The following is a 72089-nucleotide window of genomic DNA, read 5'->3' as shown; positions in this document are numbered from 1 at the left end:
TACTGTATCCCTTGGATCTTCTTATTGACGATGAAACACGGAAATTGCATCGGAATTAAATACAAAAGGCACAATGCTGACTTCAGTACATGCAGACATAATCTTCCTACTGACTATGTTTTGAACCATTCCTGTGACACTAGTTATAGATTCCGATGTTTCACTTGAAGATTACTGTATTCCTTGGACCTTCTTATTGACGATGAAACACAGAGATTGCATCGGAATTAAATACAAAAGGCACAATGACGACTTCAGTACATGAAGACCGACTCTTCCTACTGACTATGTTTTGAACCATTCCATTGACACTAGTTATAGATTCCAATGCTTCACTCCAGGTTTACTGTTTCCCTTGGACCTTGTTATTGACGATAAAACACAGAAATTGCATTGGAATTAAATAGAAAATTCACAACGCCGACTTAAGTACAAGAAGACTGACTCCTCTTACTGATTATGCTTTGAACCATTCCTGTGACACTAGTTATAGATTCTGATGCTTCACCCCAGGTTTACTGTATGCCTCGGATCTTCTTATTGACGATGAAACACAGAAATTGCATCGGAAATAAATACAAAATGCAAAATGCTGACTTAAGTACACGAAGACTGACTCTTCTTACTGTCTATGTTTTGAAGCACTCCTGTGACACTAGTTATAGATTCCGATGCTACACTCCAGGTTTACTGTATCACTTGGACCTTCTCTTTGACGATGAAACACAGAAATTGGATCGGAATTAAATACAAAAGGCACAATGCCGACTTAAGGACAAGAAGACTGACTCTTCTTACTGACTTTGTTTTGAACCATTCCTGTGACACTAGTTATAGATTCCGATGCTTCACTTCAGGTTTATTGTATCCCTCTGACCTTCTTATTGACGATGAAACACAGAAATTTCATCGGAATTAAATACAAAAGGCACAATGTCGACTTAAGTACAAGAAGACTGACTCTTCTTACTGCCTATGCTTTGAACCATTCCTGCGACACTAGTTATAGATTCCGATGCTTCACTCCAGGTTTACTGTATCCCTTGGACCTTCTTATTGACGATGAAACACAGAAATTGCATCGGAATTAAATAGAAAAGGCACAATGCCGACTTAAGTACAAGAAGACTGACTCTTCCTACTGTCTATGTTTTGAACCATTCCTGTGACCCTAGTTTTGGATTCCGATGCGTCACGTCAGGTTTACTGTATCCCTCTGACCTTCTTATTGACGATAAAACACAGAAATTGCATCGGAATTAAACACAAAACTCACAAGGCCGACTTCAGTACAAATAGGCTGACTCTCCTTACTGACTATGTTTTGAACTATTCCTGTGACACTAGTTATAGATTCGGATGCTTCACCTTAGGTTTACTGTATCCCTTGGACCTTCTTATTGACGATGAAACACAGAAATTGCGTCGGAATTAAATAGAAAAGGCACAATGCCGTCTTAAGTACAAGACGACTGACTTTTCTTACTGTCTATGTTTAGAACCATTCCTGTGACTCTAGTTTTGGATTCCGATGCTTCACCCCAGGTTTACTGTATCCCTCGGACCTTCTTATTGACGATGAAACACAGAAATTGCATCGGAATTTAATTAAAAGGCAAAATGCAGTCTTAAGTTCACGAAGACTGACTCTTCTTACTGTCTATGCTTTGAACCATTCCTGTGACACTAGTTATAGTTCCGATGCTACACTCCAGGATTACTGTATCCCTTGGACCTTCTTATTGACGATGAAACACAGAAATTGCATCGGAATTAAATACAAAACGCGCAATGTCGACTTGAGTACAAGAAGACTGACTCTTCTTACTGTCAATGTTTTGAACCATTCCTGTGACACTAGTTATAGATTTCGATGCCTCACTTCAGGTTTACTGTATCCCTTGGACCTTCTTATTGACGATGAAACACAGAAATTGCATCGGAATTAAACACAAAAGGCACAATGCCGGCTTAAGTACAAAAAGACTGACTCTTCTTACTGACTATGTTTTGAACCATTCCTGTGACACTAGTTATAGATTCCGATGATTCACTTCAGGTTTACTTTATCCCTAGGACCTTCTTATTGACGATGAAACATAGAAATTGCATCGGAAATAAATACAAAAGGCAAAATGCCGACCTAAGTATACGAAGACTGACTCTTCTTACTGTCTATGTTTTGAACCATTCCTGTGACACTAGTTAGAGATTCCGATGCTTCACTTCAGGTTTACTGTATCCATTGGACCTTCTTATTGACGAAGAAACACAGAAATTGCATCGAAACTAAATGCAAAAGGGACAATGCCGTCTTAAGTACAAGAAGACTGACTCTTCCTACCGTCTTTGTTTGGAACCATTCCTGTGACACTAGTTATAGATTCCGATGCTTCCCTTCAGTTTTACTGTATCCCTTGGATCTTCTTATTGACGATGAAACACAGAAATTGCATCGGAATTAAATACAAAAGGCACAATGCCGACTTCAGTACATGCAGACCGACTCTTCCTACTGACTATGTTTTGAACCATTCCTGTGACACTAGTTATAGATTCCGATGTTTCACTTGAAGATTACTGTATCCCTTGGACCTTCTTATTGACGATGAAACACAGAGATTGCATCGGAATTAAATACAAAAGGCACAATGCCGACTTCAGTACATGAAGACCGACTCTTCCTACTGACTATGTTTTGAACCATTCCTGTGACACTAGTTATAGATTCCGATGCTACACTCCAGGTTTACTGTATCACTTGGACCTTCTCATTGACGATGAAGCACAGAAATTGGATCGGAATTAAATACAAAAGGCACAATGCCGACTTAAGGACAAGAAGACTGACTCTTCTTACTGACTTTGTTTTGAACCATTCCTGTGACACTAGTTATAGATTCCGATGCTTCACTTCAGGTTTATTGTATCCCTCTGACCTTCTTATTGACGATGAAACACAGAAATTTCATCGGAATTAAATACAAAAGGCACAATGTCGACTTAAGTACAAGAAGACTGACTCTTCTTACTGTCTATGCTTTGAACCATTCCTGCGACACTAGTTATAGATTCCGATGCTTCACTCCAGGTTTACTGTATCCCTTGGACCTTCTTATTGACGATGAAACACAGAAATTGCATCGGAATTAAATAGAAAAGGCACAATGCCGACTTAAGTACAAGAAGACTGACTCTTCCCACTGTCTATGTTTTGAACCATTCCTGTGACCCTAGTTTTGGATTCCGATGCGTCACGTCAGGTTTACTGTATCCCTCTGACCTTCTTATTGACGATAAAACACAGAAATTGCATCGGAATTAAACACAAGACTCACAAGGCCGACTTAAGTACAAATAGGCTGACTCTCCTTACTGACTATGTTTTGAACTATTCCTGTGACACTAGTTATAGATTCGGATGCTTCACCTTAGGTTTAGGTCTGACCTTCTTATTGACGATAAAACACAGAAATTGCATCGGAATTAAATAGAAAAGGCACAATGCCGACTTCAGTACAAGACGACTGACTTTTCTTACTGTCTATGTTTTGAACCATCCCTGTGACACTAGTTATAGATTCCGATGCTTCACTCCAGGTTTACTGTATCCCGTGGTCCTTCTTAATGACGATGAAACACAGAAATTGCATCGGAATTCAACACAAAAGGCACAATGCGGACTTAAGTACAAGAAGACTGACTCTTCCTACTGTCTATGTTTGAACCATTCCTGTGACACTAGTTATAGAATCCGATGCTACACTCCAGGTTTACTGTATCACTTGGACCTTCTCATTGACGATGAAGCACAGAAATTGGATCGGAATTAAATAGAAAAGGCACAATGCCGACATAAGTACAAGATGACTGACTCTTCTTACTGACTATGTTTTGAACCATTCCTTTCACACTAGTTATAGATTCCGATGATTCACTTCAGGTTTACTTTATCCCTAGGACCTTCTTATTGACGATGAAACATAGAAATTGCATCGGAAATAAATACAAAAGGCACAATGCCGACTTAAGTACAAAAAGACTGACCCAACTTACTGTCTATGTTTTGAACCATTGCTGTGACACTAGTTAGAGACTCCGATGCTTCACTTCAGGTTTACTGTATCCCTTGGACCTTCTTATTGACGAAGAAACACAGAAATTGCATCGGAACTAAATGCAAAAGGGACAATGCCGTCTTAAGTACAAGAAGACTGACTCTTCCTACCGTCTTTGTTTGGAACCATTCCTGTGACACTAGTTATAGATTCCGATGCTTCACTTCAGTTTTACTGTATCCCTTGGATCTTCTTATTGACGATGAAACACGGAAATTGCATCGGAATTAAATACAAAAGGCACAATGCTGACTTCAGTACATGCAGACCTAATCTTCCTACTGACTATGTTTTGAACCATTCCTGTGACACTAGTTATAGATTCCGATGTTTCACTTGAAGATTACTGTATTCCTTGGACCTTCTTATTGACGATGAAACACAGAGATTGCATCGGAATTAAATACAAAAGGCACAATGCCGACTTCAGTACATGAAGACCGACTCTTCCTACTGACTATGTTTTGAACCATTCCATTGACACTAGTTATAGATTCCGATGCTTCACTCCAGGTTTACTGTTTCCCTTGGACCTTGTTATTGACGATAAAACACAGAAATTGCATTGGAACTAAATAGAAAATTCACAATGCCGACTTAAGTACAAGAAGACTGACTCCTCTTACTGATTATGCTTTGAACCATTCCTGTGACACTAGTTATAGATTCTGATGCTTCACCCCGGATTTACTGTATGCCTCGGATCTTCTTATTGACGATGAAACACAGAAATTGCATCGGAAATAAATACAAAATGCAAAATGCTGACTTAAGTACACGAAGACTGACTCTTCTTACTGTCTATGTTTTGAACCATTCCTGTGACACTAGTTATAGATTCCGATGCTACACTCCAGGTTTACTGTATCACTTGGACCTTCTCATTGACGATGAAACACAGAAATTGGATCGGAATTAAATACAAAAGGCACAATGCCGACTTAAGGACAAGAAGACTGACTCTTCTTACTGACTTTGTTTGAACCATTCCTGTGACACTAGTTATAGATTCCGATGCTTCACTTCAGGTTTATTGTATCCCTCTGACCTTCTTATTGACGATGAAACACAGAAATTTCATCGGAATTAAATACAAAAGGCACAATGTCGACTTAAGTACAAGAAGACTGACTCTTCTTACTGTCTATGCTTTGAACCATTCCTGCGACACTAGTTATAGATTCCGATGCTTCACTCCAGGTTTACTGTATCCCTTGGACCTTCTTATTGACGATGAAACACAGAAATTGCATCGGAATTAAATAGAAAAGGCACAATGCCGCCTTAAGTACAAGAAGACTGACTCTTCCTACTGTCTATGTTTTGAACCATTCCTGTGACCCTAGTTTTGGATTCCGATGCGTCACGTCAGGTTTACTGTATCCCTCTGACCTTCTTATTGACGATAAAACACAGAAATTGCATCGGAATTAAACACAAGACTCACAAGGCCGACTTAAGTACAAATAGGCTGACTCTCCTTACTGACTATGTTTTGAACTATTCCTGTGACACTAGTTATAGATTCGGATGCTTCACCTTAGGTTTACTGTATCCCTTGGACCTTCTTATTGACGATGAAACACAGAAATTGCATCGGAATTTAATTAAAAGGCAAAATGCAGTCTTAAGTTCACGAAGACTGACTCTTCTTACTGTCTATGCCTTGAACCATTCCTGTGACACTAGTTATAGTTCCGATGCTACACTCCAGGATTACTGTATCCCTTGGACCTTCTTATTGACGATGAAACACAGAAATTGCATCGGAATTAAATACAAAACGCGCAATGTCGACTTGAGTACAAGAAGACTGACTCTTCTTACTGTCAATGTTTTGCACCATTCCTGTGACACTAGTTATAGATTTCGATGCCTCACTTCAGGTTTACTGTATCCCTTGGACCTTCTTATTGACGATGAAACACAGAAATTGCATCGGAATTAAACACAAAAGGCACAATGCCGGCTTAAGTACAAAAAGACTGACTCTTCTTACTGACTATGTTTTGAACCATTCCTGTGACACTAGTTATAGATTCCGATGATTCACTTCAGGTTTACTTTATCCCTAGGACCTTCTTATTGACGATGAAACATAGAAATTGCATCGGAAATAAATACAAAAGGCAAAATGCCGACTTAAGTATACGAAGACTGACTCTTCTTGCTGTCTATGTTTTGAACCATTCCTGTGACACTAGTTAGAGATTCCGATGCTTCACTTCAGGTTTACTGTATCCATTGGACCTTCTTATTGACGAAGAAACACAGAAATTGCATCGAAACTAAATGCAAAAGGGACAATGCCGTCTTAAGTACAAGAAGACTGACTCTTCCTACCGTCTTTGTTTGGAACCATTCCTGTGACACTAGTTATAGATTCCGATGCTTCCCTTCAGTTTTACTGTATCCCTTGGATCTTCTTATTGACGATGAAACACAGAAATTGCATCGGAATTAAATACAAAAGGCACAATGCCGACTTCAGTACATGCAGACCGACTCTTCCTACTGACTATGTTTTGAACCATTCCTGTGACACTAGTTATAGATTCCGATGTTTCACTTGAAGATTACTGTATCCCTTGGACCTTCTTATTGACGATGAAACACAGAGATTGCATCGGAATTAAATACAAAAGGCACAATGCCGACTTCAGTACATGAAGACCGACTCTTCCTACTGACTATGTTTTGAACCATTCCATTGACACTAGTTATAGATTCCGATGCTTCACTCCAGGTTTACTGTATCCCTTGGACCTTGTTATTGACGATGAAACACAGAAATTGCATTGGAATTAAATTGAAAATTCACAATGCCGACTTAAGTACAAGAAGACTGACTCCTCTTACTGATTATGCTTTGAACCATTCCTGTGACACTAGTTATAGATTCGGATGCTTCACCCCAGGTTTACTGTATGCCTCGGATCTTCTTATTGACGATGAAACACAGAAATTGCATCGGAAATAAATACAAAATGCAAAATGCTGACTTAAGTACACGAAGACTGACTCTTCTTACTGTCTATGTTTTGAACCATTCCTGTGACACTAGTTATAGATTCCGATGCTACACTCCAGGTTTACTGTATCACTTGGACCTTCTCATTGACGATGAAGCACAGAAATTGGATCGGAATTAAATACAAAACGCACAATGCCGACTTAAGGACAAGAAGACTGACTCTTCTTACTGACTTTGTTTTGAACCATTCCTGTGACACTAGTTATAGATTCCGATGCTTCACTTCAGGTTTACTGTATCCCTTGGACCTTCTTATTGACGATGAAACACAGAAATTGCATCGGAATTAAACACAAAAGGCACAATGCCGGCTTAAGTACAAAAAGACTGACTCTTCTTACTGACTATGTTTTGAACCATCCCTGTGACACTAGTTATAGATTCCGATGCTCACTTTAGGTTTACTGTATCCCTCTGACCATCTTATTGACGATGAAACACAGAAATTGCATCGGAATTAAATATAAAAGGCACAATGCCGACTTAAGTACAAGAAGACTGAATCTTTTTACTTACTATGTTTTGAACTATTCCTGTGAAAATAGTTATAGATTCGGATGCTTCACTTCAGGTTAAGTGTATCCCTCTGACCTTCTTATTGACGATGAAACACAGAAATTGCATCGGAATTAAATAGAAAAGGCACAATGCCGACTTAAGCACAAGACGACCGACTTTTCTTACTGTCTATGCTTTAAACCATTCCTGTGACACTAGTTATAGATTCCGATGCTTCACTTCAGGTTTACTGTATCCCTTGTACCTTCTTATTGACGACGAAACCCAGAAATTGCATCGGAATTAAATACAAAAAGCACAATGCCGACTTAAGTACAAGAAGACTGACTCTTCCTACTGTCTGTGCTTTGAACCATTCCTGTGACACTTGTTATAGATTCCGATGCTTCGCTTGAGGTTTACTGTATCCCTTGGACATTCTTATTGACGATGAAACACAGAAATTGCATCGGAATTAAATACAAAAAGCACAATGCCGATTTAAGTACAAGAAAAGTGACTCTTCCTATTGTCTATGTTTTGAACCATTCCTGTGACTTTAGATATAGACTCCGTTGCTTCACTTGAGGTTTACTGTATCACTTTGACCTTATTATTGACGATGAAACACAGAAATTGCATCGGAATTAAATACAGAAGGCACAATGCCAACTTAAGTACATGAAGACCGACTCTTCCTACTGACTATACTTTGAACCATTCCTGTGACTCTAGTTATAGATTCCGATGCTTCACTTGAGGTTTACTGTATACCATGGACCTTCTTATTGACGATGAAACACAGAAATAGCATCGGAATTAAATACAAAAGGCACAATGCCGGCCTAAGTACAAGAAGACTGACTCTTCTTACTGTCTACGATTTGAACCATTCCATTGACACTAGTTATAGATTCCGATGCTTCACTCCAGGTTTACTGTATCCCTTGGACCCTGCTATTGACGATGAAACACAGAAATTGCATCGGAATTAAATTGAAAAGGCACAATGCCGAATTAAGGACATGAAGACTGACTCATCTTACTGACTATGGTTTATACCATTCCTGTGACACTAGCTATAGATTCCGATGCTTCACTCCAGGTTTACTGTATCCCTCTGACCTTCTTATTGACGATGAAACACAGAAATGGCATAGGAATTAAATACAAAAGGCACAATGCCGACTTAAGTACAAGAAGACTGACTCTTCTTACAGTCTATGTTTTTAACCATTCCATTGACACTAGTTATAGATTCCGATGCTTCACTCCAGGTTTACTGTATTCCTTGGACCTTGTTATTGACGACGAAACACAGAAATTGCATTGGAATTAAATAGAAAATTCACAATGTCGACTTAAGTACAAGAAGACTGACTCTTCTTACTGACTATGCTTTGAACCATTCCTGTGACACTAGTTATAGATTCCGATGCTTCACCCCAGGTTTACTGTATCCCTATGACCTTCTTATTGACGATGAAACACAGAAATTGCATCGGAATTAAATTCAAAAGGCAAAATGCCGACTTAAGTACACGAAGACTGACTCTTCTTACTGTCTATGTTTTGAACCATTCCTGTGACACTAGTTATAGATTCCGATGCTACACTCTAGGTATACTGTATCACTTGGACCTTCTCATTGACGATGAAACGCAGATATTGGATCGGAATTAAATAGAAAAGGCACAATGCCGACTTAAGGACAAGAAGACTGACTCTTCTTACGGACTTTGTTTTGAACCATTCCTGTGACACTAGTTACAGATTCCGATGCTTCACTTCAGGTTTATTGTATCCCTCTGACCTTCTTGTTGACGATGAAACACAGAAATTGCATCGGAATTAAATACAAAAGACACAATGTCGACTTAAGTACAAGAAGACCGACTCTTCTTACTGTCTATGTTTTGAACCATTCCTGTGACACTAGTTATAGATTCCGATGCTTCACTTCAGGTTTACTGTATACCCTGGACCTTCTTATTGACGATGAAACACAGAAATAGCATCGGAATTAAATACAAATGGCACAATGCGACTTAAGTACAAGAAGGCTGTTTCTTCCTACTGTCTATGTTTTGAACCATTCCTGTGACTCTAGTTTTGGATTCCGATGCTTCACGTCAGGTTTACTGTATCCCTCTGACCTTCTTATTGACGATAAAACACAGAAATTGCATTGGAAATAAAGACAAGAGGCACAATGCCGACTTAAGTACAAATAGGCTGACTCTCCTTACTGACTATGTTTTGAACGTTTCCTGTGACACTAGTTATAGATTCCGATTATTCAGTTCAGGTTACTGTATCCCTAGGACCTTCTTATTGACGATGAAACATAGAAATTGCATCGGAAATAAATACAAAAGGCAAAATGCCGACTAAGTACACGAAGACTGACTCTTCTTACTGTCTATGTTTTGAACCATTCCTGTGACACTAGTTTTAGAATCCGATGCTTCACTTCAGGTTTACTGTATCCCTTGGACCTTCTTACTGTCGATGAAACACAGAAATTGCATCAGAATTAAATACAAAAGGGACAATGCCGTCTTAAGTACAAGAAGACTGACACTTCCTACCGTCTATGTTTGGAACCATTCCTGTGACACTAGTTATAGATTCCGATGCTTCACTTCAGGTTTACTGTATCCCTTTTATCTTCTTATTGACGATGAAACACAGAAATTGCATCGGAAATAAATACAAAAGGCACAATGCTGACTTCAGTACATGAAGACCGACTCTTCCTACTGACTATGTTTTGAACCATTCCTGTGACACTAGTTATAGATTCCGATTATTCAGTTCAGGTTACTGTATCCCTTGGACCTTCCTATTGACGATGAAACACAGAAATTGCATCGGAATTAAAAACAAAAGGCACAATGCCGACTTAAGTACAAGAGGACTGACTCTTCTTACTGTCTATGTTTTGAACCATTCCATTAACACTAGTTATAGATTCCGATGCTTCACTCCAGGTTTACTGTATACCTTGGACCTTGTTATTGACGATGAAACACAGAAATTGCATTGGAATTAAATAGTAAATTCACAATGCCGACTTAAGTACTAGAAGACTGACTCCTCTTACTGTCTATGTTTTGAACCATTCCTGTGACACTAGTTATAGATTCCGAAGCTACACTCCAGGTTTACTGTATCACTTGGACCTTCTCATTGACGATGAAACACAGAAATTGGATCGGAATTAAATACAAAAGGCACAATGCCGACTTAAGGACAAGAAGACTGACTCTTCTTACTGACTTTGTTTTGAACCATTCCTGTGACACTAGTTACAGATTCCGAAGCTTCACTTCAGGTTTATCGTATCCCTCTGACCTTCTTATTGACGATGAAACACAGAAATTGCATCGGAATTAAATACAAAAGGCACAATGTCGACTTAAGTACAAGAAGACTGACTCTTCCTACTGTCTATGTTTTGAACCATTCCATTGACACTAGTTATAGATTCCGATGCTTCACTCCAGGTTTACTGTATCCCTTGGACCCTGTTATTGACGATGAAACACAGAAATTGCATTGGAATTAAATAGAAAATTCACAATGCCGACTTAAGTACAAGAAGACTGACTCTTCTTACTGACTATGCTTTGAACCATTCCTGTGACACAAGTTATAGATTCCGATGCTTCACCCCAGGTTTACTGTATCCCTCGGACCTTCTTATTGACGATGAAACACAGAAATTGTATCGGAATTAAATACAAAAGTTTTGGTAAACATTTTTGGAATGCAGTGATCAATAAATTGATATATTTAGATTAAAGTTCAGTGTTGATCACGTTATGTCTGTTTTAATGAGTAACCGGTTTCGGTTTTTTCTATAAAACCATCATCAGACCCATTGGTCCCCTTGGGTTGGTAGGTGGAGCTCGCCTTGCTGCTGTGCAGTCAACTGATCAGTTGACTGCACAGCAGCAAGGAGAGCTCCACCTACCAACCCAAGGGACCAATGGGTCTGATGATGTTTTTATAGAAAAAACCGAAACCGGTTACTCATTAAAACAGACATAACGTGATCAAGACTGAACTTTAATCTAAATATAAATACAAAAGGCAAAATGCCGACTTAAGTACACGAAGACTGATTCTTCTTACTGTCTATGTTTTGAACCATTCCTGTGACACTAGTTATAGATTCCGATGCTACACTCCAGGTTTACTGTATCACTTGGACCTTCTCATTGACGATGAAACACAGAAATTGGATCGGAATTAAATCCAAAATTCACAATGCCGACTTAAGGACAAGAAGACTGACTCTTCTTACTGACTTTGTCTTGAACCATTCCTGTGACACTAGTTACAGATTGCGATGCTTCACTTCAGGTTTATTGTATCCCTCTGACCTTCTTATTGACGATGAAACACAGAAATTGCATCGGAATTAAATACAAAAGGCACAATTCGACTTAAGTACAAGAAGACTGACTCTTCCTACTGTCTATGTTTTGAACCATTCCTGTGACTCTAGTTTCGGTATCCGATGCTTCACGTCAGGTTTACTGTATCCCTCTGACCTTCTTGTTGACGATAAAACACAGAAATTACATCGCAATTAAACACAAGAGGCACAATGCCGACTTAGGTACAAATAGGCTGACTCTCCTTACTGACTATGTTTTGAACCATTCCTGTGACACTAGTTATAGATTCCGATTATTCAGTTCAGGTTACTGTATCCCTAGGACCTTCTTATTGACGATGAAACATAGAAATTGCATCGGAAATAAACACAAAAGGCAAAATGCCGACTTAAGTACACGAAGACTGACTCTTCTTACTGTCTATGCTTTGAACCATTCCTGTGACACTAGTTATAGATTCCGATGCTTCACTTCAGGTTTACTGAATCACTTGGACCTTCTTATTGTCGATGAAACACAAAAATTGCATCGGAACTAAATACAAAAGGGACAATGCCGTCTTAAAAACAAGAAGACTGACTCTTCCTACCGTCTATGTTTGGAACCATTCCTGTGACACTAGTTATAGATTCCGATGCTTCACTTCAGGTTTACTGTATCCCTTTTATCTTCTTATTGACGATGAAACACACAAATTGCGTCGAAATTAAATACAAAAGGCACAATGCCGACTTCAGTACATGAAGACCGACTCTTCCTACTGACTATGTTTTGAACCATTCCTGTGACACTAGTTATAGATTCCGATGCTTCACTTGAGGTTTACTGTATCCCTTGGACCATCTTATTGACGATGAAACACAGAAATTGCATCGGAATTAAAAACAAAAGGCACAGTGCCGACTTAAGTACAAGAGGACTGACTCTTCTTACTGTCTATGTTTTGAACCATTCCTGCGACACTAGTTATAGATTCCGATGCTTCACTCCAGGTTTACTGTATCCCTTCGACCTTCTTATTGACGATGAAACAGAGAAATTGCATCGGAATTAAACACAAAATGCACTATGCCGACTTAAGAACAAGAAAACTGACTCATTTTACTGTGTATGCTTTGAACACATTCCTGTGACACTAGTTATAGATTCCGATGCTACACTCCAGGTTTACTGTATCACTTATACCTTCTCATTGACGATGAAACACAGAAATTGGATAGGAATTAAATACAAAAGGCACAATGCCGACTTAAGGACAAGAAGACTGACTCTTCTTACTGACTTTGTTTTGAAACAATTCCTGTGACACTAGTTATAGATTCCGATGCTTCACTTCAGGTTTATTGTATCCCTCTGACCTTCTTATTGACGATGAAACACAGAAATTGCATCGGAATTAAATACAAAAGGCACAATGTCGGCTTAAGTACAAGAAGACTGACAGTTCTTACTGTCTATGTTTTGAACCCATTCCTGTGACACTAGTTATAGATTCCGATGCTTCACTCCAGGTTTACTGTATCCCTTGGACCTTCTTATTGACGATGAAACACAGAAATTGCATCGGAATTAAATACAAAAGGCACAATGCCGACTGAAGTACAAGAAGACTGACTCTTCTTACTGACTATGTTTGGAACCATTCCTGTGACACTAGTTATAGATTCCGATGCCTCACTTCAGGTTTACTGTATACCCTGGACCTTCGTATTGACGATGAAACACAGAAATTGCATCGGAATTAAATACAAAAGGCACAATGCGACTTAAGTACAAGAAGACTGACTCTTCCTACTGTCTATGTTTTAACCATTCCTCTGACACTAGTTATAGATTCCGATGGTTAACTTCAGGTTTACTCTATCCCTTGGACCTTCTTATTGACGATGAAACACAGAAATTGCATCGGAATTAAACACAAGAGGCACAATGCCTACTTAAGTACAAAAAGGCTGACTCACCTTACTGACTATGTTTTGAACCATTCCTGTGACACTAGTTATAGATTCGGATGCATCACTTCAGGTTTACTGTATCCTTCTGACCCTTTTATTGACGACGAAACACAGAAATTGCATCGGAATTAAGTAGAAAAGGCACAATGCCGACTTAAGTACAAGACGACTGACTTTTCTTACTGTCTATGTTTTGAACCATTCCTGTGACACTAGTTATAGATTCCGATGCTACACTCCAAATTTACTGTATCCCTTGGACCTTCTTATTGACGATGATACACAGAAATTGCATCGGAATTAAATTCAAAAGGCACAATGCTGACATAAGCACAAGAAGACTGACTCTTACAACTGACAATGATTTGAACCATTCCATTGACACTAGTTATAGACTCCGATGCTTCACTCCAGGTTTACTGTATCCCTTGGACCTTGTTATTGACGATGGAACACAGAAATTGCATCGGAATTAAATAGAAAAAGCACAATGCCCACATAAGTACAAGAAGAATGACTCTTCTTACTGACTATTTTTTGAACCATTCCTGTGACACTAGTTATAGATTCCGATGATTCACTTCAGGTTTACCTTATCCCTTGGACCTTCGTGTTGACGATGAAACACAGAAATTGCATCGGAATTAAATACAAAAGGCAAAATGCCGACTTAAGTACACGAAGACTGACTTTTCTTACTGTCTATGCTTTGAACCATTCCTGTGACACTAGTTATAGATTCCGATGCTACACTCCAGGTTTATTGTATCCCTTGGACCTTCGTATTGACGATGAAACACAGAAATTGCATTGGAATCAAATACAAAAGGCACAATGCCGACATAAGGACAAGAAGACTGACTCTTCTTACTGACTTTGTTTTTAACCATTCCTGTTACACTAGTTATATATTCCGATGCTTTACTTCAGGTTTACTGTATCCCTTAGACCTTCTTACTGACGATGAAACACAGAAATTGCATCGGAATTAAATACAAAAGGCACAATGCGACTTAAGTACAAGAAGACTGACTCTTCCTACTGTGTATGTTTTAACCATTCCTGAGACTCTAGTTTTGGATTCCTATGCTTCACTGCAGGTTTACTGTATCCCTCTGGCCTTCTTATTGACGATGAAACACAGAAATTGCATCGGAATTAAATACAAAAGGCACAATGCCGACTTAAGTACAAGAAGACTGACTCTTTTTACTGTCTGTGTTCTGAACCATTCATGTTACACTAGTTATAGATTCCGATGCTCACTTCAGGTTTACTGTATCCCTCTGACCATTTTATTGACGATGAAACACAGAACTTTCATCGGAATTAAATACTAAAGGCACAATGCCGACTTAAGTACAAGAAGACTGACTCTTCTTACTGACTATGTTTTGAACCATTCCTGTGACACTAGTTATAGATTCCGATGGTTCACTTCAGGTTTATTCTATCCCTTGGACCTTCTTATTGACGATGAAACACAGAAATTGCATCGGAATTAAACACAAGAGGCACAATGCCTACTTAAGTACAAAAAGGCTGACTCACCTTACTGACTATGTTTTGAACCATTCCTGTGACACTAGTTATAGATTCCGATGCTCACTTCAGGTTTACTGTATCCCTATGACCATCTTATTTACGAGGAAACACAGAAATTTCATCGGAATTAAATACAAAAGGCACAATGCCGACTTAAGGACAAGAAGACTGACTCTTTTTAATGACTATGTTTTGAACCATTCCTGTGACACTAGTTATAGATTCGGATGCATCACTTCAGGTTTACTGTATCCTTCTGACCCTTTTATTGACGACGAAACACAGAAATTGCATCGGAATTAAGTAGAAAAGGCACAATGCCGACTTAAGTACAAGACGACTGACTTTTCTTACTGTCTATGTTTTGAACCATTCCTGTGACACTAGTTATAGATTCCGATGCTACACTCCAAATTTACTGTATCCCTTGGACCTTCTTATTGACGATGAAACACAGAATTTGCATCGGAATTAAATACAAAAGGCACAATGCTGACATAAGCACAAGAAGACTGACTCTTATAACTGACAATGATTTGAACCATTCCATTGACACTAGTTATAGACTCCGATGCCTCACTCCAGGTTTACTGTATCCCTTGGACCTTGTTATTGACGATGGAACACAGAAATTGCATCGGAATTAAATAGAAAAGGCACAATGCCCACATAAGTACAAGAAGAATGACTCTTCTTACTGACTATTTTTTGAACCATTGCTGTGACACTAGTTATAGATTCCGATGATTCACTTCAGGTTTACCGTATCCCTTGGACCTTCGTATTGACGATGAAACACAGAAATTGCATCGGAATTAAATACAAAAGGCAAAATGCCGACTTAGGTACACGAAGACTGACTTTTCTTACTGTCTATGCTTTGAACCATTCCTGTGACACTAGTTATAGATTCCGATGCTACACTCCAGGTTTACTGTATCCCTTGGACCTTCGTATTGACGATGAAACACAGAAATTGTATTGGAATTAAATACAAAAGGCACAATGCCGACATAAGGACAAGAAGACTGACTCTTCTTACTGACTTTGTTTTTAACCATTCCTGTTACACTAGTTATAGATTCCGATGCTTTACTTCAGGTTTACTGTATCCCTTAGACCTTCTTACTGACGATGAAACACAGAAATTGCATCGGAATTAAATACAAAAGGCACAATGCCGACTTAAGTACAAGAAGACTGACTCTTCCTACAGTCTATGATTGGAACCATTCCTGTGACCCTAGTTATAGATTACGATGATTCACTTCAGGTTTACCGGATCCCTTGGACCTTCTTATTGACGATGAAACACAGAAATTGCATCGGAATTAAATACAAAAGGCACAATGCGACATAAGTACAAGAAGACTGACTCTTCCTACTGTCTATGTTTTGAACCATTCCTGTGACTCTAGTTTCGGATTCCGATGCTTCACGTCAGGTTTACTGTATCCCTCTGACCTTCTTATTGACGATTAAAACACAGAAATTGCATCGGAATTAAACACAAGAGGCACAATGCCGACTTAAGTACAAATAGGCTGACTCTCCTTACTGACTATGTTTTGAACCATTCCTGTGACACTAGTTATGGATTCCGATTATTCAGTTCAGGTTACTGTATCCCTAGGACCTTCTTATTGACGATGAAACATAGAAATTGCATCGGAAATAAACACAAAAGGCAAAATGCCGACTTAAGTACACGAAGACTGACTCTTCTTACTGTCTATGTTTTAAACCATTCCTGTGACACTAGTTATAGATTCCGATGCTTCACTTCAGGTTTACTGTATCACTTGGACCTTCTTATTGTCGATGAAACACAAAGATTGCATCGGAACTAAATACAAAAGGGACAATGCCGTCTTAAATACAAGAAGACTGACTCTTCCTACCGTCTATGTTTGGAACCATTCCTGTGACACTAGTTATAGATTCCGATGCTTCACTTCAGGTTTACTGTATCCCTTGGATCTTCTTATTGACGAAGAAACACACAAATTGCATCGGAATTAAACACAAAATGCACAATGCCGACTTAAGAACAAGAAAACTGACTCATCTTACTGTGTATGCTTTCAACCATTCCTGTGACACTAGTTATAGATTCCGATGCTACACTCCAGGTTTACTGTATCACTTATACCTTCTCATTGACGATGAAACACAGAAATTGGATAGGAATTAAATACAAAAGGCACAATGCCGACTTAAGGACAAGAAGACTGACTCTTCTTATTGACTTTGTTTTGAAACAATTCCTGTGACACTAGTTATAGATTCCGATGCTTCACTCCAGGTTTACTGTATCCCTTGGACCTTCTTATTGACGATGAAACACAGAAATTGCATCGGAATTAAATACAAAAGGCACAATGCGACTTAAGTACAAGAAGACTGACTCTTCTTACTGACTATGTTTGGAACCATTCCTGTGACACTAGTTATAGATTCCGATGCCTCACTTCAGGTTTACTGTATACCCTGGACCTTCGTATTGACGATGAAACACAGAAATTGCATCGGAATTAAATACAAAAGGCACAATGCGACTTAAGTACAAGAAGACTGACTCTTCCTACTGTCTATGTTTTATCCATTCCTGTGACTCTAGTTTTGGATTCCGATGCTCACTTCAGGTTTACTGTATCCCTCTGACCATTTTATTGACGATGAAACACAGAACTTTCATCGGAATTAAATACAAAAGGCACAATGCCGACTTAAGTACAAGAAGACTGACTCTTCTTACTGACTATGTTTTGAACCATTCCTGTGACACTAGTTATAGATTCCGATGGTTCACTTAAGGTTTACTCTATGCCTTGGACCTTCTTATTGACGATGAAACACAGAAATTGCATCGGAATTAAACACAAGAGGCACAATGCCTACTTAAGTACAAAAAGGCTGACTCACCTTGCTGACTATGTTTTGAACCATTCCTGTGACACTAGTTATAGATTCCGATGCTCACTTCAGGTTTACTGTATCCTTCTGACCATCTTATTTACGATGAAACACAGAAATTTCATCGGAATTAAATACAAAAGCACAATGCCGACTTAAGAACAAGAAGACTGACTCTTTTTACTGACTATGTTTTGAACCATTCCTGTGACACTAGTTATAGATTCGGATGCATCACTTCAGGTTTACTGTATCCTTCTGACCCTTTTATTGACGACGAAACACAGAAATTGCATCGGAATTAAGTAGAAAAGGCACAATGCCGACTTAAGTACAAGACGACTGACTTTTCTTACTGTCTATGTTTTGAACCATTCCTGTGACACTAGTTATAGATTCCGATGCTACACTCCAAATTTACTGTATCCCTTGGACCTTCTTATTGACGATGATACACAGAAATTGCATCGGAATTAAATACAAAAGGCACAATGCTGACATAAGCACAAGAAGACTGACTCTTACAACTGACAATGATTTGAACCATTCCATTGACACTAGTTATAGACTCCGATGCTTCACTCCAGGTTTACTGTATCCCTTGGACCTTGTTATTGACGATGGAACACAGAAATTGCATCGGAATTAAATAGAAAAGGCACAATGCCCATATAAGTACAAGAAGAATGACTCTTCTTACTGACTATTTTTTGAACCATTCCTGTGACACTAGTTATAGATTCCGATGCTACACTCCAAATTTACTGTATCCCTTGGACCTTCTTATTGACGATGAAACACAGAAATTGCATCGGAATTAAATACAAAAGGCACAATGCTGACATATGCACAAGAAGACTGACTCTTATAACTGACAATGATTTGAACCATTCCATTGACACTAGTTATAGACTCCGATGCTTCACTCCAGGATTACTGTATCCCTTGGACCTTGTTATTGACGATGGAACACAGAAATTGCATCGGAATTAAATAGAAAAGGCACAATGCCCACATAAGTACAAGAAGAATGACTCTTCTTACTGACTATTTTTTGAACCATTCCTGTGACACTAGTTATAGATTCCGATGATTCACTTCAGGTTTACCGTATCCCTTGGACCTTCGTATTGACGATGAAACACAGAAATTGCATGGGAATTAAATACAAAAGGCAAAGTGCCGACTTAAGTACACGAAGACTGACTTTTCTTACTGTCTAAGCTTTGAACCATTCCTGTGACACTAGTTATAGATTCCGATGCTACACTCCAGGTTTACTGTATCCCTTGGACCTTCGTATTGACGATGAAACACAGAAATTGCATTGGAATTAAATATAAAAGGCTCAATGCCGACATAAGGACAAGAAGACTGACTCTTCTTACTGACTTTGTTTTTAACCATTCCTGTTACACTAGTTATAGATTCCGATGCTTTACTTCAGGTTTACTGTATCCCTTAGACCTTCTTACTGACGATGAAACACAGAAATTGCATTGGAATTGAATACAAAAGGCACAATGCGACTTAAGTACAAGAAGACTGACTCTTCCTACTGTCTATGTTCTGAACCATTCATGTTACACTAGTTATAGATTCCGATGCTCACTTCAGGTTTACTGTATCCCTCTGACCATTTTATTGACGATGAAACACAGAACTTTCATCGGAATTAAATACAAAAGGCACAATGCCGACTTAAGTACAAGAAGACTGACTCTTCTTACTGACTATGTTTTGAACCATTCCTGAGACACTAGTTATAGATTCCGATGGTTCACTTCAGGTTTACTCTATCCCTTGGACCTTCTTATTGACGATGAAACACAGAAATTGCATCGGAATTAAATACAAAAGGCACAATGCCGACTTAAGGACAAGAAGACTGACTCTTTTTAATGACTATGTTTTGAACCATTCCAGTGACACTAGTTATAGATTCGGATGCATCACTTCAGGTTTACTGTATCCTTCTGACCCTTTTATTGACGACGAAACACAGAAATTGCATCGGAATTAAGTAGAAAAGGCACAATGCTGACTTAAGTACTAGACGACTGACTTTTCTTACTGTCTATGTTTTGAACCATTCCTGTGACACTAGTTATAGATTCCGATGCTACACTCCAAATTTACTGTATCCCTTGGACCTTCTTATTGACGATGAAACACAGAAATTACATCGGAATTAAATACAAAAGGCACTATGCTGACATAAGCACAAGAAGACTGACTCTTATAACTGACAATGATTTGAACCATTCCATTGACACTAGTTATAGTCTCCGATGACTCACTCCAGGTTTACTGTATCCCCTGGACCTTGTTATTGACGACGGAACACAGAAATTGCATCGGAATTAAATAGAACAGGCACAATGCCCACATAAGTACAAGAATGACTCTTCTTATTGACTATTTTTGGAACCATTCCTGTGATACTAGTTATAGATTCCGATGATTCACTTCAGGTTTACCGTATCCCTTGGACCTTCGTATTGACGATGAAACACAGAAATTGCATCGGAATTAAATACAAAAGGCAAAATGCCGACTTAAGTACACGAAGACTGACTTTTCTAACTGTCTATGATTTGAACCATTCCTGTGACACTAGTTATAGATTCCGATGCTACACTCCAGGTTTACTGTATCCCTTGGACCTTTGTATTGACGATGAAACACAGAAATTGCATTGGAATTAAATACAAAAGGCACAATGCCGACATAAGGACAAGAAGTCTGACTCTTCTTACTGACTTTGTTTTTAACCATTCCTGTTACACTAGTTATAGATTCCGATGCTTTACTTCAGGTTTACCGTATCCCTTAGACCTTCTTACTGACGATGAAACACAGAAATTGCATCGGAATTAAATACAAAAGGCACAATGCCGACTTAAGTACAAGAAGACTGACTCTTCCTACAGTCTATGATTTGAACCATTCCTGTGACACTAGTTATAGATTCCGATGATTCACTTCAGGTTTACCGTATCCCTTGGACCTTCTTATTGACGATGAAACACAGAAATTGCATCGGAATTAAATACAAAAGGCACAATGCCGACTTAAGGACAAGAAGACTGACTCTTTTTCTGACTATGTTTTGAACCATTCCTGTGACACTAGTTATAGATTCGGATGCATCACTTCGGGTTTACTGTATCCCTCTGACCCTTTTATTGACGACGAAACACAGAAATTGCATCGGAATTAAGTAGAAAAGGCACAATGCCGACTTAAGTACAAGACGACTGACTTTTCTTACTGTCTATGTTTTGAACCATTCCTGTGACACTAGTTATAGATTCCGATGCTACACTCCAAATTTACTGTATCCCTTGGACCTTCTTATTGACGATGAAACACAGAAATTGCATCGGAATTAAATACAAAAGGCACAATGCCGACATAAGTACAAGAAGACTGACTCTTCCTACAATCTATGATTTGAACCATTCCTGTGACACTAGTTATAGATTCCGATGATTCACTTCAGGTTTACCGTATCCCTTGGGCCTTCTTATTGACGATGAAACACAGAAATTGCATCGGAATTAAATACAAAAGGCAAAATGCCGTCTTAAGTACACGAAGACTGACTCTTTTTACTGACTATGTTTTGAACCATTCCTGTGACACTAGTTATAGATTCCGATGATTCACTTCAGGTTTACTGTTGCTCGTGGACCTTCTTATTGACGATGAAAACACAGAAATTGCATCGGAATTTAATTAAAAGGCAAAATGTCGTCTTCAGTTCACGAAGACTGACTCTTCTTACTGTCTATGTTTTGAACCATTCCTGTGACACTAGTTATAGATTCCGATGCTACACTCCAGGATTACTGTATCCCTTGGACCTTCTTATTGACGATGAAACACAGAAATTGCATCGGAATTAAATACAAAAGGCACAATGCCGACTTAAGTACAAGAAGTCTGTCTCTTCTTACTGTCTATGTTTTGAACCATTCCATTGACACTAGTTACAGATTCCGATGCTACACTCCAGGATTACTGTATCCCTTGGACCTTCTAATTGACGATGAAACACAGAAATTGCATCGGAATTAAATACAAAAGGCACAATGCCGACTTAAGTACAAGAAGACTGACTCTTCTTACTGTCTATGTTTTGAACCATTCCATTGACACTAGTTATAGATTGCGATGCTTCACTCCAGGTTTACTGTATCCCTTGGACCTTGTTATTGACGATGAACCCCAGAAAATGCATCGGAATTAAATAGAAAATTCACAATGCCGACTTAAGTACAAGAAGACTGACTCCTCTTACTGACTATGCTTTGAACCATTCCTGTGAGACTAGTTATGGATTCCGATGCTTCACCCCAGGTTTACTGTATCCCTTGGACCTTCTTATTGACGATGAAACACAGAAATTGCATCCGAATTAAATACAAAAGGCTAAATGCCGACTTAAGTACACGAAGACCGACTCTTCTTAGTGTCTATGTTTTGAACCATTCCTGTGACACTAGATATACACCCCGATGCTACACTCCTGGTTTACTTTATCACTTGGACCTTCTTATTGACGATGAAACACAGAAATTGGATCGGAATTAAATACAAAAGGCACAATGCCGACTTAAGGACAAGAAGACTGACTCTTCTTACTGACTTTGCTTTGAACCATTCCTGTGACACTAGTTATAGATTCCGATTCTTCACTTTAGGTTTATTGTATCCCTCTGACCTTCTTGTTGACGATGAAACACAGAAATTGCATCGGAATTAAATAGAAAAGGCACAATGTCGACTTAAGTACAGGAAGACTGACTCTTCTTACTGTCTATGTTTTGAACCATTCCTGTGACACTAGTTATAGATTCCGATGCTACACTCCAGGATTACTGTATACCTTGGACCTTCTTATTGACGATGAAACAAAGAAATTACATCGGAATTAAATACAAAAGGCACAATGCCGACTTAAGTACAAGCAGACTGACCCTTCTTACTGTCTATGTTTTGAACCATTCCATTGACACTAGTTATAGATTCCGAAGCTACACTCCAGGATTACTGTATCCCTTGGACCTTCTTATTGACGATGAAACACAGAAATTGCATCGGAATTAAATACAAAAGGCACAATGCCGACTTAAGGACAAGAAGACTGACTCTTCTTACTGACTATGTTTTGAACCATTGCTGTGACACTAGTTATAGATTCCGGTGCTTCACTTCAGGTTTACTGTATACCCTGGACCTTCTTATTGACGATGAAACACAGAAATTGAATCGGAATTAAATAGAAAAGGCACAATGCGACCTAAGTACAAGAAGACTGACGCTTCTTAGTGTCTATGTTTTGAACCAATCCTGTGACACTAGTTATACATTCCGATGCTACACTCCAGGTATAATTTATCACTTGGACCTTCGTATTGACGATGAAACACAGAAATTGCATCGGAATGAAATAGAAAAAGCACAATGCCACCTTAAGTACAAGACGACTGACTTTTTTACTGTCTATGTTTTGAACCATTCCTGTGACACTAGTTATAGATTCCGGTGCTACACTCCAGGTTTAATTTATCCGTTGGACCTTCTTATTGACGATGAAACACAGAAATTCCATCGGAATTGTATACAAAAGGCACAATGCCGACATAAGGACAAGAAGACTCACTCTTCTTACTGACTATGATTTGAACCATTCCATTGACGCTAGTTATAGATTCCGATGCTTCACTCCAGGTTTACTGTATCCCTTGGACATTGTTATTGACGATGAAACACAGAAATTGCATCGGAATTAAATAGAAAGGGCACAATGCCGACTTAAGTACAAGACGACTGACTGTTCTTACTGTCTATGTTTTGAACCATTCCTGTGCCACTAGTTATACATTCCGATGATTCACTTCAGGTTTACTGTTGCCCGTGGACCTTCTTATTGACGATGAAAACACAGAAATTGCATCGGAATTTAATTAAAAGGCAAAATGCCGTCTTAAGTTCACGAAGACTGACTCTTCTTACTGTCTATGTTTTGAACCATTCCTGTGACACTAGTTATAGATTTCGATGCTACACTCCAGGATTACTGTATCCCTTGGACTTTCTTATTGACGATGAAACACAGAAATTGCATTGGAATTAAATACAAAAGGCACAATGCCGACTTCAGTACATGAAGACCGACTCTCCCTACTGACTATGTTTTGAACCATTCCTGTAACACTAGTTATAGATTCCGATGCTTCACTTGAGGTTTACTGTATCCCTTGGACCTTGTTATTGACGATGAAACACAGAAATTGCATCGGAATTAAATAGAAAAGGCACAATGCCGACCTAAGTACAAGAAGACTGACTCTTCTTACGGACTATGCTTTGAACCATTCCTGTGACACTAGTTATAGATTCCGATGCTTCACCTCAGGTTTACTGTATCCCTTGGACCTTCTTATTGACGATGTAACACAGAAATTGCATCGGAATTACATACAAAAGGCAAATTGCCGTTTTTAGTACACGAAGACCGACTCATATTACTGTCTATGTTTTGAACCATTCCTCTGACACTAGTTATTGATTCCAATGCTACACTCCAGGTTTACTGTATCCCTTGGACCTTCTTATTGATGATGAAACACAGATACTGGATCGGAATTAAATACAAAAGGCACAATGCCGACTTAAGGATAAGAAGACTGACACTTCTTACTGACTTTTATTTTGAACCATTCCTGTGACACTAGTTATAGATTCCGATGCTTCACATCAGAATAATTGTATCCCTCTCACCTTCTTATTGACGATGAAACACATAAATTGCATCGGAATGAAATTGAAAAGGCACAATGTCGGCTGAAGTACTAGAAGACTGACTCTTCTTACTGTCTATGTTTTGAACCATTCCTGTGACACTAGTTATAGATTCCGATGCTTCACTCCAGGTTTACTGTATCCCTTGGACCTTCTTATTGACGAAGAAACACAGAAATTGCATCGGAAATTAAACACAAGAGGCACAATGCCGACTTAAGTACAAAAAGGCTGACTCTTCTTACTGACTATGTTTTGAACCATTCCTGTGACACTAGTTATAGATTCCGATGCTCACTTCAGGTTTACTGTATCCTTCTGACCATCAAATTGACCATTAAACACAGAAATTGCATCGGAATTAAATACAAAAGGCACAATGCCGACTTAAGTTCAAGAAGACTGACTCTTTTTACTGACTATGATTTGAACCATTCCTGTGACACTTGTTATAGATTCGGATGCTTCACTTCAGGTTTACTTTATCCCTATGACCTTCTTATTGACGATGAAACACTGAAATTGCATCGGAATTAAATAGAAAAAGCACAATGCTGACTTAAGTACAAGACGACTGACTTTTGTTACTGTCTATGTTTTGAACCATTCCTGTGACACTAGTTATAGATTCCGATGCTACACTCCAGGTTTACTGTATCCCTTGGACCATCTTATTGACGATGAAATACAGAAATTGCATCGGAATTGAATACAAAAAGCACAATGCCGACATAAGGACAAGAAGACTCACTCTTCTTACTGACTATGATTTGAACCATTCCATTGACACTAGTTATAGATTCCGATGCTTCACTCCAGGTTTCCTGTATCCCTTGGATATTGTTATTGATGATGAAACACAGAAATTGCATCGGAATTAAATAGAAAATGCACAATGCCGACTTAAATACAAGACGACTGACTGTTCTTACAGTCTATGATTTGAACCATACCTGTGACACTAGTTATAGATTCCGATGATTCATTTCAGGTTTACTGTTGCCCGTGGACCTTCTTATTGACGATGAAAACACAGAAATTGCATCGGAATTTAATTAAAAGGCAAAATGCCGTCTTCAGTTCACGGATACTGACTCTTCTTACTGTCTATGTTTTGAACCATTCCTGTGACACTAGTTATAGATTCCGATGCTACACTCCAGGATTACTGTATCCCTTGGACCTTCTTATAGACGATGAAACACAGAAATTTCATCGGAATTAAATACAAAAGGCACAATGCCGACTTAAGTACAAGAAGAGTGACTCTTCTTACTGTCTATGTTTTGAACCATTCCATTGACACTAGTTATGGATTCCGATGCTACACTCCCGGATTACTGTATCCCTTGGAATTTCTTATTGACGATGAAACACAGAAATTGCTTCGGAATTAAATACAAAAGGCACAATGCCGACTTAAGTACAAGATGACTGACTCTTCTTACTGTCTATGTTTTGAACCATTCCATTGACACTAGTTATAGATTCCGATGCTACACTCCAGGATTACAGTATCCCTTGGACCTTCTTATTGACGGTGAAACACAGAAATTGCATCGGAATTAAATACAAAAGGCACAATGCCGACTTAAGTACACAAAGACTGACTCTTCTTAGTGTCTATGTTTTGAACCAATCCTGTGACACTAGTTATACATTCCGATGCTACACTCCAGGTATACTTTATCACTTGGACCTTCCTATTGACGATGAAACACAGAAATTGCATCGGAAATAAATACAAAAGGCACAATGCCGAGTTAAGTACACGAAGACTGACTCTTCTTAGTGTCTATGTTTTGAACCAATCCTGTGACACTAGTTATACAATCCGATGCTACACTCCAGGTTTACTTTATCACTTGGACCTTCGTATTGACGATGAAACACAGAAATTGGATCGGAATTAAATACAAAAGGCACAATGCCGACTTAAGGACAAGAAGACTGACTCTTCTTACTGACTTTGCTTTGAACCATTCCTGTGACACTAGTTATAGATTCCTATGCTTCACTTCAGGTTTATTGGATCCCTCTGACCTTCTTGTTGACGATGAAACAAAGAAATTGCATCGGAATTAAATAGAAAAGGCACAATGTCGACTTAAGTACTGGAAGACTGACTCTTCTTACTGTCTATGTTTTGAACCATTCCATCGACACTAGTTATAGATTCCGATGCTACACTCCAGGATTACTGTATCCCTTGGACCTTCTTATTGACGATGGAACACAGAAATTGCATCGGAATTAAATACAAAAGGCACAATGCCGACTTAAGTACAAGAAGACTGACTCTTCTTACTGACTATGTTTTGAACCATTCCTGTGACACTAGTTATAGATTCCGGTGCTTCACTTCAGGTTTGCTGTATACCCTGGACCTTCTTATTGACGATGAAACACAGAAATTGCATCGGAATTAAATAGAAAATGCAGAATGCGACTTAAGTACAAGAAGACTGACTCTTCTTACTGTCTATGTTTTGAACCATTCCTGTGACACTAGTTATAGATTCGGATGCTTCACTTCAGGTTTACTTTATCCCTATGACTTTCTTATTGACGATGAAACACAGAAATTGCATCGGAATTAAATAGAAAAGGCACAATGCCGACTTAAGTACAAGACGACTGACTTTTTTACTGTCTATGTTTTGAACCATTCCTGTGACACTAGTTATAGATTCCGATGCTACACTCCAGGTTTACTTTATCTCTTGGACCTTCTTAGTGACGATGAAACACAGAAATTGGATCGGAATTAAATACAAAAGGCACAATGCCGACTTCAGTACAAGAAGACTGACTCTTCTTACTGACTTTGTTTTGAACCATTCCTGTGACACTAGTTACAGATTCCGATGATTCACTTCAGGTTTACTGTTGCCCGTGGACCTTCTTATTGACAATGAAAACACAGAAATTGCATCGGAATTTAATTAAAAGGCAAAATGCCGTCTTCAGTTCACGGATACTGACTCTTCTTACTGTCTATGTTTTGAACCATTCCTGTGACACTAGTTATAGATTCCGATGCTACACTCCAGGATTACTGTATCCCTTGGACCTTCTTATAGACGATGAAACACAGAAATTGCATCGGAATTAAATACAAAAGGCACAATGCCGACTTAAGTACAAGAAGACTGACTCTTCTTACTGTCTATGTTTTGAACCATTCCATTGACACTAGTTATAGATTCCGATGCTACACTCCCGGATTACTGTATCCCTTGGAATTTCTTATTGACGATGAAACACAGAAATTGCATCGGAATTAAATACAAAAGGCACAATGCCGACTTAAGTACAAGATGACTGACTCTTCTTACTGTCTATGTTTTGAACCATTCCATTGACACTAGTTATAGATTCCGATGCTACACTCCAGGATTACAGTATCCCTTGGACCTTCTTATTGACGGTGAAACACAGAAATTGCATCGGAATTAAATACAAAAGGCACAATGCCGACTTAAGTACACAAAGACTGACTCTTCTTAGTGTCTATGTTTTGAACCAATCCTGTGACACTAGTTATACATTCCGATGCTACACTCCAGGTATACTTTATCACTTGGACCTTCGTATTGACGATGAAACACAGAAATTGCATCGGAATTAAATACAAAAGGCACAATGCCGACTTAAGTACACGAAGACTGACTCTTCTTAGTGTCTATGTTTTGAACCAATCCTGTGACACTAGTTATACATTCCGACGCTACACTCCAGGTTTACTTTATCACTTGGACCTTCGTATTGACGATGAAACACAGAAATTGGATCGGAATTAAATACAAAAGGCACAATGCCGACTTAAGGACAAGAAGACTGACTCTTCTTACTGACTTTGCTTTGAACCATTCCTGTGACACTAGTTATAGATTCCGATGCTTTACTTCAGGTTTATTGGATCCCTCTGACCTTCTTGTTGACGATGAAACAAAGAAATTGCATCGGAATTAAATAGAAAAGGCACAATGTCGACTTAAGTACTGGAAGACTGACTCTTCTTACTGTCTATGTTTTGAACCATTCCATCGACACTAGTTATAGATTCCGATGCTACACTCCAGGATTACTGTATCCCTTGGACCTTCTTATTGACGATGGAACACAGAAATTGCATCGGAATTAAATACAAAAGGCACAATGCCGACTTAAGTACAAGAAGACTGACTCTTCTTACTGACTATGTTTTGAACCATTCCTGTGACACTAGTTATAGATTCCGGTGCTTCACTTCAGGTTTGCTGTATACCCTGGACCCTCTTATTGACGATGAAACACAGAAATTGCATCGGAATTAAATAGAAAAGGCACAATGCGACTTAAGTACAAGAAGACTGACTCTTCTTACTGTCTATGTTTTGAACCATTCCTGTGACACTAGTTATAGATTCGGATGCTTCACTTCAGGTTTACTTTATCCCTATGACCTTCTTATTGACGATGACACACAGAAATTGCATCGGAAATAAATAGAAAAGGCACAATGCCGACTTAAGTACAAGACGACTGACTTTTTTACTGTCCATGTTTTGAACCATTCCTGTGACACTAGTTATAGATTCCGATGCTTTACTTCAGGTTTACGGTATCCCTTGGACCTTCGTATTGACGATGAAACACAGAAATTGCATCGGAATTAAATACAAAAGGCACAATGCCGACTTAAGTACAAGAAGACTGACTCTTCCTACTGTCTATTATTTGATCCATTCCGGTGACACTAGTTATAGATTCCGATGCCTCACTTCAGGTTTACTGTATCCCTTGGATCTTCTTATTGACGATGAAACACAGAAATTGCATTGGAATTAAATACAAAACGCACAATGCCGACTTAAGTACATGAAGACCGACTCTCCCTACTGACTATAATTTGAACCATTTCTGTAACACTAGTTACAGATTCCGATGCTTCACTTGAGGTTTACTGTATCCCTTGAACCTTCTTATTGACGATGAAACACAGAAATTGCATCGGAATTAAATGCAAAAGGCACAATGCCGACTTAAGGACAAGAAGACTGATTCTTCTTACTGACATTGTTTTGAACCATTCCTGTGACACTAGCTATAGATTCGGATGCTTCACTTCATGTTTACTGTATCCCTCTGACCTTCTTATTGACGATGAAACACAGAAATTGCATCGGAATTAAATACAAAAGGTACAATGCCGACTTAAGTACAATGAGGCTGACTGTTCTTACTGTCTATGTTTTGAACCATTGCATTGACACTAGTTATAGATTCCGATGCTTCACTCCAGGTTTACTGTATCCCTTGGACCTTGTTATTGACGATGAAACACAGAAATTGCGTCGGAATTAAATAGAAAAGGCACAATGCCGACTTAAGTACAAGAAGACTGACTCTTCTTACTGACTATGTTTTGAACCATTCCTGTGACACTAGTTATAGATTCCGATGCTTCACCTCAGGTTTACTGTATCCCTTGGACCTTCTTATTGACGATGAAACACAGAAATTGCGTCGGAATTATATACAAAAGGCAAATTGCCGACTTTAGTACACGAAGACCGACTCTTATTACTGTCTATGTTTTGAACCATTCCTCTGACACTAGTTATTGATTCCGATGCTACACTCCAGGTTTACTGTATCCCTTGGACCTTCTTATTGACGATGAAACACAGTTATTGGATCGGAATTAAATACAAAAGGCACAATGCCGACTTAAGGATAAGAAGACTGACACTTCTTACTGACTTTTATTTTGAACAATTCCTGTGACACTACTTATAGATTCCGATGCTTCACTTCAGATTAATTGTATCCCTCTCACCTTCTTATTGACGATGAAACACAGATATTGCATCGGAATGAAATTGAAAAGGCACAATGTCGACTGAAGTACTAGAAGAGTGACTCTTCTTACTGCCTATGTTTTGAACCATTTCTGCGACACTAGTTATAGATTCCGAAGCTTCACTCCAGGTTTACAGTATCCCTTGGACCTTCTTATTGACGATTAACCACAGAAATAGCATCGGAAGTAAATACAAAAGGCACAATGCCGACTTAAGGACAAGAAGATTGACTCTTCTTACTGACTATGTTTTATACCATTCCTGTGACACTAGCTATAGATTCCGAAACTTCCCTTCAGGTTTACTGTATCCCTCGGACCATCTTATTGACGATGAAACACAGAAATTGCATCGGAATTAAATACAAAATGCACAATGCCGTCAGAAGTACAATAAGACTGACTCTTCTTACTGTCTATGTTTTGAACCATTCCATTGACACTAGTTATAGATTGCGATGCTTCACTCCAGGTTTACTGTATCACTTATACCTTCTCATTGACGATGAAACACAGAAATTGGATAGGAATTAAATACAAAAGGCACAATGCCGACTTAAGGACAAGAAGACTGACTCTTCTTACTGACTATGTTTGGAACCATTCCTGTGACACTAGTTATAGATTCCGATGCCTCACTTCAGGTTTTCTGTATACCCTGGACCTTCGTATTGACGATGAAACACACAAATTGCATCGGAATTAAACACAAAATGCACAATGCCGACTTAAGAACAAGAAAACTGACTCATCTTACTGTGTATGCTTTGAACCATTCCTGTGACACTAGTTATAGGTTCCGATGCTACACTCCAGGTTTACTGTATCACTTATACCTTCTCATTGACGATGAAACACAGAAATTGGATAGGAATTAAATACAAAAGGCACAATGCCGACTTAAGGACAAGAAGACTGACTCTTCTTATTGACTTTGTTTTGAAACAATTCCTGTGACACTAGTTATAGATTCCGATGCTTCACTCCTGGTTTACTGTATCCCTTGGACCTTCTTATTGACGATGAAACACAGAAATTGCATCGGAATGAAATACAAAAGGCACAATGCGACTTAAGTACAAGAAGACTGACTCTTCTTACTGACTATGCTTGGAACCATTCCTGTGACACTAGTTATAGATTCCGATGCCTCACTTCAGGTTTACTGTATACCCTGGACCTTCGTATTGACGATGAAACACAGAAATTGCATCGGAATTAAATACAAAAGGCACAATGCGGCTTAAGTACAAGAAGACTGACTCTTCCTACTGTCTATGTTTTATCCATTCCTGTGACTCTAGTTTTGGATTCCTATGCTTCACTTCAGGTTTACTGTATCCCTCTGGCCTTCTTATTGACGATGAAACACGGAAATTGAATCGGAATTAAATACAAAAGGCACAATGCCGACTTAAGTACTAGAAGACTGACTCTTCTTACTGTCTATGTTCTGAACCATTCATGTTACACTAGTTATAGATTCCGATGCTCACTTCAGGTTTACTGTATCCCTCTGACCATTTTATTGACGATGAAACACAGAACTTTCATCGGAATTAAATACAAAAGGCACAATGCCGACTTAAGTACAAGAAGACTGACTCTTCTTACTGACTATGTTTTGAACCATTCCTGTGACACTAGTTATAGATTCCGATGGTTCACTTAAGGTTTACTCTATGCCTTGGACCTTCTTATTGACGATGAAACACAGAAATTGCATCGGAATTAAACACAAGAGGCACAATGCCTACTTAAGTACAAAAAGGCTGACTCACCTTGCTGACTATGTTTTGAACCATTCCTGTGACACTAGTTATAGATTCCGATGCTCACTTCAGGTTTACTGTATCCTTCTGACCATCTTATTTACGATGAAACACAGAAATTTCATCGGAATTAAATACAAAAGGCACAATGCCGACTTAAGAACAAGAAGACTGACTCTTTTTACTGACTATGTTTTGAACCATTCCTGTGACACTAGTTATAGATTCGGATGCATCACTTCAGGTTTACTGTATCCTTCTGACCCTTTTATTGACGACGAAACACAGAAATTGCATCGGAATTAAGTAGAAAAGGCACAATGCCGACTTAAGTACAAGACGACTGACTTTTCTTACTGTCTATGTTTTGAACCATTCCTGTGACACTAGTTATAGATTCCGATGCTACACTCCAAATTTACTGTATCCCTTGGACCTTCTTATTGACGATGATACACAGAAATTGCATCGGAATTAAATACAAAAGGCACAATGCTGACATAAGCACAAGAAGACTGACTCTTACAACTGACAATGATTTGAACCATTCCATTGACACTAGTTATAGACTCCGATGCTTCACTCCAGGTTTACTGTACCCCTTGGACCTTGTTATTGACGATGGAACACAGAAATTGCGTCGGAATTAAATAGAAAAGGCACAATGCCCATATAAGTACAAGAAGAATGACTCTTCTTACTGACTATTTTTTGAACCATTCCTGTGACACTAGTTATAGATTCCGATGATTCACTTCAGGTTTACCTTATCCCTTGGACCTTCGTATTGACGATGAAACACAGAAATTGCATCGGAATTAAATACAAAAGGCAAAATGCCGACTTATGTACACGAAGACTGACTTTTCTTACTGTCTATGCTTTGAACCATTCCTGTGACACTAGTTATTAATTCCGATGCTACACTCCAGGTTTACTGTATCCCTTGGACCTTCGTATTGACGATGAAACACAGAAATTGCATTGGAATTAAATACAAAAGGCACAATGCCGACATAAGGACAAGAAGACTGACTCTTCTTACTGACTTTGTTTTTAACCATTCCTGTTACACTAGTTATAGATTCCGATGCTTTACTTCAGGTTTACTGTATCCCTTAGACCTTCTTACTGACGATGAAACACAGAAATTGCATCGGAATTAAATACAAAAGGCACAATGCCGACTTAAGTACAAGAAGACTGACTCTTCCTACAGTCTATGTTTTGAACCATTCCTGTGACACTAGTTATAGATTCCGATGATTCACTTCAGGTTTACCGTATCCCTTGGACCTTCTTTTTGACGATGAAACACAGAAATTGCATCGGAATTAAATACAAAAGGCACAATGCCGACTTAAGGACAAGAAGACTCACTCTTTTTACTGACTATATTTTGAACCATTCCTGTGACACTTGTTATAGATTCGGATGCATCACTTCAGGTTTACTGTATCCCTCTGACCATTTTATTGACGACGAAACACAGAAATTGCATCGGAATTAAGCAGAAAAGGCACAATGCCGACTTAAGTACAAGACGACTGACATTTCTTACTGTCTATGTTTTGAACCATTCCTGTGACACTAGTTATAGATTCCGATGCTACACTCCAAATTTACTGTATCCCTTGGACCTTCTTATTGACGATGAAACACAGAAATTGCATCGGAATTAAATACAAAAGGCACAATGCTGACATATGCACAAGAAGACTGACTCTTATAACTGACATTGATTTGAACCATTCCATTGACACTAGTTATAGACTCCGATGCTTCACTCCAGGATTACTGTATCCCTTGGACCTTGTTATTGACGATGGAACACCGAAATTGCATCGGAATTAAATAGAAAAGGCACAATGCCCACATAAGTACAAGAAGAATGACTCTTCTTACTGTCTATTTTTTGAACCATTCCTGTGACACTAGTTATAGATTCCGATGATTCACTTCAGGTTTACCGTATCCCTTGGACCTTCGTATTGACGATGAAACACAGAAATTGCATGGGAATTAAATACAAAAGGCAAAGTGCCGACTTAAGTACACGAAGACTGACTTTTCTTACTGTCTAAGCTTTGAACCATTCCTGTGACACTAGTTATAGATTCCGATGCTACACTCCAGGTTTACTGTATCCCTTGGACCTTCGTATTGACGATGAAACACAGAAATTGCATTGGAATTAAATATAAAAGGCACAATGCCGACATAAGGACAAGAAGACTGACTCTTCTTACTGACTTTGTTTTTAACCATTCCTGTTACACTAGTTATAGATTCCGATGCTCACTTCAGGTTTACTGTATCCCTCTGACCATTTTATTGACGATGAAACACAGAACTTTCATCGGAATTAAATACAAAAGGCACAATGCCGACTTAAGTACAAGAAGACTGACTCTTCTTACTGACTATGTTTTGAACCATTCCTGAGACACTAGTTATAGATTCCGATGGTTCACTTCAGGTTTACTCTATCCCTTGGACCTTCTTATTGACGATGAAACACAGAAATTGCATCGGAATTAAATACAAAAGGCACAATGCCGACTTAAGGACAAGAAGACTGACTCTTTTTACTGACTATGTTTTGAACCATTCCTGTGACACTAGTTATAGATTCCGATGATTCACTTCAGGTTTACTGTTGCTCGTGGACCTTCTTATTGACGATGAAAACACAGAAATTGCATCGGAATTTAATTAAAAGGCAAAATGTCGCCTTCAGTTCACGAAGACTGACTCTTCTTACTGTCTATGTTTTGAACCATTCCTGTGACACTAGTTATAGATTCCGATGCTACACTCCAGGATTACTGTATCCCTTGGACCTTCTCATTGACGATGAAACACAGAAATTGCATCGGAATTAAATACAAAAGGCACAATGCCGACTTAAGTACAAGAAGTCTGACTCTTCTTACTGTCTATGTTTTGAACCATTCCATTGACACTAGTTACAGATTCCGATGCTACACTCCAGGATTACTGTATCCCTTGGACGTTCTTATTGACGATGAAACACAGAAATTGCATCGGAATTAAATACAAAAGGCACAATGCCGACTTAAGTACAAGAAGACTGACTCTTCTTACTGTCTATGTTTTGAACCATTCCATTGACACTAGTTATAGATTGCGATGCTTCACTCCAGGTTTACTGTATCCCTTGGACCTTGTTATTGACGATGAACCCCAGAAAATGCATCGGAATTAAATAGAAAATTCACAATGCCGACTTAAGTACAAGAAGACTGACTCCTCTTACTGACTATGCTTTGAATCATTCCTGTGAGACTAGTTATGGATTCCGATGCTTCACCCCAGGTTTACTGTATCCCTTGGACCTTCTTATTGACGATGAAACACAGAAATTGCATCTGAATTAAATACAAAAGGCAAAATGCCGACTTAAGTACACGAAGACCGACTCTTCTTAGTGTCTATGTTTTGAACCATTCCTGTGACACTAGATATACACCCCGATGCTACACTCCTGGTTTACTTTATCACTAGGACCTTCTTATTGACGATGAAACACAGAAATCGGATCGGAATTAAATACAAAAGGCACAATGCCGACTTAAGGACAAGAAGACTGACTCTTCTTACTGACTTTGCTTTGAACCATTCCTGTGACACTAGTTATAGATTCCGATTCTTCACTTCAGGTTTATTGTATCCCTCTGACCTTCTTGTTGACGATGAAACACAGAAATTGCATCGGAATTAAATAGAAAAGGCACAATGTCGACTTAAGTACAGGAAGACTGACTCTTCTTACTGTCTATGTTTTGAACCATTTCTGTGACACTAGTGATAGATTCCGATGCTACACTCCAGGATTACTGTATACCTTGGACCTTCTTATTGACGATGAAACAAAGAAATTACATCGGAATTAAATACAAAAGGCACAATGCCGACTTAAGTACAAGCAGACTGACCCTTCTTACTGTCTATGCTTTGAACCATTCCATTGACTCTAGTTATAGATTCCGAAGCTACACTCCAGGATTACTGTATCCCTTGGACCTTCTTATTGACGATGAAACACAGAAATTGCATCGGAATTAAATACAAAAGGCACAATGCCGACTTAAGGACAAGTAGACTGACTCTTCTTACTGACTATGTTTTGAACCATTCCTGTGACACTAGTTATAGATTCCGGTGCTTCACTTCAGGTTTACTGTATACCCTGGACCTTCTTATTGACGATGAAACACAGAAATTGAATCGGAATTAAATAGAAAAGGCACAATGCGACTTAAGTACAAGAAGACTGACTCTTCCTACTGTCTATGTTTTGAACCATTCCTGTGACACTTGTTTTGGATTCCAATGCATCATTTCAGGTTTACTGTATCCCTTGGACCTTCTTCTTGACGAAGAAACACAGAAATTGCATCGGAATTAAACACAAGAGGCACAATGCCGACCTAAGTACAAAAAGGCTGACTCTTCTTACTGACTATGTTTTGAACCATTCCTGTGACACTAGTTATAGATTCCGATGCTCACTTCAGGTTTACTGTATCCTTCTGACCATCATATTGACGATGAAACACAGAAATTGCACCGGAATTAAATATAAAAGGCACAATGCCGACTTAAGTTGAAGAAGACTGACTCTTTTTACTGACTATGTTTTGAACCATTCCTGTGACACTATTTATAGATTCGGATGCTTCACTTCAGGTTTACTTTATCCCTATGACCTTCTTATTGACGATGAAACTCAGAAGTTGCATCGGAATGAAATAGAAAAAGCACAATGCCACCTTAAGTACAAGACGACTGACTTTTTTACTGTCTATGTTTTGAACCATTCCTGTGACACTAGTTATAGATTCCGGTGCTACACTCCAGGTTTACTTTATCCCTTGGACCTTCTTATTGACGATGAAACACAGAAATTCCATCGGAATTGTATACAAAAGGCACAATGCCGACATAAGGACAAGAAGACTCACTCTTCTTACTGACTATGATTTGAACCATTCCATTGACGCTAGTTATAGATTCCGATGCTTCACTCCAGGTTTACTGTATCCCTTGGACATTGTTATTGACGATGAAACACAGAAATTGCATCGGAATTAAATAGAAAGGGCACAATGCCGACTTAAGTACAAGACGACTGACTGTTCTTACTGTCTATGTTTTGAACCATTCCTGTGCCACTAGTTATACATTCCGATGATTCACTTCAGGTTTACTGTTGCCCGTGGACCTTCTTATTGACGATGAAAACACAGAAATTGCATCGGAATTTAATTAAAAGGCAAAATGCCGTCTTAAGTTCACGAAGACTGACTCTTCTTACTGTCTATGTTTTGAACCATTCCTGTGACACTAGTTATAGATTCCGATGCTACACTCCAGGATTACTGTATCCCTTGGACTTTCTTATAGACGATGAAACACAGAAATTGCATTGGAATTAAATACAAAAGGCACAATGCCGACTTAAGTACATGAAGACCGACTCTCCCTACTGACTATGTTTTGAACCATTCCTGTAACACTAGTTATAGATTCCGATGCTTCACTTGAGGTTTACTGTATCCCTTGGACCTTGTTATTGACGATGAAACACAGAAATTGCATCGGAATTAAATAGAAAAGGCACAATGCCGACCTAAGTACAAGAAGACTGACTCTTCTTACGGACTATGTTTTGAACCATTCCTGTGACACTAGTTATAGGTTCCGATGCTTCACCTCAGGTTTACTGTATCCCTTGGACCTTCGTATTGACGATGTAACACAGAAATTGCATCGGAATTACATACAAAAGGCAAATTGCCGTTTTTAGTACACGAAGACCGACTCATATTACTGTCTATGTTTTGAACCATTCCTCTGACACTAGTTATTGACTCCAATGCTACACTCCAGGTTTACTGTATCCCTTGGACCTTCTTATTGACGATGAAACACAGATATTGGATCGGAATTAAATACAAAAGGCACAATGCCGACTTAAGGATAAGAAGACTGACACTTCTTACTGACTTTTATTTTGAACCATTCCTGTGACACTAGTTATAGATTCCGATGCTTCACATCAGAATAATTGTATCCCTCTCACCTTCTTATTGACGATGAAACACATAAATTGCATCGGAATGAAATTGAAAAGGCACAATGTCGGCTGAAGTACTAGAAGACTGACTCTTCTTACTGTCTATGTTTTGAACCATTCCTGTGACACTAGTTATAGATTCCGATGCTTCACTCGAGGTTTACTGTATCCCTTGGACCTTCTTATTGAGGAAGAAACACAGAAATTGCATCGGAAATTAAACACAAGAGGCACAATGCCGACTTAAGTACAAAAAGTCTGACTCTTCTTACTGACTATGTTTTGAACCATTCCTGTGACACTAGTTATAGATTCCGATGCTCACTTCAGGTTTACTGTATCCTTCTGACCATCAAATTGACCATTAAACACAGAAATTGCATCGGAATTAAATACAAAAGGCACAATGCCGACTTAAGTTCAAGAAGACTGACTCTTTTTACTGACTATGTTTTGAACCATTCCTGTGACACTTGTTATAGATTCGGATGCTTCACTTCAGGTTTACTTTATCCCTATGACCTTCTTATTGACGATGAAACACTGAAATTGCATAGGAATTAAATAGAAAAAGCACAATGCTGACTTAAGTACAAGACGACTGACTTTTCTTACTGTCTATGTTTTGAACCATTCCTGTGACACTAGTTATAGATTCCGATGCTACACTCCAGGTTTACTGTATCCCTTGGACCATCTTATTGACGATGAAATACAGAAATTGCATCGGAATTGAATACAAAGGGCACAATGCCGACATAAGGACAAGAAGACTCACTCTTCTTACTGACTATGATTTGAACCATTCCATTGACACTAGTTATAGATTCCGATGCTTCACTCCAGGTTTACTGTATCCCTTGGATATTGTTATTGATGATGAAACACAGAAATTGCATCGGAATTAAATAGAAAATGCACAATGCCGACTTAAGTACAAGACGACTGACTGTTCTTACTGTCTATGATTTGAACCATACCTGTGACACTAGTTATAGATTCCGATGATTCATTTCAGGTTTACTGTTGCCCGTGGACCTTCTTATTGACGCTGAAAACACAGAAATTGCATCGGAATTTAATTAAAAGGCAAAATGCCGTCTTCAGTTCACGGATACTGACTCTTCTTACTGTCTATGTTTTGAACCATTCCTGTGACACTAGTTATAGATTCCGATGCTACACTCCAGGATTACTGTATCACTTGGACCTTCTTATAGACGATGAAACACAGAAATTGCATCGGAATTAAATACAAAAGGCACAATGCCGACTTAAGTACAAGAAGACTGACTCTTCTTACTGTCTATGTTTTGAACCATTCCATTGACACTAGTTATAGATTCCGATGCTACACTCCCGGATTACTGTATCCCTTGGAATTTCTTATTGACGATGAAACACAGAAATTGCTTCGGAATTAAATACAAAAGGCACAATGCCGACTTAAGTACAAGATGACTGACTCTTCTTACTGTCTATGTTTTGAACCATTCCATTGACACTAGTTATAGATTCCGATGCTACACTCCAGGATTACAGTATCCCTTGGACCTTCTTATTGACGGTGAAACACAGAAATTGCATCGGAATTAAATACAAAAGGCACAATGCCGAATTAAGTATACAAAGACTGACTCTTCTTAGTGTCTATGCTTTGAACCAATCCTGTGACACTAGTTATACATTCCGATGCTACACTCCAGGTATACTTTATCACTTGGACCTTCGTATTGACGATGAAACACAGAAATTGCATCGGAATTAAATACAAAAGGCACAATGCCGACTTAAGTACACGAAGACTGACTCTTCTTAGTGTCTATGTTTTGAACCAATCCTGTGACACTAGTTATACATTCCGATGCTACACTCCAGGTTTACTTTATCACTTGGACCTTCGTATTGACGATGAAACACAGAAATTGGATCGGAATTAAATACAAAAGGCACAATGCCGACTTAAGGACAAGAAGACTGACTCTTCTTACTGACTTTGCTTTGAACCATTCCTGTGACACTAGTTATAGATTCCGATGCTTCACTTCAGGTTTATTGGATCCCTCTGACCTTCTTGTTGACGATGAAACAAAGAAATTGCATCGGAATTAAATAGAAAAGGCACAATGTCGACTTAAGTACTGGAAGACTGACTCTTCTTACTGTCTATGTTTTGAACCATTCCATCGACACTAGTTATAGATTCCGATGCTACACTCCAGGATTACTGTATCCCTTGGACCTTCTTATTGACGATGGAACACAGAAATTGCATCGGAATTAAATACAAAAGGCACAATGCCGACTTAAGTACAGGAAGACTGACTCTTCTTACTGACTATGTTTTGAACCATTCCTGTGACACTAGTTATAGATTCCGGTGCTTCACTTCAGGTTTGCTGTATACCCTGGACCTTCTTATTGACGATGAAACACAGAAATTGCATCGGAATTAAATAGAAAAGGCACAATGCGACTTAAGTACAAGAAGACTGACTCTTCTTACTGTCTATGTTTTGAACCATTCCTGTGACACCAGTTATAGATTCGGATGCTTCACTTCAGGTTTACTTTATCCCTATGACCATCTTGTTGACGATGAAACACAGAAATTGCATCGGAATTAAATAGAAAAGGCACAATGCCGACTTAAGTACAAGACGACTGACTTTTTTACTGTCTATGTTTTGAACCATTCCTGTGACACTAGTTATAGATTCCGATGCTACACTCCAGGTTTACTATATCTCTTGGACCTTCTTAGTGACGATGAAACACAGAAATTGGATCGGAATTAAATACAAAAGGCACAATGCCGACTTCAGTACAAGAAGACTGACTCTTCTTACTGACTTTGTTTTGAACCATTCCTGTGACACTAGTTACAGATTCCGATGATTCACTTCAGGTTAACTGTTGCCCGTGGACCTTCTTATTGACAATGAAAACACAGAAATTGCATCGGAATTTAATTAAAAGGCAAAATGCCGTCTTCAGTTCACGGATACTGACTCTTCTTACTGTCTATGTTTTGAACCATTCCTGTGACACTAGTTATAGATTCCGATGCTACACTCCAGGATTACTGTATCCCTTGGACCTTCTTATAGACGATGAAACACAGAAATTGCATCGGAATTAAATACAAAAGGCACAATGCCGACTTAAGTACAAGAAGACTGACTCTTCTTACTGTCTATGTTTTGAACCATTCCATTGACACTAGTTATAGATTCCGATGCTACACTCCCGGATTACTGTATCCCTTGGAATTTCTTATTGACGATGAAACACAGAAATTGCTTCGGAATTAAATACAAAAGGCACAATGCCGACTTAAGTACAAGATGACTGACTCTTCTTACTGTCTATGCTTTGAACCATTCCATTGACACTAGTTATAGATTCCGATGCTACACTCCAGGATTACAGTATCCCTTGGACCTTCTTATTGACGGTGAAACACAGAAATTGCATCAGAATTAAATACAAAAGGCACAATGCCGACTTAAGGACACAAAGACTGACTCTTCTTAGTGTCTATGTTTTGAACCAATCCTGTGACACTAGTTATACATTCCGATGCTACACTCCAGGTATACTTTATCACTTGGACCTTCGTATTGACGATGAAACACAGAAATTGCATCGGAATTAAATACAAAAGGCACAATGCCGACTTAAGGACTCGAAGACTGACTCTTCTTAGTGTCTATGTTTTGAACCAATCCTGTGACACTAGTTATACATTCCGATGCTACACTCCAGGTTTACTTTATCACTTGGACCTTCGTATTGACGATGAAACACAGAAATTGGATCGGAATTAAATACAAAAGGCACAATGCCGACTTAAGGACAAGAAGACTGACTCTTCTTACTGACTTTGCTTTGAACCATTCCTGTGACACTAGTTATAGATTCCGATGCTTCACTTCAGGTTTATTGGATCCCTCTGACCTTCTTGTTGACGATGAAACAAAGAAATTGCATCGGAATTAAATAGAAAAGGCACAATGTCGACTTAAGTACTGGAAGACTGACTCTTCTTACTGTCTATGTTTTGAACCATTCCATCGACACTAGTTATAGATTCCGATGCTACACTCCAGGATTACTGTATCCCTTGGACCTTCTTATTGACGATGGAACACAGAAATTGCATCGGAATTAAATACAAAAGGCACAATGCCGACTTAAGTACAAGAAGACTGACTCTTCTTACTGACTATGTTTTGATCCATTCCTGTGACACTAGTTATAGATTCCGGTGCTTCACTTCAGGTTTGCTGTATACCCTGGACCTTCTTATTGACGATGAAACACAGATATTGCATCGGAATTAAATAGAAAAGGCACAATGCGACTTAAGTACAAGAAGACTGACTCTTCTTACTGTCTATGTTTTGAACCATTCCTGTGACACTAGTTATAGATTCGGATGCTTCACTTCAGGTTTACTTTATCCCTATGACCTTCTTATTGACGATGAAACACAGAAATTGCATCGGAATTAAATAGAAAAGGCACAATGCCGACTTAAGTACAAGACGACTGACTTTTTTACTGTCTATGTTTTGAACCATTCCTGTGACACTTGTTATAGATTCCGATGCTACACTCCAGGTTTACTTTATCTCTTGGACCTTCTTAGTGACGATGAAACACAGAAATTGGATCGGAATTAAATACAAAAGGCACAATGCCGACTTCAGTACAAGAAGACTGACTCTTCTTACTGACTTTGTTTTGAACCATTCCTGTGACACTAGTTACAGATTCCAATGATTCACTTCAGGTTTACTGTTGCCCGTGGACCTTCTTATTGACAATGAAAACACAGAAATTGCATCGGAATTTAATTAAAAGGCAAAATGCCGTCTTAAGTTCACGAAGACTGACTCTTCTTACTGTCTATGCTTTGAACCATTCCTGTGACACTAGTTATAGATTCCGATGCTACACTCCAGGATTACTGTATCCCTTGGACTTTCTTGTAGACGATGAAACACAGAAATTGCGTCGGAATCAAATACAAAAGGCACAATGCCGACTTAAGTACAAGAAGACTGACTCTTCCTACTGTCTATGTTTTGAACAATTCCTGTGACACTAGTTATAGTTTCCGATGCTTCACTTCAGGTTTACTCTATCCCGTGGATCTTCTTATTGACGATGAAACACAGAAATTGCATTGGAATTAAATCCAAAAGGCACAATGCCGACTTAAGTACATGAAGACCGACTCTCCCTACTGACTAAGTTTTAAACTATTCCTGTAACACTAGTTATAGATTCCGATGCTTTACTTCAGGTTTACTGTATCCCTTGGACCTTCGTATTGACGATGAAACACAGAAATTGCATCGGAATTAAATACAAAAGGCACAATGCCGACTTAAGTACAAGAAGACTGACTCTTCCTACTATCTATTATTTGATCGATTCCGGTGACACTAGTTATAGATTCCGATGCCTCACTTCAGGTTTACTGTATCCCTTGGATCTTCTTATTGACGATGAAACACAGAAATTGCATTGGAATTAAATACAAAAGGCACAATGCCGACTTCAGTACATGAAGACCGACTCTCCCTACTGACTATAATTTGAACCATTTCTGTAACACTAGTTACAGATTCCGATGCTTCACTTGAGGTTTACTGTATCCCTTGAACCTTCTTATTGACGATGAAACACAGAAATTGCATCGGAATTAAATGCAAAAGGCACAATGCCGACTTAAGGACAAGAAGACTGATTCTTCTTACTGACATTGTTTTGAACCATTCCTGTGACACTAGCTATAGATTCGGATGCTTCACTTCAGGTTTACTGTATCCCTCTGACCTTCTTATTGACGATGAAACACAGAAATTGCATCGGAATTAAATGCAAAAGGTACAATGCCGACTTAAGTACAATGAGGCTGACTGTTCTTACTGTCTATGTTTTGAACCATTGCATTGACACTAGTTATAGATTCCGATGCTTCACTCCAGGTTTACTGTATCCCTTGGACCTTGTTATTGAAGATGAAACACAGAAATTGCGTCTGAATTAAATAGAAAAGGCACAATGCCGACTTAAGTACAAGAAGACTGACTCTTCTTACTGACTATGTTTTGAACCATTCCTGTGACACTAGTTATAGATTCCGATGCTTCACCTCAGGTTTACTGTATCCCTTGGACCTTCTTATTGACGATGAAACACAGAAATTGCATCGGAATTATATACAAAAGGCAAATTGCCGACTTTAGTAGACGAAGACCGACTCTTATTACTGTCTATGTTTTGAACCATTCCTCTGACACTAATTATTGATTCCGATGCTACACTCCAGGTTTACTGTATCCCTTGGACCTTCTTATTGACGATGAAACACAGTTATTGGATCGGAATTAAATACAAAGGGCACAATGCCGACTTAAGGATAAGAAGACTGACACTTCTTACTGACTTTTATTTTGAACAATTCCTGTGACACTACTTATAGATTCCGATGCTTCACTTCAGATTAATTGTATCCCTCTCACCTTCTTATTGACGATGAAACACAGATATTGCATCGGAATGAAATTGAAAAGGCACAATGTCGACTGAAGTACTAGAAGAGTGACTCTTCTTACAGCCTATGTTTTGAACCATTTCTGCGACACTAGTTATAGATTCCGAAGCTTCACTCCAGGTTTACTGTATCCCTTGGACCTTCTTATTGACGATTAACCACAGAAATAGCATCGGAAGTAAATACAAAAGGCACAATGCCGACTTAAGGACAAGAAGATTGACTCTTCTTACTGACTATGTTTTATACCATTCCTGTGACACTAGCTATAGATTCCGAAGCTTCCCTTCAGGTTTACTGTATCCCTCTGACCATCTTATTGACGATGAAACACAGAAATTGTATCGGAATTAAATACAAAATGCACAATGCCGTCAGAAGTACAAGAAGACTGACTCTTGTTACTGTCTATGTTTTGAACCATTCCATTGACACTAGTTATAGATTGCGATGCTTCACTCCAGGTTTACTGTATCCCTTGGACCTTGTTATTGACGATGAACCACAGAAATTGCATCGGAATTAAATAGAAAATTCACAATGCCGACTTAAGTACAATAAGACTGACTCTTCTTACTGACTATGCTTTGATCCATTCCTGTGACACTAGTTATGGATTCCGATGCTTCACCCCAGGTTTACTGTATCCCTTGGACCTTCTTATTGACGATGAAACACAGGAATTGCATCGGAATTTAATAGAAAAGGCACAATGCCGACTTAAGTACAAGAAGACTGACTCTTCTTACTGACTATGTTTGAACCATTCCTGTGACACTAGTTACAGATTCCGATGCTTCACTTCAGGTTTACTGTATACCCTGGACCTTCTTATAGACGATGAAACACAGAAATTGCATCGGAATTAAATACAAAAGGCACAATGAGACTTAAGTACAAGAAGACTGACTCTTCCTACTGTCTATGTTTTGAACCATTCCTGTGACACTTGTTTTGGATTCCGATGCTTCACTTCAGGTTTACTGTATCCCTTGGACCTTCTTATTGACGAAGAAACACAGAAATTGCATCGGAATTAAACACGAGACGCACAAAGCCGACTTAAGTACAAAAAGGCTGACTCTTCCTACTGACTATGTTTTCAACCATTCCTGTGACACTAGTTATAGATTCCGATGCTCACTTCAGGTTTACTGTATCCTTCTGACCATCATATTGACGATGAAACACAGAAATTGCATCGGAATTAAATACATAAGGTACAATGCCGACTTAAGTTCAAGAAGACTGACTCTTTTTACTGACTATGTGTTGAACCATTCCTGTGACACTAGTTATAGTTTCGGATGCTTCACTTCAGGTTTACTTTATCCCTATGACCTTCTTATTGACGATGAAACACAGAAATTGCATCGGAATTAAATAGAAAAGGCACAATGCCGACTTAAGTACAAGACGACTAACTTTTCTTACTGTCTATGTTTTGAACCATTCCTGTGACACTAGTTATAGATTCCGATGCTACACTCCAGGTTTACTTTATCACTTGGACCTTCTTATTGACGATGAGACACAGAAATTGGATCGGAATTAAATACAAAAAGCACAATGCCGACTTAAGGACAAGAAGACTGACTCGTCTTACTGACTTTCCCTTGAACCATTCCTGTGACACTAGTTATAGATTCCGATGCTTCACTTCACGTTTATTGTATCCCTCTGACCTTCTTATTGACGATGAAACACAGAAATTGCATCGGAATTAAATAGAAAAGGCACAATGTCGACTTAAGTACAGGTAGACTGATTCTTCTTACTGTCTATGTTTTGAACCATTCCTGTGACACTAGTTATAGATTCCGATGCTTCACTCCGGGTTTACTGTATCCCTTGGACCTTCTTATTGACGATGAAAGACAGAAATTGCATCGGAATTTAATAGAAAAGGCACAATGCCGACTTAAGTACAAGTAAACTGACTTTTCTTACTGACTATGTTTTGAACCAATCCTGTGACACTAGTTATAGATTCCGATGCTTCACTTCAGGTTTCCTGTATACCCTGGACCTTCTTATTGACGATGAAACACAGAAATTGCTAGGAAATTAAATACAAAAGGCACAATGCCGACTTAGTGCAAGAAGACTGACTCTTCTCACTGACTACGTTTTGAACCATTCCTGTGACACTATTTTTAGATTCCGATGCTTCACTTCAGGTTTACTGATCCCTTGGACCTTCTTATTGACGATGAAACACAGAAATTGCATCGGAATTAAATACAAAAGGCACAATGCCGACTTAAGTTCAAGAAGACTGACTCTATTTACTGACTATGTTTTGAACCATTCCTGTGACACTAGTTATAGATTCGGATGCTTCACTTCAGGTTTACTTTATCCCTATGACCTTCTTATTGACGATGAAACACAGAAATTGCATCGGAATTAAATAGAAAAGGCACAATGCCGACTTAAGTACAAGACGACTGACTTTTCTTGCTGTCTATGCTTTGAATCATTCCTGTGACACTAGTTACAGATTCCGATGCTACACTCCAGGATTACTGTATCCCTTGGATCTTCTTATTGACGATGAAACACAGAAATTGCATTGGAATTAAATACAAAAGGCACAATGCCGACTTAAGTACATGAAGACCGACTCTCCCTACTGACTATAATTTGAACCATTCCTGTAACACTAGTTACAGATTCCGATGCTTCACTTGAGGTTTACTGTATCCCTTGAACCTTCTTATTGACGATGAAACACAGAAATTGCATCGGAATTAAATGCAAAAGGCACAATGCCGACTTAAGGACAAGAAGACTGATTCTTCTTACTGACATTGTTTTGAACCATTCCTGTGACACTAGCTATGGATTCGGATGCTTCACTTCAGGTTTACTCTATCCCTCTGACCTTCTTATTGACGATGAAACACAGAAATTGCATCGGAATTAAATACAAAAGGTACAATGCCTACTTAAGTACAATGAGGCTGACTCTTCTTACTGTCTATGATTTGAACCATTGCATTGACACTAGTTATAGATTCCGATGCTTCAGTCCAGGTTTACTGTATCCCTTGGACCTTGTTATTGACGATGAAACACAGAAATTGCATCGGAATTAAATAGAAAAGGCACAATGCCGACTTAAGTACAAGAAGACTGACTCTTCTTACTGACTATGATTTGAACCATTCCTGTGACACTAGTTATAGATTCCGATGCTTCACTCCAGGTTTACTGTATCCCTTGGACCTAGTTATTGACGATGAAACACAGAAATTGCATCGGAATTAAATAGAAAAGGCACAATGCCGACTTCAGTACAAGAAGACTGACTCTTCTTACTGACTTTGTTTTGAACCATTCCTGTGACACTAGTTACAGATTCCGATGATTCACTTCAGGTTTACTGTTGCCCGTGGACCTTCTTATTGACGATGAAACACAGAAATTGCATTGGAATTAAATCCAAAAGGCACAATGCCGACTTAAGTACATGAAGACCGACTCTCCCTACTGACTTTGTTTTAAACTATTCCTCTAACACTAGCTATAGATTCCGATGCTTTACTTCAGGTTTACTGTATCCCTTGGACCTTCGTATTGACGATGAAACACAGAAATTGCATCGGAATTAAATACAAAAGGCACAATGCAGACTTAAGTACAAGAGGACTGACTCTTCCTACTGTCTATTATTTGATCCATTCCGGTGACACTAGTTATAGAGTCCGATGCCTCACTTCAGGGTTACTGTATCCCTTGGATCTTCTTATTGACGATGAAACACAGAAATTGCATTGGAATTAAATACAAAAGGCACAATGCCGACTTAAGTACATGAAGACCGACTCTCCCTACTGACTATAATTTGAACCATTTCTGTAACACTAGTTACAGATTCCAGTGCTTCACTTGAGGTTTACTGTATCCCTTGAACCTTCTTATTGACGATGAAACACAGAAATTGCATCGGAATTAAATGCAAAAGGCACAATGCCGACTTAAGGACAAGAAGACTGATTCTTCTTACTGACATTGTTTTGAACCATTCCTGTGACACTAGCTATAGATTCCGATGCTTCACTTCAGGTTTATTGTATCCCTCTGACCTTCTTATTGACGATGAAACACAGAAATTGCATCGGAATTAAATAGAAAAGCTACAATGTCGACTTAAGTGCAGGAAGACTGACTCTTCTTACTGTCTATGTTTTGAACCATTCCTGTGACACTAGTTATAGATTGCGATGCTTCACTCCGGGTTTACTGTATCCCTTGGACCTTCTTATTGACGATGAAACACAGAAATTGCATCGGAATTTAATAGAAAAGGCACAATGCCGACTTAAGTACAAGAAGACTGACTCTTCTTACTGACTATGTTTGAACCATTCCTGTGACACTAGTTATAGATTCCGATGCTTCACTTCAGGTTTACTGTATACCCTGGACCTTCTTATTGACGATGAAACACAGAAATTGCATCGGAATTAAATACAAAAGGCACAATGCGACTTAAGTACAAGAAGACTGACTCTTCCTACTGTCTATGTTTTGAACCATTCCTGTGACACTTGTTTTGGATTCCGATGCTTCACTTCAGGTTTACTGTATCCCTTGGACCTTCTTATTGACGAAGAAACACAGAAATTGCATCGGAATTAAACACGAGACGCACAAAGCCGACTTAAGTACAAAAAGGCTGACTCTTCTTACTGACTATGTTTTCAACCATTCCTGTGACACTAGTTATAGATTCCGATGCTCACTTCAGGTTTACTGTATCCTTCTGACCATCATATTGACGATGAAACACAGAAATTGCATCGGAATTAAATACAAAAGGTTCAATGCCGACTTAAGTTCAAGAAGACTGACTCTTTTTACTGACCATGTGTTGAACCATTCCTGTGACACTAGTTATAGTTTCGGATGCTTCACTTCAGGTTTACTTTATCCCTATGACCTTCTTATTGACGATGAAACACAGAAATTGCATCGGAATTAAATAGAAAAGGCACAATGCCGACTTAAGTACAAGACGACTAACATTTCTTACTGTCTAAGTTTTGAACCATTCCTGTGACACTAGTTATAGATTCCGATGCTACACTCCAGGTTTACCTTATCACTTGGACCTTCTTATTGACGATGAGACACAGAAATTGGATCGGAATTAAATACAAAAAGCACCATGCCGACTTAAGGACAAGAAGACTGACTCGTCTTACTGACTTTGCTTTGAACCATTCCTGTGACACTAGTTATAGATTCCGATGCTTCACTTCACGTTTATTGTATCCCTCTCACCTTCTTATTGACGATGATACACAGAAATTGCATCGGAATTAAATAGAAAAGGCACAATGTCGACTTAAGTACAGGTAGACTGATTCTTCTTACTGTCTATGTTTTGAACCATTCCTGTGACACTAGTTATAGATTCCGATGCTTCACTCCGGGTTTACTGTATCCCTTGGACCTTCTTATTGACGATGAAACACAGAAATTGCATCGGAATTTAATAGAAAAGGCACAATGCCGACTTAAGTACAAGACGACTGACTTTTCTTGCTGTCTATGTTTTGAACCATTCCTGTGACACTAGTTATAGATTCCGATGCTACACTCCAGGTTTACTGTATCGCTTGGACCTTCTTATTGACGATGAAACACAGAAATTGCATCGGAATTGAATACAAAAGGCACAATGCCGACATAAGGACAAGAAGACTCACTCATCTTACTGACTATGATTAGAACCATTCCATTGACACTAGTTATAGATTCCGATGCTTCACTCCAGGTTTACTGTATCCCTTGGACATTGTTATTGACGATGAAACACAGAAATTGCATCGGAATTAAATAGAAAAAGCACAATGCCGACTTAAGTTCAAGACGACTGACTGTTCTTACTGTCTATGTTTTGAACCATTCCTGTGACACTAGTTATAGATTCCGATGATTCACTTCAGGTTTACTGTTGCCCGTGGACCTTCTTATTGACGATGAAAACACAGAAATTGCATCGGAATTTAATTAAAAGGCAAAATGCCGTCTTAAGTTCACAAAGACTGACTCTTCTTACTGGCTATGTTTTGAACCATTCCTGTGACACTAGTTATAGATTCCGATGCTACACTCCAGGATTACTGTATACCTTGGACTTTCTTATTGACGATGAAACACAGAGATTGCATCGGAATTAAATACAAAAGGCACTATGCCGACCTAAGTACAATGAGGCTGACTCTTCTTACTGTCTATGCTTTTGAACCATTGCATTGACACTACTTATAGATTCCGATGCTTCACTCCAGGTTTACTGTATCTCTTGGACCTTGTTATTTACGATGAAACACAGAAATTGCATCGCAATACAATAGAAAAGGCACAATGCCGACTTAAGTACGAGAATACTGACTCTTCTTTCTGACTATGTTTTGAACCATACCTGTGACACTAGTTATTTCTTCCGATGCTTTACTTCAGGTTTACTGTATCCCTTGGATCTTCTTATTGACGATGAAACACAGAAATTGCATTGGAATTAAATACAAAAGGCACAATGCCGACTTAAGTACATGAAGACCGACTCTCCCTACTGACTATAATTTGAACCATTCCTGTAACACTAGTTACAGATTCCGATGCTTCACTTGAGGTTTACTGTATCCCTTGAACCTTCTTATTGACGATGAAACACAGAAATTGCATCGGAATTAAATGCAAAAGGCACAATGCCGACTTAAGGACAAGAAGACTGATTCTTCTTACTGACATTGTTTTGAACCATTCCTGTGACACTAGCTATGGATTCGGATGCTTCACTTCAGGTTTACTGTATCCCTCTGACCTTCTTATTGACGATGAAACACAGAAATTGCATCGGAATTAAATACAAAAGGTACAATGCCGACTTAAGTACAATGAGGCTGACTCTTCTTACTGTCTATGTTTTGAACCATTGCATTGACACTAGTTATAGATTCCGATGCTTCACTCCAGGTTTACTGTATCCCTTGGACCTTGTTATTGACGATGAAACACAGAAATTGCATCGGAATTAAATAGAAAAGGCACAATGCCGACTTAAGTACAAGAAGACTGACACTTCTTACTGACTATGATTTGAACCATTCCAGTGACACTAGTTATAGATTCCGATGCTTCACCTCAGGTTTACTGTATCCCTTGGACCTTCTTATTGACGATGAAACACAGAAATTGCATCGGAATTATATACAAAAGGCAAATTGCCGACTTTAGTACACTAAGACCGACTCTTATTACTGTCTATGATTGAACCATTCCTCTGACACTAGTTATTGATTCCGATGCTACACTCCAGGTTTACTGTATCCCTTGGACCTTCTTATTGACGATGAAACACAGTTATTGGATCGGAATTAAATACAAAAGGCACAATGCCGACATAAGGATAAGAAGACTGACACTTCTTACTGACTTTTATTTTGAACCACTCATGTGACACTAGCTATAGATTCCGATGCTTCACTTCAGAATAATTGTATCCCTCTCACCTTCTTACTGACGATGAAACACAGATATTGCATCGGAATGAAATTGAAAAGGCACAATGTCGACTGAAGTACTAGAAGAGTGACTCTTCTTACTGCCTATGTTTTGAACCATTCCTGCAACACTAGTTATAGATTCCGAAGCTTCACTCCAGGTTTACTGTATCCCTTGGACCCTCTTATTGACGATGAACCACAGAAATTGCATCGGAAGTAAATACAAAAGGCACAATGCCGACTTAAGGACAAGAAGATTGACTCTTCTTACTGACTATGTTTTATACCATTCCTGTGACACTAGCTATAGATTCCGAAGCTTCCCTTCAGGTTTACTGTATCCCTCTGACCATCTTATTGACGATGAAACACAGAAATTGCATCGGAATTAAATACAAAATGCACAATGCCGTCTTAAGTACAAGAAGACTGACTCTTCCTACTGTCTATGTTTTGAACCATTCCATTGACACTAGTTATAGATTGCGATGCTTCACTCCAGGTTTACTGTATCCCTTGGACCTTGTTATTAACGATGAACCACAGAAATTGCATCGGAATTAAATAGAAAATTCACAATGCCGACTTAAGTACAAGAAGACTGACTCTTCTTACTGACTATGCTTTGAACCATTCCTGTGACACTAGTTATGGATTCCGATGCTTCACCCCAGGTTTACTGTATCCCTTGGACCTTCTTATTGACGATGAAACACAGGAATTGCATCGGAATTAAATACAAAAGGCAAAACGCCGACTTAAATACACGAAGACTGACTCTTCTTAGTGTCTATGTTTTGAACCATTCCTGTGACACTAGTTATAGATTCCGATGCTACACTCCAGGTTTACTTTATCACTTAGACCTTCTTATTGACGATGAAACACAGAAATTGGATCGGAATTAAATACAAAAGGCACAATGCCGACATAAGGACAAGAAGACTGACTCTTCTTACTGACTTTGCTTCGAACCATTCCTGTGACACTAGTTATAGATTCCGATGCTTCACTTCAGGTTTATTGTATCCCTCTGACCTTTTTATTGACGATGAAACACAGAAATTGCATCGGAATTAAATGGAAAAGCTACAATGGCGACTTAAGTGCAGGAAGACTGACTCTTCTTACTGTCTATGTTTTGAACCATTCCTGTGACACTAGTTATACATTGCGATGCTTCACTCCGTGTTTACTGTATCCCTTGGACCTTCTTATTGACGATGAAACACAGAAATTGCATCGGAATTTAATAGAAAAGTCACAATGCCGACTTAAGTACAAGAAGACTGACTCTTCTTACTGACTATGTTTTGAACCATTCCTATGACACTAGTTATAGATTCCGATGCTTCACTTCAGGTTTACTGTATACCCTGGACCTTCTTATTGACGATGAAACACAGAAATTGCATCGGAATTAAATACAAAAGGCACAATGCGACTTAAGTACAAGAAGACTGACTCTTCCTACTGTCTATGTTTTGAACCATTCCTGTGACACTTGTTTTGGATTCCGATGCTTCACTTCAGGTTTACTGTATCCCTTGGACCTTCTTATTGACGAAGAAACACAGAAATTGCATCGGAATTAAACACGAGAGGCACAAAGCCGGCTTAAGTACAAAAAGGCTGACTCTTCTTACTGACTGTGTTTTGAACCATTCCTATGACACTAGTTATAGATTCTGATGCTTCACTTCAGGTTTACTGTATACCCTGGACCTTCTTATTGACGATGAAACACAGAAATTGCATCGGAATTAAACACAAAAGGCACAATGCCGACTTAAGTACAAGAAAACTGATACTTCTTACGGTCTATGTTTTGAACCATTCCTGTGACACTAGTTATAGATTCCGATGCTCACTTCAGGTTTACTGTATCCTTCTGACCATCATATTGACGATGAAACACAGAAATTGCATCGGAATTAAATACAAAAGGCACAATGCCGACTTAAGTTCAAGAAGACTGACTTTTTTTACTGACTATGTGTTGAACCATTCCTGTGACACCAGTTATAGATTCGGATGCTTCACTTCAGGTTTACTTTATCCCTATGACCTTCTTATTGACGATGAAACACAGAAATTGCATCGGAATTAAATAGAAAAGGCACAATGCCGACTTAAGTACAAGGCGACTAACTTTTCTTACTGTCTATGTTTTGAACCATTCCTGTGACACTAGTTATAGATTCCGATGCTACACTCCAGGTTTACTTTATCACTTGGACCTTCTTATTGACGATGAGACACAGAAATTGGATCGGAATTAAATACAAAAATCACAATGCCGACTTAAGGACAAGAAGACTGCCTCGTCTTACTGACTTTGCTTTGAACCATTCCTGTGACACTAGTTATAGATTCCGATGCTTCACTTCAGGTTTACTGTATACCCTGGACCTTCTTATTGACGATGAAACACAGAAATTGCTAGGAAATTGAATACAAAAGGCACAATCCCGACTTAGTGCAAGAAGACTGACTCTTCTTACTGACTACGTTTTGAACCATTCCTGTGACACTATTTTTAGATTCCGATGCTTCACTTCAGGTTTACTGTATCCCTTGGACCTTCTTATTGACGATGAAACACAGAAATTGCATCGGAATTTAATAGAAAAAACACAATGCCGACTTAAGTACAAGAAGACTGACTCTTGTTACTGACTATGTTTTGAACAACTCCTGTGACACTAGTTATAGATTCCGATGCTTCACTTCAGGTTTACTGTATACCCTGGACCTTCTTATTGACGATGAAACACAGAAATTGCATCGGAATTAAATACAAAAGGCACAATGCGACTTAAGTACAAGAAGACTGACTCTTCCTACTGTCTATGTTTTGAACCATTCCTGTGACACTTGTTTTGGATTCCGATGCTTCACTTCAGGTTTACTGTATCCCTTGGACCTTCTTATTGACGAAGAAACACAGAAATTGCATCGGAATTAAACACGAGACGCACAAAGCCGACTTAAGTACAAAAAGGCTGACTCTTCTTACTGACTATGTTTTGAACCATTCCTGTGACACTAGTTATAGATTCCGATGCTCACTTCAGGTTTACTGTATCCTTCTGACCATCATATTGACGATGAAACACAGAAATTGCATCGGAATTAAATACAAAAGGCACAATGCCGACTTAAGTTCAAGAAGACTGACTCTTTTTACTGACTAAGTGTTGAACCATTCCTGTGACACTAGTTATAGTTTCGGATGCTTCACTTCAGGTTTACTTTATCCCTATGACCTTCTTATTGACGATGAAACACAGAAATTGCATCGGAATTAAATAGAAAAGGCACAATGCCGACATAAGTACAAGACGACTAACTTTTCTTACTGTCTATGTTTTGAACCATTCCTGTGACACTAGTTATAGATTCCGATGCTACACTCCAGGTTTACTTTATCACTTGGACCTTCTTATTGACGATGAGACACAGAAATTGGATCGGAATGAAATACAAAAAGCACAATGCCGACTTAAGGACAAGAAGACTGACTCGTCTTACTGACTTTGCTTTGAACCATTCCTGTGACACTAGTTATAGATTCCGATGCTTCACTTCACGTTTATTGTATCCCTCTGACCTTCTTATTGACGATGAAACACAGAAATTGCATCGGAATTAAATAGAAAAGGCACAATGTCGACTTAAGTACTGGTAGACTGATTCTTCTTACTGTCTATGTTTTGAACCATTCCTGTGACACTAGTTATAGATTCCGATGCTTCACTCCGGGTTTACAGTATCCCTTGGACCTTCTTATTGACGATGAAACACAGAAATTGCATCGGAATTTAATAGAAAGGCACAATGCCGTCTGAAGTACAAGAAAACTGACTTTTCTTACTGACTATGTTTTGAACCATTCCTGTGACACTAGTTATAGATTCCGATGCTTCACTTCAGGTTTACTGTATACCCTGGACCTTCTTATTGACGATGAAACACAGAAATTGCTAGGAAATTAAATACAAAAGGCACAATGCCGACTTAGTGCAAGAAGACTGACTCTTCTTACTGACTACGTTTTGAACCATTCCTGTGACACTAGTTATAGATTCCGATGCTTCACTTCAGGTTTACTGTATCCCTTGGACCTTCTTATTGACGATGAAACACAGAAATTGCATCGGAATTAAATACAAAAGGCACAATGCCCACTTAAGTTCAAGAAGACTGACTCTATTTACTGACTATGTTTTGAACCATTCCTGTGACACTAGTTATAGATTCGGATGCTTCACTTCTGGTTTACTTTATCCCTATGACCTTCTTATTGACGATGAAACAGAGAAATTGCATCGGAATTAAATAGAAAAGGCACAATGCCGACTTAAGTACAAGACGACTGACTTTTCTTGCTGTCTATGTTTTGAACCATTCCTGTGACACTAGTTATAGATTCCGATGCTACACTCCAGGTTTAGTGTATCGCTTGGACCTTCTTATTGACGATGAAACACAGAAATTGCATCGGAATTGAATACAAAAGGCACAATGCCGACATAAGGACAAGAAGACTCACTCATCTTACTGACTATGATTTGAACCATTCCATTGACACTAGTTATAGATTCCGATGCTTCACTCCAGGTTTACTGTATCCCTTGGACATTGTTATTGACGATGAAACACAGAAATTGCATCGGAATTAAATAGAAAAAGCACAATGCCGACTTAAGTACAAGACGACTGACTGTTCTTACTGTCTATGTTTTGAACCATTCCTGTGACACTAGTTATAGATTCCGATAATTCACTTCAGGTTTACTGTTGCCCGTGGACCTTCTTATTGACGATGAAAACACAGAAATTGCATCGGAATTTAATTAACAGGCAAAATGCCGTCTTAAGTTCACAAAGACTGACTCTTCTTACTGGCTATGTTTTGAACCATTCCTGTGACACTAGTTATAGATTCCGATGCTTCACTCCAGGATTACTGTATCCCTGTATTCACTTCAGGTTTACTGTTGCCCGTGGACCTTCTTATTTACGATGAAAACACAGAAATTGCATCGGAATTTAATTAACAGGCAAAATGCCGTCTTAAGTTCACGAAGGCTGACTCTTCTTACTGTCTATGATTTGAACCATTCCTGTGACACTAGTTATAGATTCCGATGCTACACTCCAGGATTACTGTATCCCTTGGAACTTTCTTATTGACGATGAAACAGAGAGATTGCATCGGAATTAAATACATAAGGCACAATGCCGACCTAAGTATAATGAGGCTGACTCTTCTTACTGTCTATGCTTTTGAACCATTGCATTGACACTACTTATAGATTCCGATGCTTCACTCCAGGTTTACTGTATCTCTTGGACCTTGTTATTGACGATGAAACACAGAAATTGCATCGCAATAAAATAGAAAAGGCACAATGCCGACTTAAGTACGAGAATACTGACTCTTCTTTCTGACTATGTTTTGAACCATACCTGTGACACTAGTTATTTCTTCCAATGCTTTACTTCAGGTTTACTGTATCCCTTGGATCTTCTTATTGACGATGAAACACAGAAATTGCATTGGAATTAAATACAAAAGGCACAATGCCGACTTAAGTACATGAAGACCGACTCTCCCTACTGACTATAATTTGAACCATTCCTGTAACACTAGTTACAGATTCCGATGCTTCACTTGAGGTTTACTGTATCCCTTGAACCCTCTTATTGACGATGAAACACAGAAATTGCATCGGAATTAATTGCAAAAGGCACAATGCCGACTTAAGGACAAGAAGACTGATTCTTCTTACTGACATTGTTTTGAACCATTCCTGTGACACTAGCTATGGATTCGGATGCTTCACTTCAGGTTTACTGTATCCCTCTGACCTTCTTATTGACGATGAAACACAGAAATTGCATCGGAATTAAATACAAAAGGTACAATGCCGACTTAAGTACAATGAGGCTGACTCTTCTTACTGTCTATGCTTTGAACCATTGCATTGACACTAGTTATAGATTCCGATGCCTCACTCCAGGTTTACTGTATCCCTTGGACCTTGTTATTGACGATGAAACACAGAAATTGCATCGGAATTAAATAGAAAAGGCACAATGCCGACTTAAGTACAAGAAGACTGACTCTTCTTACTGACTATGATTTGAACCATTCCTGTGACACTAGTTATAGATTCTGATGCTTCACCTCAGGTTTACTGTATCCTTTGGACCTTCTTATTGACGATGAAACACAGAAATTGCATGGGAATTATATGCAAAAGGCAAATTGCCGACTTTAGTACACGAAGACCGACTCTTATTACTGTCTATGTTTTGAACCATTCCTCTGACACTAGTTATTGATTCCGATGCTACACTCCAGGTTTACTGTATCCCTTGGACCATCTTATTGACGACGAAACACACTTATTGGATCGGAATTAAATACAAAAGGCACAATGCCGACTTAAAGATAAGAAGACTGACACATCTTACTGACTTTTATTTTGAACCATTCCTGTGACACTAGTTATAGATTCCGATGCTTCACTTCAGAATAAATGTATCCCTCTCACCTTCTTATTGACGATGAAACACAGATATTGCATCGGAATGAAATTGAAAAGGCACAATGTCGACTGAAGTACTAGAAGAGTGACTCTTCTTACTGCCTATGTTTTGAACCATTCCTGCGACACTAGTTATAGATTCTGAAGCTTCACTCCAGGTTTACTGTATCCCTTGGACCCTCTTATTGACGATGAAACACAGAAATTGCATTGGAATTAAATACAAAAGGCACAATGCCGACTTAAGTACATGAAGACCGACTCTCCCTACTGACTATAATTTGAACCATTCCTGTAACACTAGTTACAGATTCCGATGCTTCACTTGAGGTTTACTGTATCCCTTGAACCTTCTTATTGACGATGAAACACAGAAATTGCATCGGAATTAAATGCAAAAGGCACAATGCCGACTTAAGGACAAGAAGACTGATTCTTCTTACTGACATTGTTTTGAACCATTCCTGTGACACTAGCTATGGATTCGGATGCTTCACTTCAGGTTTACTCTATCCCTCTGACCTTCTTATTGACGATGAAACACAGAAATTGCATCGGAATTAAATAGAAAAGGCACAATGCCGACTTCAGTACAAGAAGACTGACTCTTCTTACTGACTTTGTTTTGAACCATTCCTGTGACACTAGTTACAGATTCCGATGATTCACTTCAGGTTTACTGTTGCCCGTGGACCTTCTTATTGACGATGAAACACAGAAATTGCATTGGAATTAAATCCAAAAGGCACAATGCCGACTTAAGTACATGAAGACCGACTCTCCCTACTGACTTTGTTTTAAACTATTCCTCTAACACTAGTTATAGATTCCGATGCTTTACTTCAGGTTTACTGTATCCCTTGGACCTTCGTATTGACGATGAAACACAGAAATTGCATCGGAATTAAATACAAAAGGCACAATGCCGACTTAAGTACAAGAGGACTGACTCTTCCTACTGTCTATTATTTGATCCATTCCGGTGACACTAGTTATAGAGTCCGATGCCTCACTTCAGGTTTACTGTATCCCTTGGATCTTCTTATTGACGATGAAACACAGAAATTGCATTGGAATTAAATACAAAAGGCACAATGCCGACTTAAGTACATGAAGACCGACTCTCCCTACTGACTATAATTTGAACCATTTCTGTAACACTAGTTACAGATTCCAGTGCTTCCCTTGAGGTTTACTGTATCCCTTGAACCTTCTTATTGACGATGAAACACAGAAATTGCATCGGAATTAAATGCAAAAGGCACAATGCCGACTTAAGGACAAGAAGACTGATTCTTCTTACTGACATTGTTTTGAACCATTCCTGTGACACTAGCTATAGATTCCGATGCTTCACTTCAGGTTTATTGTATCCCTCTGACCTTCTTATTGACGATGAAACACAGAAATTGCATCGGAATTAAATAGAAAAGCTACAATGTCGACTTAAGTGCAGGAAGACTGACTCTTCTTACTGTCTATGTTTTGAACCATTCCTGTGACACTAGTTATAGATTGCGATGCATCACTCCGGGTTTACTGTATCCCTTGGACCTTCTTATTGACGATGAAACACAGAAATTGCATCGGAATTTAATAGAAAAGGCACAATGCCGACTTAAGTACAAGAAGACTGACTCTTCTTACTGACTATGTTTGAACCATTCCTGTGACACTAGTTATAGATTCCGATGCTTCACTTCAGGTTTACTGTATACCCTGGACCTTCTTATTGACGATGAAACACAGAAATTGCATCGGAATTAAATACAAAAGGCACAATGCGACTTAAGTACAAGAAGACTGACTCTTCCTACTGTCTATGTTTTGAACCATTCCTGTGACACTTGTTTTGGATTCCGATGCTTCACTTCAGGTTTACTGTATCCCTTGGACCTTCTTATTGACGAAGAAACACAGAAATTGCATCGGAATTAAACACGAGACGCACAAAGCCGACTTAACTACAAAAAGGCTGACTCTTCTTACTGACTATGTTTTCAACCATTCCTGTGACACTAGTTATAGATTCCGATGCTCACTTCAGGTTTACTGTATCCTTCTGACCATCATATTGACGATGAAACACAGAAATTGCATCGGAATTAAATACAAAAGGTTCAATGCCGACTTAAGTTCAAGAAGACTGACTCTTTTTACTGACCATGTGTTGAACCATTCCTGTGACACTAGTTATAGTTTCGGATGCTTCACTTCAGGTTTACTTTATCCCTATGACCTTCTTATTGACGATGAAACACAGAAATTGCATCGGAATTAAATAGAAAAGGCACAATGCCGACTTAAGTACAAGACGACTAACATTTCTTAATGTCTAAGTTTTGAACCATTCCTGTGACACTAGTTATAGATTCCGATGCTACACTCCAGGTTTACCTTATCACTTGGACCTTCTTATTGACGATGAGACACAGAAATTGGATCGGAATTAAATACAAAAAGCACAATGCCGACTTAAGGACAAGAAGACTGACTCGTCTTACTGACTTTGCTTTGAACCATTCCTGTGACACTAGTTATAGATTCCGATGCTTCACTTCACGTTTATTGTATCCCTCTCACCTTCTTATTGACGATGAAACACAGAAATTGCATCGGAATTAAATAGAAAAGGCACAATGTCGACTTAAGTACAGGTAGACTGATTCTTCTTACTGTCTATGTTTTGAACCATTCCTGTGACACTAGTTATAGATTCCGATGCTTCACTCCGGGTTTACTGTATCCCTTGGACCTTCTTATTGACGATGAAACACAGAAATTGCATCGGAATTTAATAGAAAAGGCACAATGCCGACTTAAGTACAAGACGACTGACTTTTCTTGCTGTCTATGTTTTGAACCATTCCTGTGACACTAGTTATAGATTCCGATGCTACACTCCAGGTTTACTGTATCGCTTGGACCTTCTTATTGACGATGAAACACAGAAATTGCATCGGAATTGAATACAAAAGGCACAATGCCGACATAAGGACAAGAAGACTCACTCATCTTACTGACTATGATTAGAACCATTCCATTGACACTAGTTATAGATTCCGATGCTTCACTCCAGGTTTACTGTATCCCTTGGACATTGTTATTGACGATGAAACACAGAAATTGCATCGGAATTAAATAGAAAAAGCACAATGCCGACTTAAGTGCAAGACGACTGACTGTTCTTACTGTCTATGTTTTGAACCATTCCTGTGACACTAGTTATAGATTCCGATGATTCACTTCAGGTTTACTGTTGCCCGTGGACCTTCTTATTGACGATGAAAACACAGAAATTGCATCGGAATTTAATTAAAAGGCAAAATGCCGTCTTAAGTTCACAAAGACTGACTCTTCTTACTGGCTATGTTTTGAACCATTCCTGTGACACTAGTTATAGATTCCGATGCTACACTCCAGGATTACTGTATACCTTGGACTTTCTTATTGACGATGAAACACAGAGATTGCATCGGAATTAAATACAAAAGGCACTATGCCGACCTAAGTACAATGAGGCTGACTCTTCTTACTGTCTATGCTTTTGAACCATTGCATTGACACTACTTATAGATTCCGATGCTTCACTCCAGGTTTACTGTATCTCTTGGACCTTGTTATTGACGATGAAACACAGAAATTGCATCGCAATACAATAGAAAAGGCACAATGCCGACTTAAGTACGAGAATACTGACTCTTCTTTCTGACTATGTTTTGAACCATACCTGTGACACTAGTTATTTCTTCCGATGCTTTACTTCAGGTTTACTGTATCCCTTGGATCTTCTTATTGACGATGAAACACAGAAATTGCATTGGAATTAAATACAAAAGGCACAATGCCGACTTAAGTACATGAAGACCGACTCTCCCTACTGACTATAATTTGAACCATTCCTGTAACACTAGTTACAGATTCCGATGCTTCACTTGAGGTTTACTGTATCCCTTGAACCTTCTTATTGACGATGAAACACAGAAATTGCATCGGAATTAAATGCAAAAGGCACAATGCCGACTTAAGGACAAGAAGACTGATTCTTCTTACTGACATTGTTTTGAACCATTCCTGTGACACTAGCTATGGATTCGGATGCTTCTCTTCAGGTTTACTGTATCCCTCTGACCTTCTTATTGACGATGAAACACAGAAATTGCATCGGAATTAAATACAAAAGGTACAATGCCGACTTAAGTACAATGAGGCTGACTCTTCTTACTGTCTATGTTTTGAACCATTGCATTGACACTAGTTATAGATTCCGATGCTTCACTCCAGGTTTACTGTATCCCTTGGACCTTGGTATTGACGATGAAACACAGAAATTGCATCGGAATTAAATAGAAAAGGCACAATGCCGACTTAAGTACAAGAAGACTGACACTTCTTACTGACTATGATTTGAACCATTCCAGTGACACTAGTTATAGATTCCGATGCTTCACCTCAGGTTTACTGTATCCCTTGGACCTTCTTATTGACGATGAAACACAGAAATTGCATCGGAATTATATACAAAAGGCAAATTGCCGACTTTAGTACACTAAGACCGACTCTTATTACTGTCTATGATTGAACCATTCCTCTGACACTAGTTATTGATTCCGATGCTACACTCCAGGTTTACTGTATCCCTTGGACCTTCTTATTGACGATGAAACACAGTTATTGGATCGGAATTAAATACAAAAGGCACAATGCCGACATAAGGATAAGAAGACTGACACTTCTTACTGACTTTTATTTTGAACCACTCATGTGACACTAGCTATAGATTCCGATGCTTCACTTCAGAATAATTGTATCCCTCTCACCTTCTTACTGACGATGAAACACAGATATTGCATCGGAATGAAATTGAAAAGGCACAATGTCGACTGAAGTACTAGAAGAGTGACTCTTCTTACTGCCTATGTTTTGAACCATTCCTGCAACACTAGTTATAGATTCCGAAGCTTCACTCCAGGTTTACTGTATCCCTTGGACCCTCTTATTGACGATGAACCACAGAAATTGCATCGGAAGTAAATACAAAAGGCACAATGCCGACTTAAGGACAAGAAGATTGACTCTTCTTACTGACTATGTTTTATACCATTCCTGTGACACTAGCTATAGATTCCGAAGCTTCCCTTCAGGTTTACTGTATCCCTCTGACCATCTTATTGACGATGAAACACAGAAATTGCATCGGAATTAAATACAAAATGCACAATGCCGTCTTAAGTACAAGAAGACTGACTCTTCTAACTGTCTATGTTTTGAACCATTCCATTGACACTAGTTATAGATTGCGATGCTTCACTCCAGGTTTACTGTATCCCTTGGACCTTGTTATTAACGATGAACCACAGAAATTGCATCGGAATTAAATAGAAAATTCACAATGCCGACTTAAGTACAAGAAGACTGACTCTTCTTACTGACTATGCTTTGAACCATTCCTGTGACACTAGTTATGGATTCCGATGCTTCACCCCAGGTTTACTGTATCCCTTGGACCTTCTTATTGACGATGAAACACAGGAATTGCATCGGAATTAAATACAAAAGGCAAAACGCCGACTTAAATACACGAAGACTGACTCTTCTTAGTGTCTATGTTTTGAACCATTCCTGTGACACTAGTTATAGATTCCGATGCTACACTCCAGGTTTACTTTATCACTTAGACCTTCTTAATGACGATGAAACACAGAAATTGGATCGGAATTAAATACAAAAGGCACAATGCCGACATAAGGACAAGAAGACTGACTCTTCTTACTGACTTTGCTTCGAACCATTCCTGTGACACTAGTTATAGATTCCGATGCTTCACTTCAGGTTTATTGTATCCCTCTGACCTTTTTATTGACGATGAAACACAGAAATTGCATCGGAATTAAATGGAATAGCTACAATGGCGACTTAAGTGCAGGAAGACTGACTCTTCTTACTGTCTATGTTTTGAACCATTCCTGTGACACTAGTTATACATTGCGATGCTTCACTCCGTGTTTACTGTATCCCTTGGACCTTCTTATTGACGATGAAACACAGAAATTGCATCGGAATTTAATAGAAAAGTCACAATGCCGACTTAAGTACAAGAAGACTGACTCTTCTTACTGACTATGTTTTGAACCATTCCTATGACACTAGTTATAGATTCCGATGCTTCACTTCAGGTTTACTGTATACCCTGGACCTTCTTATTGACGATGAAACACAGAAATTGCATCGGAATTAAATACAAAAGGCACAATGCGACTTAAGTACAAGAAGACTGACTCTTCCTACTGTCTATGTTTTGAACCATTCCTGTGACACTTGTTTTGGATTCCGATGCTTCACTTCAGGTTTACTGTATCCCTTGGACCTTCTTATTAACGAAGAAACACAGAAATTGCATCGGAATTAAACACGAGAGGCACAAAGCCGGCTTAAGTACAAAAAGGTTGACTCTTCTTACTGACTGTGTTTTGAACCATTCCTATGACACTAGTTATAGATTCCGATGCTTCACTTCAGGTTTACTGTATACCCTGGACCTTCTTATTGACGATGAAACACAGAAATTGCATCGGAATTAAACACAAAAGGCACAATGCCGACTTAAGTACAAGAAAACTGATACTTCTTACGGTCTATGTTTTGAACCATTCCTGTGACACTAGTTATAGATTCCGATGCTCACTTCAGGTTTACTGTATCCTTCTGACCATCATATTGACGATGAAACACAGAAATTTCATTGGAATTAAATACAAAAGGCACAATGCCGACTTAAGTTCAAGAAGACTGACTTTTTTTACTGACTATGTGTTGAACCATTCCTGTGACACTAGTTATAGATTCGGATGCTTCACTTCAGGTTTACTTTATCCCTATGACCTTCTTATTGACGATGAAACACAGAAATTGCATCGGAATTAAATAGAAAAGGCACAATGCCGACTTAAGTACAAGGCGACTAACTTTTCTTACTGTCTATGATTTGAACCATTCCTGTGACACTAGTTATAGATTCCGATGCTACACTCCAGGTTTACTTTATCACTTGGACCTTCTTATTGACGATGAGACACAGAAATTGGATCGGAATTAAATACAAAAAGCACAATGCCGACTTAAGGACAAGAAGACTGCCTCGTCTTACTGACTTTGCTTTGAACCATTCCTGTGACACTAGTTATAGATTCCGATGCTTCACTTCACGTTTATTGTATCCCTCTGACCTTCTTATTGACGATGAAACACAGAAATTGCATCGGAATTAAATAGAAAAGGCACAATGTCGACTTAAGTACTGGTAGACTGATTCTTCTTACTGTCTATGTTTTGAACCATTCCTGTGACACTAGTTATAGATTCCGATGCTTCACTCCGGGTTTACAGTATCCCTTGGACCTTCTTATTGACGATGAAACACAGAAATTGCATCGGAATTTAATAGAAAGGCACAATGCCGACTGAAGTACAAGAAAAGTGACTTTTCTTACTGACTATGTTTTGAATCATTCCTGTGACACTAGTTATAGATTCCGATGCTTCACTTCAGGTTTACTGTATACCCTGGACCTTCTTATTGACGATGAAACACAGAAATTGCTAGGAAATTAAATACAAAAGGAACAATGCCGACTTAGTGCAAGAAGACTGACTCTTCTTACTGACTACGTTTTGAATCATTCCTGTGACACTAGTTATAGATTCCGATGCTTCACTTCAGGTTTACTGTATCCCTTGGACCTTCTTATTGACGATGAAACACAGAAATTGCATCGGAATTAAATACAAAAGGCACAATGCCCACTTAAGTTCAAGAAGACTGACTCTACTTACTGACTATGTTTTGAACCATTCCTGTGACACTAGTTATAGATTCGGATGCTTCACTTCTGGTTTACTTTATCCCTATGACCTTCTTATTGACGATGAAACAGAGACATTGCATCGGAATTAAATAGAAAAGGCACAATGCCGACTTATGAACAAGACGACTGACTTTTCTTGCTGTCTATGTTTTGAACCATTCCTGTGACACTAGTTATAGATTCCGATGCTACACTCCAGGTTTAGTGTATCGCTTGGACCTTCTTATTGACGATGAAACACAGAAATTGCATCGGAATTGAATACAAAAGGCACAATGCTGACATAAGGACAAGAAGACTCACTCATCTTACTGACTATGATTTGAACCATTCCATTGACACTAGTTATAGATTCCGATGCTTCACTCCAGGTTTACTGTATCCCTTGGACATTGTTATTGACGATGAAACACAGAAATTGCATCGGAATTAAATAGAAAAAGCACAATGCCGACTTAAGTACAAGACGACTGACTGTTCTTACTTTCTATGTTTTGAACCATTCCTGTGACACTAGTTATAGATTCCGATAATTCACTTCAGGTTTACTGTTGCCCGTGGACCTTCTTATTGACGATGAAAACACAGAAATTGCATCGGAATTTAATTAACAGGCAAAATGCCGTCTTAAGTTCACAAAGACTGACTCTTCTTACTGGCTATGTTTTCAACCATTCCTGTGACACTAGTTATAGATTCCGATGCTTCACTCCAGGATTACTGTATCCCTTGATTCACTTCAGGTTTACTGTTGCCCGTGGACCTTCTTATTTACGATGAAAACACAGAAATTGCATCGGAATTTAATTAACAGGCAAAATGCCGTCTTAAGTTCACGAAGGCTGACTCTTCTTACTGTCTATGATTTGAACCATTCCTGTGACACTAGTTATAGATTCCGATGCTACACTCCAGGATTACTGTATCCCTTGGAACTTTCTTATTGACGATGAAACACAGAGATTGCATCGGAATTAAATACATAAGGCACAATGCCGACCTAAGTATAATGAGGCTGACTCTTCTTACTGTCTATGCTTTTGAACCATTGCATTGACACTACTTATAGATTCCGATGCTTCACTCCAGGTTTACTGTATCTCTTGGACCTTGTTATTGACGATGAAACACAGAAATTGCATCGCAATAAAATAGGAAAGGCACAATGCCGACTTAAGTACGAGAATACTGACTCTTCTTTCTGTCTATGTTTTGAACCATACCTGTGACACTAGTTATTTCTTCCGATGCTTTACTTCAGGTTTACTGTATCCCTTGGATCTTCTTATTGACGATGAAACACAGAAATTGCATTGGAATTAAATACAAAAGGCACAATGCCGACTTAAGTACATGAAGACCGACTCTCCCTACTGACTATAATTTGAACCATTCCTGTAACACTAGTTACAGATTCCGATGCTTCACTTGAGGTTTACTGTATCCCTTGAACCCTCTTATTGACGATGAAACACAGAAATTGCATCGGAATTAATTGCAAAAGGCACATTGCCGACTTAAGGACAAGAAGACTGATTCTTCTTACTGACATTGTTTTGAACCATTCCTGTGACACTAGCTATGGATTCGGATGCTTCACTTCAGGTTTACTGTATCCCTCTGACCTTCTTATTGACGATGAAACACAGAAATTGTATCGGAATTAAATACAAAAGGTACAATGCCGACTTAAGTACAATGAGGCTGACTCTTCTTACTGTCTATGCTTTGAACCATTGCATTGACACTAGTTATAGATTCCGATGCCTCACTCCAGGTTTACTGTATCCCTTGGACCTTGTTATTGACGATGAAACACAGAAATTGCATCGGAATTAAATAGAAAAGGCACAATGCCGACTTAAGTACAAGAAGACTGACTCTTCTTACTGACTATGATTTGAACCATTCCTGTGACACTAGTTATAGATTCCGATGCTTCACCTCAGGTTTACTGTATCCTTTGGACCTTCTTATTGACGATGAAACACAGAAATTGCATGGGAATTATATACAAAAGGCAAATTGCCGACTTTAGTACACGAAGACCGACTCTTATTACTGTCTATGTTTTGAACCATTCCTCTGACACTAGTTATTGATTCCGATGCTACACTCCAGGTTTACTGTATCCCTTGGACCTTCTTATTGACGATGAAACACAGTTATTGGATCGGAATTAAATACAAAAGGCACAATGCCGACTTAAGGATAAGAAGACTGACACATCTTACTGACTTTTATTTTGAACCATTCCTGTGACACTAGTTATAGATTCCGATGCTTCACTTCAGAATAATTGTATCCCTCTCACCTTCTTATTGACGATGAAACACAGATATTGCATCGGAATGAAATTGAAAAGGCACAATGTCGACTGAAGTACTAGAAGAGTGACTCTTCTTACTGCCTATGTTTTGAACCATTCCTGCGACACTAGTTATAGATTCTGAAGCTTCACTCCAGGTTTACTGTATCCCTTGGACCCTCTTATTGACGATGAACCACAGAAATTGCATCGGAAGTAAATACAAAAGGCACAATGCCGACTTAAGGACAAGAAGATTGACTATTCTTACTGACTTTGTTTTGAACCATTCCTGTGACACTAGTTATAGATTCCGATGCTTCACTTCAGGTTAATTGTATCCCTCTGACCTTCTTATTGACGATGAAACACAGAAATTGCATCGGAATTAAACAGAAAAGGCACAATGCCGACTAAAGTACATGAAGACCGACTCTCCCTACTGACTATGTTTTGAACTATTCCTGTAACACTAGTTATAGATTCCGATGCTTCACTTGAGGTTTAATGCATCCCTTGGACCTTCTTATTCACGATGAAACACAGAAATTGCATCGGAATGAAATACAAAAGGCACAATGCCGACTTAAGGCAAGAAGGCTGACTCTTCTTACTGACTTTCCTTTGAACCATACCTGTGACACTAGCTCTAGATTCCGATGCTACACTTCAGGTTTACTGTATACCTCTGACCTTCTTATTGACGATGAAACAGAAATTGCATCGGAATTAAATTCAAAATGCAAAATGCCGACCTAAGTGCAATGAGGCTGACTCTTCTTACTGTCTATGCCTTTGAACCATTGCACTGACACTACTTATAGATTCCGATGCTTCACTCCAGGTTTACTGTATCCCTTGGACCTTGTTATTGACGATGAAACACAGAAATTGCATCGGAATTAAATAGAAAAGGCACAATGCCGACTTAAGTACAAGAATACTGACTCTTCTTTCTGACTATGTTTTGAACCATTCCTGTGACACTAGTTATAGATTCCGATGCTTCACTCCAGGTTTACTGTATCCCTTGGACCTTCTTATTGACGAAGAAACACAGAGATTGCATCGGAATTGAATACAAAAAAGCACAGTGCGACATAAGTACAAGAAGACTGACTCTTCCTACTGTCTATGTTTTGAACCATTTCTGTGACACTAGTTTCTGATTCCAATGCTTCACTTCAGATTTACTGTATCCCTCTGACCTACTTATTGACGATGTAACACAGAAATTGCATCGGAATTAAATACAAAAGGCACAATGCCGGCTTAAGGACAAGAAGACTGACTCTTCTTACTGACTATGTTTTGAACCACTCCTGTGACACTAGTTATAGATTCCGATGCTTCACATTAGGTTTACTGTATCCCTTGGACCTTCTTATTGACGATGAATCACAGAAATAGCATCGGAATTAAATACAAAAGTCTAAATGCCGACTTAAGTACACGAAGACTGACTCTTTTTACTGTCTATGTTTTGAACCATTCCTGTGACACTAGTTATAGATTCCGATGCTACACTTCAGGTTTACTTATCCCACTGACCTTATTGCCGATGAAACACAGATATTGCATCGGAATTAAATACAAAAGGCACAATGCCGGCTTAAGGACAAGAAGACTGACTCTTCTTACTGACTATGTTTTGAACCATTCCTGTGACACTAGTTATAGATTCCGATGCTTCACTTCAGGTTTACTGTATCCCTTGGACTTTGTTATTGACGATGAATCGCAGAAATTGCATCGGTATTAAATACAATAGCACAATGCCAACTTAAGTACAAGAAGACTGACTCTTCATACTGTCTTTATTTTGAACCATTCCAGTGACACTAGATATACACTCCGATGCTTCACTCCAGATTTACTGTATCCCTTGGACCATCTTATTGTCGATGAAACACAGAAATTGCATCGGAATTAAATACAAAAGGCACAATGGCGACTTAAGGACAAGTAGACTGACTCTTCTTACTGACTATGTTTTGAACCATTCCTGTGACACTAGCTATAGATTCCGATGCTTCACTTCAGGTTCACTGTATCCCTCTGACCTTCTTATTGACGATGAAACACAGAAATTGCATCGGAAATAAATACAAAAGGCACAATGCCGACATAAGTACAAGAAGACTGACTCTTCTTACTGTCTATGTTTTGAACCATTGCATTGACACTAGTTATAGATTCTGATGCTTCACTCCAGGATTACTGTATCCCTTGGACCTTGTTATTGACGATG

The sequence above is a fragment of the Schistocerca piceifrons genome, chromosome 4 (assembly GCF_021461385.2).
Source record: "Schistocerca piceifrons isolate TAMUIC-IGC-003096 chromosome 4, iqSchPice1.1, whole genome shotgun sequence".
NCBI lineage: Eukaryota > Metazoa > Arthropoda > Insecta > Orthoptera > Acrididae > Schistocerca > Schistocerca piceifrons.
The sequence above is the reverse complement of the archived record's forward strand: the minus strand, read 5'-3'. Positions refer to the sequence as shown.